General features: G+C 41.7%; 1 protein-coding gene across 4 annotated transcripts; it reads left to right on the top strand.

Annotated features, from left to right (window-relative positions):
- The first annotated feature begins 55,779 nt into the window (after nt 1–55,779).
- WSB1 (WD repeat and SOCS box containing 1) lies at nt 55,780–71,809 on the top strand. Of its 4 annotated transcripts, XR_003685118.2 has the most exons (10): nt 55,780–56,112; nt 61,713–61,881; nt 62,766–63,034; nt 64,373–64,504; nt 66,115–66,215; nt 67,098–68,121; nt 68,466–68,638; nt 69,143–69,256; nt 70,271–70,378; nt 70,676–71,809. XR_003685118.2 is itself a non-coding variant. In XM_028521939.2 (9 exons), the coding sequence occupies exons 1-9, from the start codon at nt 56,073–56,075 to the stop codon at nt 70,833–70,835; spliced, it is 1,266 nt and encodes a 421-aa protein (XP_028377740.1). In that variant the 5' UTR covers nt 55,786–56,072; the 3' UTR covers nt 70,836–71,809. The 4 variants fall into 4 exon arrangements, 1 of the variants encoding a protein (XP_028377740.1); XR_003685117.2 differs by having other exon boundaries at nt 55,784–56,112; nt 67,098–68,638; XM_028521939.2 differs by lacking the exon at nt 67,098–68,121 and having other exon boundaries at nt 55,786–56,112.
- Nucleotides 71,810–72,089: the final 280 nt, after the last annotated feature.

Raw genomic sequence — 72,089 nt, 5'->3', positions numbered from 1 at the left:
CAGACCCTTTTCTTCAGAAAGAAATGTACTAAGCAAAAGCCTGTGAAGTGTTTACTTACAAGGTGGTGACTACCGGAGGGAAGCGATAAATGGTGATGGAAGGAGACTTGACTTCGGGTGGTGAACACACAGTACAATATAGTACAATGGTAGAAATGTACACCTGAAACCTATATAATTTTATTAACCACTGTCACCCCAACAAATTCAATTTTAAAAAATGTGCTAAGCAAAAGACTGTGAAGTATTTACACAAACACACACACACAGTTGGTCAATTTAGCTACCAAGTTTTAAGAAGACTTTTTATTGTGGAAAAGGCACAACAAAACCACAAAAAGCAAACAAAAAAATTTTAGAGTGGTGAATCTTTTGCCTTGCTCTTTAAAGGATTTATGAATGCATGTCTTGTCCATTTTCGGTTATTTCATTTCATCTTTAAAGGACAGAATTGAGACCTCCTTCAGGAAAAATACATGAATTTGTATTTTTTGTGGGTAAAACAAAACTAGTGTAACTTCCACCAGTAAGGTCTGGTGTATTTAACATAACGTGAGAAACTAATCCCTATCCCTCTCCTTGACCTGTTGTACCAGGTACTGTGCTAAGAATTTGTTCATACGACTTCATTTATTCTCAAGCAATTCTCTGGGAAGGTATCATTTATGATTCCTGTTTTATAGCTGAGGACACTGAGGCTCAGAGATGTTAAGTAACTTACCTAAGCTCGCACAGCTAGTAAGTAGCCACTAACTGTATGGCTCCAAAGCTACTGTTCTTACAAATAGGATATTCTACTAATCAAGATAATGCTATGCATTTGGGCCTTTTAAAATGTGGAATAAGTTGACTAGATATTCCAGTGGTCATTCAGCTTTCCAATCTAGACACACCTCAAAGGGGAGACCTGGAACTCCTAGCTGAAGAAGCACCGCAGACCTCTCTTGGGTCCCAAGTGCCTTTGAAGGGTTCCTTGTGGACTTAGTTCTTTAAAGGAGCAGTCTTCTTTCTCTCCTATAGTCTGTTGAAATTTCCTCTGGGATTGCAAACTAATTTTAATAAATCATAATCAAGAAGAGGAATTTGCAACTAAAAATAACTTCTGTGAAAAAGAATTCTCTGACTCTCTTCTCTGTTACTTTACATATATTGTCAGACAGTAACTGAAGAGCATTATGGGATTACAGGATATGAGAGATGAAGAGAATTATGACCTTACTCAAATAATCCTATTTTTATTCTTGGTTTTCAAACATTTTGTCTGTGTTAGCTGTTTCCATTTTTTAATAATGATAGTCCTCTACAGATAATCCAAAGAGCGTTCATCTCAGTAGAGTTCATCCATGTTTGCGTATCTGTGTTTTTCAAAAATATTGTATTTGTTTCTTAGAGAGAGGGGAAGGGAGGGAGGTAGGGAAGGGGAGAAACATCCATGTGGGAAAAATACATAGATCGGTCCCAGGCACGTGCCCTGACTGGGAATCAAACTGGTGATCTTTCAGTTCTATAGCCAGTCCTCAACCACTGAGCCACACCAGCCAGGGCTGCATATCTCTGTTTTATTGGGAGATGATAGATACATTTGTAGGAGCTGATCCTAAGTATGCCACTATGTAACTGAGTAAACTTGGACAAGTCACATAAACCCACTGGGCCTCACTTTCTTCATGTCTGAAATGAAGGATTTAAATAACACACTGCAAACTTCAGCCCTAAAATTCTAATTTTGCTGTTTCTTTGAAGGATCTGAGGGGCATGCAATCTCAAGCATGCCCAGCAGAGGTCAGCAGAAGTCATAAAAAAAAACTGAGGTCTCATCTCAGTTACTGGTGTAAACAGATTTAGGGCAGTTCCTATTTTCCTTGTTACTTAGCTGATTTTTAAGACTGGGCCAGGCATAAAGGCAAGTATTTCCCTTGAAAAATTAAAGCAGCGATGCATTGTCTGCTTTGGGCCTCTTCGCAAATGTAAACCATTTCCTGATTGGCTATTGCCTGGTGAACAAATGTCTGACAGAAGGTGATACAAAGGTTTTATACTTAGAATCAATGTTAGTGATAAACTTGCTACAGAAAATTCCATTTCACCAAAATGATCTCTTTATAACAAAGAATTCCTAAACCCTACCTAATAACCTGTTTATTTTTAAAAAATATTTACCTCAGCAATTTTTTCTTTTTTTAGCCGTACTGAGACAGTTAACATGTAACATTGTGTAAATTTAAGATGTGCAACTTAATGACATAACTACATATTGTGAAATGAAAACCACAATAAGGTTGATTAATACGTGTCACCTCATATAGTTAAAATTTGGAAAATTCTTGTTGCAATGGGGTTTAACCAATATTTTTCTCTCTCTTCTGGTTTTATCAGAAAGAAATTATTTGGGAAATACACCACGACAGAGATGGAAACTTCTAATAAATACTTAAGTGGGATAAGCATTTATCAGAAACTGGAGGTCATGCTGTGCTTCGATGACAAGGCGTACGTAAGAGCAGCGAGGCCACTGAGGGCAGGCTGGTGGCGGGATGGGGGGTGGGCCGCGGAAAAGATCCGAGGGCGTGACGGAACGGAACACTGCAGACCGGGTGAAGCAGGCGTGGCCTGCCGAGGACGGCGGTCAAGCAGGGGCCAAGCAGGGGCCAGGCAGGGATGGGCAGAAACAGAGTCTGCGACAGTCTGCCCACATTCCAGAGACCGGGGCTAGCCCCCAGGGGACACAGGACACATCTTGAAAACCAGAGATTAGAAGCAAGACAGCTGCTTCCTTGGCTCGGAGTTCCCTGGAAAGGCTTTCTGTGAGCTCAGATGAAGGGGCAGGGGAAGGAAGTGCTGCTTCAGAGAGAGGCTTTCTGGATCCTGATTCTGACTCTGGCAACGGTCTTGCCTAGACCCAGCCCAGCACTGCGCTCCTCTGTCCTTGCTTTTGGTACCCGCATCCAAGCTCTGGGTGGCAAGCCACCAACTCGAGGGATGGGGGAAGAAACGACTATAATTTGTGGCTGCTGGAATGTGATGCCCACACACCCCAAACACAGCACAGAAGTGGTTATCACAGGATTTAAGATGTTTTTATGACACGGGAGAAGACACTTCACACCTAGTAAGATTTGGCTACTATTAGAAAAACAGAAAATAACAAATTTTGGTGAGGATGTGGAGAAATTGGAATCCTTGTGCACTATTGGTGGAAATATAAAATGGTAAGGCCATTGTGGAAAACAGTATGGAATTCACCAAAAAATTAAAAATAGAATTACTGTATGATCCAGCAATCCCACTTGTGGGTGTTTGCCTGAAAGAATTGAAAGCGAGGTCTTTAGGGGACATTTGCACACACATGTTCGCAGCAGCATTTTCACAATAGCTAAGAGGTGGAAGCCACCCAACTGCCCACCAACAGATGAATGGATAACAAAATATGATATACATCGTACATACAGTGGAGTATTATCCAACCATCAGCCACAAAAAGCAGGGAAATTCTGACACCTGCTACAATGTGGATGAACCTAGAGGCCATTATTCTAAGTGAAATAAGCTAGCCACGGAAAGACAAATACTGTATGATTCTACTTACATGTGGTACTTAAAAATAGATTCTGAGAGATAGAAAGTTGAATGGTGGCAGCCAGGGCTGGGAGGAGGGGGATGCGGAGTCAGTGCCTAATGGGTGCAGAGTTTCAGTTTTACCAGCTGAAAGGGATTGTGGGAATGGGCGGTGGTGATGGCTGCCCAGCAGTGTGAATGTGCTTCGTGCCACTCACTGAACAACTCACTGAACCACTCACTGAACAATGAATGGTTAAGATAGTAAATTTTATGTTACGTATATTTTTCTACAACAAAAATAGTGGGGGGGAAATAACAAATAATCTAGCATATATTTGGTTGGAAAGTATCACTTTCTTTGGGAAGGTAATAATACTAAATATTGAACATGTACACATCATATTTATAATAACCCCAAAATAGCTGCCGCTTATGTAGAGGAAGACATAGGGCACCCAAAGGGCAATAACACTGTACTTCCCACTAACAGACAAGGAGACTGCCTGTCTGCAAAGTTGCGTCTTACATGCTTCTGGGTCTCTTCTCTCTCTTTTTTTTTTAAGATTTTATTTATTTATTTTTAGAGAGGGAAGGGAGGGGGAAAGAGAGAGAGAGAGAGAGAGAAACATCAATGTGCGGTTGCTGGGGGCCGTGGCCTGCAACCCAAGCATGTGCCCTGACTGGGAATCGAACCTGCGATGCTTTGGTTTGCAGCCCAAGCTCATTCCACTGAGCTACGCCAGCCAGGGATGGGTCTCTTCTCTTACAACAATTCCCGCTTTGCTCACCCTATTCCAGGGGTAATGGCAGTCTGGGCGTTCCTCCTGCCACCTCAAGACATTTGCAGGCAGTTCCCCACCCCCACCTGGAATGTGCTCCCCACAGACATATACATGGCTCCCCTCCCCCTCACTTCTTCAGGTCTCTGACCCCCTGCCACTTTATTAGTGAAGCCTCCCTGTACACACCGAACTAGTACACCCCTCTTCCTCCCTCTGCCTCTGTGTGGTTCCTCTTTATCGCTGACTGGCTTGCCTGTCTCCCCAACTAGGACAGAAACCCCGTGAGGTCAGAGGTCTCTGTTTTGCCCAACGCTGTATCTTCTGCATTAGTGAATGAGTGATGAATGAAAGGCTACTGGGATTGCCGGGACTGGTGGGTGGAGCAACAATGGTCTAGATGCCAGGATTCAAGGGCAGGCCACTTCGGAGCCCTCATTCTTCTTACTAATGATTGAACTGTACTGCGGAGCCCAGTGCCAGAAGCACAGTTCAAGAGCCAGGAGAGGACACCACCCTCCCTCCCTCTTCCCCATCCCCCTCTTTATCAGAAGGCTGACTTAGCTCTCCTCCCCACCCCAAGATAACACCTCCCATTTGGGCCTCTCTGCTCCATATCTGGATGGGGGGATACTGAAGGTAAGTCTAACTAGGGATGGGAGTGAGACCCAGGAAAGGCAGCCGGGAGCCAGCAACCATTCAGATCCTCTGGGGATGGGGGAGGTCTGTTTTATCCCTGAAATCCCACAGCGATTTCTTCCCTCCGGCTAGTTTGTGGTTGACCGGCTTGAGCTAACTTTCCAAGACTGGCTCAGGCCTATACCCCCACGCCCTGCTGCCATCAAAGTGGCTAGTGTCCCTCTTCGATGGCCCCAGGGTAGTCGCTGTCCCCTGCATACTCATCAGGGCTTCACTGTCCCTGCTTTCTCCAGACTGGAGGTCTTGCTTTTCTTCCTGAGGCCCCAGGGCTGGGAGAGCCTTGGGCAGGTGGCAGATGCTCAAATGTGTGTTAGTTGAAGAAATAAAAGGGGAAAATGGAAAGGTGGCCAGAGACAAATGCAACTGATTCATATTCTGAGGGCCAGCACTACATATCGTTGTATAAATTAGCACTATGCTTTTTATCAATGTCGTCTCTAGCTACTAACACCAGTGCCAGTCAGAGTCCCAGAAGTCACCAAGTTTGTTTAAGATTTTACTTATTTTTAGAGAGAAGGGAAGGAAGAAAGAGAGGGAGAGAAACATTGATGTGAGAGAGATGTCTTGATAGGTTGCCTCTTGCACGCCCCTAACTGGGGACCTGGCATGCACCACAGGCATGTGCCCCGACTGGTAATCAAACCTGTGACCTTTGGTTCACAAGCCGACACTCAGTCCATTGAGCCACACCAGCTAGGGCACCAAGTTTTATTTAAGATGTATGTCTGACTCAAACAAACATGCTTTGCCCTGCAAAACCAGTGTTACTGCATTAGTAACACTGCTTACTGCCTGCATTAGTCCCAAACAAGCCCTGAGGGTACAGATACCAGTACTGTGGGGTCCTATTTCCTTCCTTCCCTCAAGCCCAGCACATTCTTCTTTCGGCTACCTCTGCCTCTGCCTGGAGGAGGCAGGAAGATGTTTATAGAGGGAGGGTTGGAGGAAGGATGGACAGTAGGGGAGTCGCTGAGGGGCGGGTGAGCACCCCACCTTTCTTCCAGTTTCCTCTGGCTCCCTGGCAAGGACAGGACCCTTGCTGGGATGCTTCAGGAATGGCCAAAGGGCCGAGAAGGTGCTGCCCCCACCACTCCCAGAATTGTGATAATGCTGTTGCTGTTTTCTAGATTTTGTGTTTGCCTCTCCTGTGGAACTGGTCCTTCTTCATTTCCACTCCACCAAACTGACAGGTTTGCAGTGACAGAGTGACCCAGTGACCATCCCTTCATGAAGCAGCTCCCTCACTTGCTGGACTTGCATCTGACTCTGTGGTCTGGTGGGACCCCCACAGGCGGCTTTAGCCAGCACATTATACACTTTGAGAACCCCTGGCCAAAACTAGAGCAAACTCACCCCAAATTTGCAGGTATCACCTGAAGGTCCTGATTAGATAGATCTGGGGACCCTTTGGTAGCTCTGAAATCTGTTACAGAAGAGCCCCAGGTGATTCATCAAACAGCTAATGAAAACCAAGCTCCAGAGCATTGGGCCCCTTCCTACCTGTCTGGCCTGAGGTGCTTCCTGTGCTTCCCGTGCTCAGCTCTGCCCAGAACGGCCTTTGCGCCTTTCCCGTGCTCGCTCTCTGGGGAACTCTCCACTTGTCATGTTAACCTATAGATAAAAGGCCAAAGTGAGAGGCAACTTGCATTTGTCTGAGATCCAAAAGAATGTTCAGGCACAAATCCAGATAGTGTTCTGATTGGAAGGCGAAGGCAAGGAGATTTGAGAAAGAGAAGGGGAATGATTGCATGATAGAAGGAAGGAATTCCTGTGGGTGGAATATCTACAAGGACAGATTAGCTAACACAGTGATGCTAATTCTAAAGAATGTGGGAAGGTTTTCAGGAACAACTAGAAAGGACACGTGGACAAAAACAAGAAGGGAGGTGGAAGCAAGGGAGGGAGGAGGATTTGGCTGGGGTTGGGGGGTAGTGGTGGGGAGTAAACGCAGACAACTGTAATTGAACAACAATAAAATAATTTTTAAAAAATAAAGAATGTCTTTATGGCACTCATAATCTTTCCCATTATCTTTGCAAACAGTTCTTTGGGACACAATGTTGCAAGGCACAGTCCAAACATTATTTATTTTGCCCTGTTTTAACATTCTGAAGCTTTTAAGAGTAAGATGGACAAGGCAGCTCCTATGGGATGGCAGCTCCGACCCGACTTTAAAGTGGCTCCGTTTACATCATTGTGCACAGCCAAGTCAGCCGAGGCCGGGTTTCTAGTCTGCGAAGCCCTCGTCCGTCACCCCCACCACCCTGATGGAGTCCGGCGTGTCTTCTGCTCCCATAATTCTGCCTGTTTCCCTCTTGGAGCCTGTGGCTGAGACTCTGCAGGTTGAACCCCATTCCCTTCTAACCCTCTCTTCCTGTGCGCTCCTCCTCCACTGAAAACACCTGCTTCCCTCCCTGGCAGCTAGGGACTACAGGACACAGTTCTGGGCAATATTGAATAAGCACAAACCCACTGAGGATTTCTGGAAAGCCTTAGCTTTCCCCATGCTGGGGCTGCCCGTTTTCTTCTTCCTGCATGGCTGCCATGGCTGGATCTGCCATCTTGGCATTCAGAGGGACAGGCCAAGGTGCTGTAGGCATGGGCAGAGAAGGGGCAGTGGGTCAGGTGCAGAAGCTCACCAGGGTAGAACATCCCGGTTATCTAGCAATGGACTATTGTAGGGTGGGACCTGACCCCCAGGGTGACCTTTGCTCCCCTAGCATATCACCGATCACGTGGTTTAGACCCCCTGACCTTTCATATTGTTGGTCATGTGGTTTGGACTCTCCCCTGACCTTTCCTCCCCTGGCATGTTGCTAGTCATGCGGTAGAGCCCCTTAGAGGAGGAGGAAGGGAGCCAGAAAATAGCTTCATGATGAAGCCGGAAACATCAGCATTCATGCTGCCTGTCACCACCAGAACCAACAAGCAAATGCAACAATTGAATCTTTACGGGCACTTTATTCAGATGGCCAGTGATCTGAGAAGAGAGTGGGTTATGTACCCTCAAAAACCACCTTAACATCTCATTTCAAGCCAACCTACTAGGAGAAGAAAGGATAGGTAAGATTTTGGGAAAAGGTGAATTGAATAAGAGTTGCTGCAATTTTCCTAATGCTGCTTTATCTGTTAATCAGCAATTCTTTATCTGTATCACCTGTTTCCCTCCCTGGAACACGATGGCTCGGACACCACCTCCATTACTTGAACCCTCTGGGGCACAAAGGCTGAATTTCTTGTCAACCTCCTGGAGTCATGCATTCCTGTCCCTGGAATAACAGCTTCCCATAGGCAAAAGTCATTACATCTGTCGACTAAGGCTAAAATCTTTAACTCTTGAGTTCCCCTCTAAATAAGACTCCCATACAAGCCCTTGTATGACCACTTCCTTAAGCATTAAGTTCACAGGACAATGAGGTTCTGTTCCACATCAAATAATCTTAGAAAGAAAACCTTGGGTCTGTCGATCATGACCATGGACACAGAATTTGGTCAAACTGGAGATACATCTAGGCATCAGTTGTGAATATTCTATTGAAATCTTTCCTTGGACCTCCCCTAAAATCCCTGCCCTTAAAAGCCCTTAGGACAGAGGACCCAGAGTGCTCTTTCTCTCTCGTGAGCACACCGGAGACTTTTCCCACCCCCTTAAATGCCCAGGGCCTGCTCCTGTCTCTGCAGCACGCCCTTGCCTCTCCCCCTTCTTCTTTCTCCCCTGGGCACATTTTCTTTGCCCTTTGAACTCCTAAGCTCCGAGGGCCCTTCTTTTGCTTCTGTAACTTGTTTCCTGAGCCCATGCAGCCCATCCGGCTCACTTCCTCCACAACTCACTTCTTCTACCTCTGTGACTTTCTAAAGAAACCTTTGCTTGTATTTGAGTCTTGGCTCTGAATTCTTTCTTGGCCAGAGCTCAAGTTCAGAGGTTGCTGAACTGAGGCCTATTCACCCAAAACATTCAGGTGCTGTTTCGCTGGTAACCAGGGAATTGGAATCCCACCCCAGTATCCTGGACCAGCAGGGCCACCAGCAATAAGGACCCACTTTCAGACACCTAATAGGGGTGGGGTTGGCAGTAAGAACCAACCCTTACTTATGAGTAAACTGGTAAAAAAAATCAATGGAGTAAATTTGAAAATCTAATTGGCTTTATTAAATGATTCATGAATCTCACATAGCAACTAAAGAGGGTCTCTGAGGATTTCCTACAAAATGGAAAGGTTTTTATAGAAAGAAGAGTGCAGCAAGGGAGCTATTAACAAAAGAAAGGAACAAATTATTTTTAGACCAGGACATCTTTGGGGGAAAAGGAATGGCAAGGGTTTTTATCACGCAGATTACCTCTTCTTCTTCTTTTTCTTTAAATCCTCACCCTAGGGCATGCTTATTTAATTTAGAGAGAAGGGAAGGGAAGGGAGAGAGAAATATCAATGGTTGCCTCTCCTATGCACTCTGACCTGGGATTGAACCCAAAACCTAGGTATGTCTTGACCTGAACCCTTTGATTCACAGGCCGCCACTCAATCCACTGAGCCACACCAGCTAGAAACATATTACCTCGTCTTTTATGGGGGTTGGAGAGGACCCGGGTGACAGATTACACTGGTATTGACCAGAAAATTCCAGACTGGCTGATTAAAATTGTATTTCTAGGTTAAGCAACAATTAGGTCAAGTATTAAATCTACATTTGGTATTTTGGGTTTTAGCACAAGCGATGCCACTTGGGGCCTGTGGTTTTCTCTTTAACAAAACTAATAGTTGGGTTATTTTTAACAATGTAATCTTCACTGTATTTTTTTCCATTACTGTTTAGTCTCCTTTAACCACCCCCGCCCCAGCAATCACCACACTATTGTCCATGTTCAAGAGTCCTTTTTCCTTTTTGCTCAATCCCTCCACCCCTAACCTTCTCCATCACAGCTAGCTGTCATTCTGCTCTCCGTCTGTGAGTCTGTCCCCACTTTCCTTGTTAGTTCAGTTTGTTCACTAGATTCCACATATGAGTGAAACCATATGGTATTTGTCTTTCTCTGACTGGCTTATTTCACTGAGCATAATGTTCTCCAGGTCCATCCATACTATTGCAAAGGGTGAGATTTTCTTTTTCTTTTTTTGTTTACGGCCAAGTAGTATTACACTGTGTAAATGCCCCATAGTTGTTTTATTCTCTCATCTATTGATGGACACCTGGGCTGCTTCCATATCTTGGGGATTGTAAACAACACCTCAATGAACACAGGGGTGCATATGTTCTTTCAAATTACTGTTTGGGATTCCTTTGGATAAATTCCCAGAAGTGGGATCTCTAGGTCAGAAGGCAGTTCCATCTTTAGTTTTTTGAGGAAATTCCAAACTGCTTTCCACAGTGGCTGCACCAACTGCATTCCCACCAACAGTGCACTAGGGTTCCCTTTCTCCACATCCTCGCCAGCACTGTTGTTTGTTGATTTGTTGGTGATAGCCATTCTGACAGGTGTGAGATGGTATCTCATTGTAGTTTGAATTTTTCTTTTTTATTCTAAGTGGAACAAGGTCCCTATGTGATACACAGCTAAGGTGCTGGTTAAGTGCTTCTGGGTATAGTCCCAGTTTATTCCTGTTTTCATAGAGAAATTGCTAATTATACCCATTTCACTCTCAAAAGTGTTCTAGTTTGAATTGAAAATTATCCCTTGTACTTTGCTTTTTGCATTAAATACATTTTATTCCAACTTTTATTTAACCTAATGTGAAGCTTTATAAGCATTTATCAGTCTTCCCTGCATCCCTCAAATGAAAATAAGGACCATGGCCATTGTATTGCAGCTAACTCCTGGGAAAATGATATTCAATTCATGACTCAGGAAATGTTGGCCATGACTGGTGAGACTGACATCACTGGCCTCCTCAGAAAAGAGGTGAAATCAATAATATATTAAAAATTCTTGGCTTGAACTTAAAGATACACAAATGTCTCTTCACTTTATATTATAGCTCAACAGTAAAATTCCCTGTTTTAAATGATCACATTTATATTACATCCCTTTGTGTTCTGCTAGACTGTGACATCCTCCGGGTCAGGGACCTTTCTTTGCTTATCAGGTTCATGTTGCCACACATTCACCTGGCTGACTCCTACTCATCTGTTAGAAGTCACCTCCTCTGGGAAGCCTTCTCAGGTTGAAGAGAGGTGAGGGTGACATTCCCACACGAGATGCAGAAATCAGAATGCCCCTAAGTAGGGACTTGAATAAATACTTTATTTTACCACCATCAAGTGAAATTAAAATAGAGATGTGAGCTTTATTACTTCTTTAGTAAGCAGTTTAAAATAATTATATTATGTTCACGGTAAAATATTCAAGAGTATATAGCAAAGAATAAGTCTCCTTTTCCTCCTGGCTCTAGTATTCCCTGAGGCACCCACTGTGGTCAGTTTCTTGGACGGTTCCAGAGCTGTGCTACACTCTCGTGTATATCGGAATGAGAGAGGGGTAAGGGGGGACGGATATGAAATACATTTAAGACATGGCTGCCTCTCCTGAGAAACTCATGATTTTCTTGGGAAGGTAAGTCAGCTCCAAAACCATTAGTTAGCACGGGGAAACAGTACATGGGAACTTGGATGTGGTCACTTGTTCACAGCCACTGAGAGCCAGGATTCAGGCCCCAAGCCAGGCTCATTCAATAAACCGTCCACCATCCATTAGTAAAGAGGTTGTCACCCAGAAGAGAACCAAGAGATACTTTCTAGACCCCATCCCTCGCTACAGCTTGAATGGTATTTGAATCCTAGTATCGCCGAGTTCTGGTTCTTAGGCTGGGACATCTCTGAGTCTGGTGTTATTCAGGACTGGCATGGGGCAATAAAATTAACCATCCATCAAGCTTTCTTGCTTGAACTATAGTTACAAGATATTACAGGAAGAAACAAAACGAAACAGAACGAAAGCACTCCATTAAAGTGGAATACCGTAGTGAGACTCGGGCTTGGAGAACAGGAACCTTGTTACAACGTGGCATCTTCTGATCAGCCTCTCCACCTCCTTCGGCAAATGAGGAAACCCAGAGAGAGGAGGTGACCTGCCTACAGTCACTGGGCTCGTTTTGACAAAATGAAGACCACAGCACATGGTTCCCCTCTGGGCTTAGTACATTTGCACAGCGTTGCCTTCCCTAACACAAAACCAGGGTCAGGGGAGGGACAGGGAGGAAGCATGCAAAAGAGGAATATGAGTTTGTTAACATCATTCCCGAAACGCATTCTTTGTCCCCTTAGCCCTTACTTACTTCAAGTACAAACTGATGAGAACGTCAGGCTTGGAGGAACAGATCAGGGACTCAACTCCTGTGTAACTGTCATAGTTCTCTGTCTCTAAGCCATAGAAACCAAATAACTGAATTAAGCAGAAAACGTCTGAGAAGGTTAACAGGCAGCTCACAGAACCATCAGGAGACATGGCCTCAGGTGGAACCTCCCTCCAGGGGTGCCTCAGTGAGCCCAGCGGCCCCTACTGTGCAGGAACTCAGATCGGCTGCCCTCTCCACCGGCAAGAGTGGACATCGTCTGGGCTCCCAGCTTGCCCAGGCTCTAGATGCAAGGGGGAGCCAGGAAAGGGTTAATCTAGCATTTTCTCTAGTGGGAAGGGGTGCTTCCTCCTAATTAAACCATAAAGTAAAGAATCCTCCACACTTAAGAAAGGGGCTCAAAGGGTGGGCAGCAGAGAGAGAGAGAGAGAGAGAGAGAGAGAGAGAGAGAGGTGTCTTCCACCTCCTGGGGCCCGAGGAAGATGGGATGAGCCCAAGAGCTGGCCAGGGAGAGAAGAGCCCTCGGCAGGGACAGGGGACACAGGAGTCTGGTGAATAGGTGCAGTTTTACTTTGTGGTGCAGGTATGTCGTGTGTGAGTCATAACTCCACTGTCCTCACTGCCGCAGAGCATAAGTTGCCAAATGCAAATCATGTGCTGGGTGACACTGCAAACACAGGAAAGGAAATTGAGCAATCCCAAGGAGAAATGGAGCCTAAATATGTCCCGGAAGGAAGGCTCATTTCTCCCTACGTTGGTAGAGACACAATTTCTGTCGGGAGGAGGAGGAACCAAGGCCAACTGATATTTAGCACTTACTGTCTTGAACGCCAGGTGGGCACCAGACTGTGGCTGACATCAGCCTGGAGCAAGGGGAGGGTACAATCTTGATCATTTGAGGGGTCAGGGAAGGCCTCCTTTCCACTTGTCACACTCTCTTGGCCTCTCTCCCCCTCTCAAAAGCCACTCTTGAGAGGTGGAGGTGGGCAAGTGGGTGCAGGGCTTGCCCAGTTGGGTTTCTGGGCCTTTGCTGGAGACTGGAATCACCAGATGGTATGGAAATAAGTTCAACATTCATATAGTGTGCCTTGTGAAGGCTGCAGTGCTCCTGGGTATTCCCATCTACCTGTGCCTAATATAAAGGAGATTGCTTATCTACACATAAATCATACTTACCAGATGATTTTCCCAATCCAGAATTATTCTTAATGATAAAAAAAGACATTTGCCTGCCCAGTTAAATATTTGTCTAATTAGACATGAGCTAAAAAAAAAACAAACAAACAAGCCACGCAGTCCAGATCAGTATTGGATACCACCAGATAATCCTAAATGGATCACAATTGCAACATAAAATTATTTGAATTTAATATTCAGTTGCTGATCTTTTTAGGGTGTTATTGCTTCACCTCAGTGGGGTTTCCCTAAATCCCTGGGCGCTGCATCCCTCCTCCAGGCAGGCTTTTGGTTTGGTGGGCAGCTAGCTTTGACCCACTTTCGGAACCCACACGGGAGGTGTCTTGGTTGAACTGGTGACCAGTGGCCTGAATCCTGCCCACAGGTGTGTTTGGTTGAGGCTGATGGATTACAGGAGATGATCTGAACTTCTTACAGAGAGACAACTACAATTTAGTAAAGGAATATTTTGTTTTGTTTTTTGCATAAAGGAATTTCTTAAAGAACAAAACAAAAAAAATAGGACAAAGAGAAAAGGAAAGATGACAGAAGAGAAATTTCAAGATGTTTTTGGGAAGGTAGAGGAGTAATGCCTGGTCTAGCAGGGCAGGAGGGGATATCAGTGAGAATCAGGTGACCTCCCCTCTGAACTCCTAAGGGGTCAAGGCTACAAGGTGGAGTACAGGGCTGGTCTGGCTCAGAGTGAAAATGGGAAGTAATGGAAAGTCTGTAAGACCACCCCACCCCCCGAATTTAGAATGAATTAATCGTAAGGGCTTCAGAAATAGTAGAGGCAAGGACAGGAGCATAGAACCAAAAGCAGGAATTGGATGCTTGACGAATGGCTGGACCCTCGGCTCTTTCTCCCCATCCTTATCTGCTCCCAGAAAACCCACAGCCAGGTGGTTGCTGACGCAGATACCGGCCGGTAGCGTCTGTGGCATTATGGATGAGACATGAGATACATTCACACGGACTACCCAGTCCTGTGGAGAAAAAGGGATGGCATGGCCACCCTCTCAAGGGGAGGGTGCCTCGGAGCAGCCTGGACACTATTTTAAAGGAGAGCACCCCAATCCTGGCCTAGACAGGCTTTTTATTGGCTTTTAATTTGTACAGGAATACAGGTAAAGTTCATTAATCATTGTCAGGCAGTAAGGATCAAACAATAGCATATAAAGAACTTTGAGGGACTATTCTGAATCAGGGTCTGTTAGCTAACTGGCTACAAAACTTTGGGAAACAAACTCATTTCCTGCCCGGACCTTGATCATTTAATTAAGAGCATTCTTAGCAAAGCAGGTTTCACAGGAGTTTATGTATTCTTTCTCAGGCCTGAACCCCCACCCCAGGGAAATCTACCCTTTCCAGCACAGGGCTGCACCACCCTCTGTCATTGTTTCAGGATTAAGTCAGGCAGAGGAGGCAAGATAGCCAAGAAATTAGACTTCTTGCAGGCAGAATGAGGACTCAGGCTTTGTCAAAGCCGAGAGGTGAGGGTCCATCACCCTCTTTTTCTATATCCCCCAAGTCCTTCCCTGGGGCCTCCACATGATCATGCCTGTCTTAGGTCATTCCCCCCTTGGGGAATCTTACCTGTCATTGGCTAACCAACCAAGCATTAGGGGCCAGTTATGGAAAAAGGAGCAGAAGTGGCACTCCTGCCAGGGAGATAAGCTTTGTCTCCTTAGTGGCTTATGGTCCAAAGGTCGCTCCCTCAGCCTTAGCCTTGGGGGTGGTTACAGCTTCTGAAACCAGGCAGGGCAGTTCCCAACAGTTACACATCTCAGATGTATTTGGGATTTTCTGCAACAAAATAAAAAGAGAGAAAAACTGTGTGGATGTTAGGGAGCTTGTCAAGAAAAGATCAGCTCTTCCTCAATCAGGCCAAGGAGCATCTTTAGTGAACAAGGCCTGACCCCGCACACAGTCTCCAGAGAGCCCTTTAGCACCTCATTCTCAAGTATAAGCAGGGGACCAGGGCACACCAGACATTTGTGAGACACCTCGAACATAAAGGAGAAAAAACAAACCAAATGAAAAAAAACAGATAAAAGGAACGCAGAACACAGAGACAATACAGAAAAGAGGGAAACCATTTATTAAAATATTTTATTTTTAGAGAGGGGGAAGGGAGGGAGAGAAACATCAATGTGTGGTTGCCTCTCACATGGCCCCCACTGGGGACCTGGCCCACAACCCAGGCATGTGCCCTGATTGGGAATCAAACTGACAACCCTTTGGTTTGCAGCCTGTGCTCAATCCACTGAGCTATACTGGCCAGGGCCCATTTTTTAAATTAAACTAATATTTCAGCTAGGTAAGGGAAGATCTTGCATTCATAAGAGGAAATTAGGATGCTCAAAAAAGAAGCACTGAGAGAACAAGTTCTTGAAAATTAAACATATAATGGAAGAAATAGAACAGTTCAAAAATAATTAGAAATAAAATCAAGAAAGCCTTCCAGAAAGTAGAACAAAAAGAAAAAGAGATGGGAGAAGGAAAGACACTTGAGGGACCAATCCAAGTATCCCAAAGCTCCTTCTGAGCCCTGAAGTGTACTGGGAGGACCCTGGCCACGGCCGTTGGGGAACAAGGACACACGGACCTTTCTAGTCCCTCTAAAAATGAAACTATTCGGAGCACTGGCTAGTGCACTACAGTGGTAGGGAGGGGAGCAGCTGGGACCAGGCGCCCCAGAAGTCAGCTTGAATCACAGAGATCACGCTCTCAGCCTCATTTCAAAATTATTATTTAAATATTATCAACTTATTTTTGTATGTGGGTACTGCAGGAAATATTCAAAAGGTTCAAAGTCTCCTTCCCACCACCACCTCCTAGCCCTCCAGGCCCCTAACTGGATCCCCTTTTCCTCAGTTTCCAATAACATTTTCCTATGAGTGTCTCCAAAGGCCGTCAGGCTCGTCTCCACAGTGTGCACAAAGCACCTTGACTTTTCACACTCCCCTCAAGTCCTTCCAGCTTTTGCCCACTGACCTGGCTCTAAAGCCATCCCCACATTTTAAGATATTTATTCTAGCAGCACTGCACCGAAACCTGTATCTGTTATCTATTGCTGCATAACAAATTAATTCAAAACTTAGCAGCTTAAGAAACCAATATTTATCAGTTCACCCACTTCCAGTAGGTCAGAAATTTGGGCACATCTTAGCTGGGTGGCTCTGTCTCTGGGCTTCTCATGAAGCTGCAGTCAAATGTCATGGGGGCCTCAGGAAGCTAGAACCTTGGGGGCCCCTATGGTGGTCATGAAGCCTGACAACCATACCTTTCCCAGAAGCAAATGATGTCACTAGTTTCTATATGCCTTTTGGAGATATTTTATTCAGAAACAAGCAATTACAAATACGTGTATTTGCTACCCTCCCTTAGAAAAGTGGTAGCCTACTAGATACAGTGTTCTGTATCTTGCTTTTTTCACTTAAAAATACATCTTTATAATCATTCCATATCAGTATTTATCAGTGCGCGCCTAATTCCTTTTACCATCTTCATAGCACGCCACTGTATGAATGAAGCCTAATTAACTTAACCAGTGCACTATTGTGGGATGTATAGGCTGTTTTGAATCTTTTTTTAAAAGAGCGGAATCAGGCTTACACAATTCTAGTCATGCAACTTCAGGCAAGTTACTTAACCTCTTTGAACTTCAGTTTCATCATCTGTAAAACAGCAATAAGACAGTCCTTCTCTCCTGCCTCTCAGAGTCATTGGGGGGATTACATGAGATCAGTACGTAAAGAACAGCACAGAGTCTTCACAGGTCACTTGGTCGGTGTTCGTGGGACTGTAATGGCTGACTCTGAGTGCCAGCCCCTTCCCTGGGGAAGTGCTTTCCTTCTTCCAGACCTGCACCTTGTTATCCGGCTTCCCCTCCTGGTTCAGGGACTGGAGCTTTCAACCAGCAGGATCCAGTGTCCTATCCAAGGGAGCCTGTGGAGGGGCTCTCTCTGACTGCGTCTCCGCCCTGCCCTTGTGTTGTCACATTCCGAATCAGTCACAGAGCCAGCCGGGCTGTTTGCCTGCCCGAGGCTGACCTAATTGGCAAGGACTGCAGAGCTGTGACAGGCCCTGGGGCCTCCTGCATCCCTGGGGTGTTACCACAGAGCAAACCCCAGTTTGCTGGCTGGGTGGATTTTTTCAACAGGAAGACAAATGTTGAATAAAAACAGGAGAGAAATCCCTGCCATGGAAACAGGAAGAAGGCTGGCTGCTGGCTCTGTTTGGGGGATGTATTTATTTGTTTGTTTGATACAGAAACAGCTTTGTTGACATATCATTCATATGCCATGCAATTCACACATTTAAAGTGTACACTTGCGTGGTTTTTACTATGTTCAGGAGTTGTGCAACCATCAGCAAGATCAATTTCAGAGCATTTTTGTCACCCTAAAAAGAAACGCTATGCCCATTTCCACCCCCGCCCCTTCAGTTCTAGGCAACCACCAGCCTACTTCCTGTCTCTATGGATTTGACTTTTCTGGGTATTTCATATAAATGGAGTCCTATAGTACACAGTTTCAGGTGACTGGCTTCTTTCACTTAAGCATTATGTTTTCAAGGTTTTCCCATGTAGTATGAGTCAGTACTTCGTATCTTCCTATCGCCAAGTAATATTCCGTGACATGGTTATGCCACATTTTGTCTATCCGCTCATCAGTTGATGGACATTTGAGATGTTTCCACTTTCTGGCTATTATGAATAATGCTGCTATGAACACTCATGTGCAGTGTTTATGTGGAAAGGTGTTGATTTTCTCTTAGGTGTGTATCTAGGAGTGGAACTGTTACTTCATATGGTAACTCTACGTTTAAACTTCGAAGGAATGCCAGACTGTTTTCCAGAGAGGCGACACTATTTTACACTCCCACCAGCAGTATGTGAGGGCTCTGATTTCTTCACATCCTCACCAACACTCGTTATCATCTGTCTTTTCTATGATAGCCATCCTAGTGAGTGTGAGTGATGTCTCATGGTTTTGGTTTGCATTTCCCTGACGACTAATGATATTGAACATCTTTTCATGCGCTTATTGGCCATTTGTATACCTCCTTTGGAGGAATGTCTATTCAGATCCAGCTAGCAACTTTGAAAGGATCTGTTCAGTCTTAGTAAGGATATAGCTTGTTTCTGTGCCTTCCCTGGACAGGAGGAAACAGAACTGTCCTACATCCTCAACCCACACCTCCAGGAAAAGTGAATCTTCAGGCAACAGCAGAGTAGGCCAGGGGGCATTCTGTGGTGTGGTGGACACTATGGCCCCAGGCAGTCCTTCATTATTTCATTTCTTCTTATTTCCTTTTAATAAACATTTGATGAGGGTTTCTTTATATCACATATAGAGACTCAAAGGTGAATAAATCATAGAGAGAGAAATAGACACACAAACAAAAGAGTTTCAATACCACATGAACAGAGATGTGCCCAAAGCCTGCTGGCAGTGTGGAGAAAAAAGCAATCTCTTTTGTCAAGAAGGTGTAGTGATGAGAAGAGAGATTGGGAATTATGGGAGCTTCGTGGAGGAGATCACATTCAAGCCAGCCTTGAAGAGTGAGTATGAGCTTGTCAGGTGAACAAGGAGAGTAAACAGCATGTGCAAAGTCACAGGGGTTTAAACAGCATGGTGAGGTCCTCTTGTGCCTTTGGAATAAATGGCTTTTGGATGAATCAGTTGATTTCTATAGGGCAGTCTGATTCCAGCCCACCTCTTGGTTCAGGGCGGGTGTACTGGGCAGAAGGACAGAGTAGGGAATAGAGTTCACCCCAAAGCAAAATGGGGCTCTCTGAGAGGTCAGTCTGATTGCTTTGTTGTCAAGGTTCACACAGCCTGATCCAGCCCATACACCAACTCGCAGAAAATGCATAATTCTATCGCCTGTAAAAGGGTCTGTGAGAGGGACCGGTAACTGTGGAGAGGGCTGGGTATGGCACCAACAAGGGGATTGGTGAGAGTGAGAGGGAGGGGACCCAGAGGACTCACTGTTTTTGTTCTACACCTCTGTTTGTCCTTACATCTTACCTAGTGTCTACAAACTTGTAATGAGTAACTCAATGAATGACGTTAAAAGACAAACTCTTGGTGTAAAACAAGTACTCTTCTTTCAACCCTAAGTGCCAAAACACATCCCATTGCCCCGGACCCTTGGCCTCTGGAAGCTGACAGGAAGCCAATAACAGTTTTCCTAAAAGCGCCAGGAGAGCCTCCAGCTGGTTGTGAATTTAGCTCCTGTTGCTACTGTCTGGGTGTGGCCAGCTACCCCAGGTTTGTGTTGCGGTGGACAGTATGGTGTGTGGGTCAAAAAGCTTCCTGATTCAAGTCACTGAGAGCTCTACTCAAATGGTTTTAAATGATAATAAAAGGCTTATCACACATACCGAGAATTCTGGAGATTCAGAGTTGGTTAATTTACTATCAAAATTGGGTCACCGAGGACTCAGGTTCTTGCCATCTCATCTTCAGTGTACTGGCATGTCCTCTTAGGCCAGCTCCCCTCATGGTCCAAAGATGGCTGCTGCATCTCTGTGCTTTACATCACAGACAGCAATGACCAGAGTTACAAAAGATCTGTTCCTTGCCGTTCACCTTTATTTTCAGGATCCAGGAAGGCTTTCTCAAAAGCCCCCACCAGACTTTTTCTCACATCTACAATGGCTTCATGTATCCTTGCCTATCAATCACAGGCAGAGTGACCAGACAACCATGACTGGCTTACAGTTGAACCAATCAGGATTCAGCCTCCCTGGTGGAGAGGAGACCAGCCCCCCCTGAAGCTACGACCACCTGATACACAATGAAACCTGGGGTCTGTATGGTAGGCAGCTAACAATGTTCGCTACACACGTGGGCACACATTTCACTGGCTATTAGAGGAGGGTGGACTCCTCCACTGGCATTTACGTATGCATGAAGTAAACCTCTTTTACTTCTGTGAGTCCTATTCAGTTCTTTTTCAGCAATCCTTACTCTTTGCTGAGAATTTTAAGTGTCTTTCTTATTGCTCAAAATGTGTTAGCTCTGATAATCTCACTGGTAGGTGCTTTGCATGTCTGATTCTGCATTTGTGTTCTGTGGGTTCCCACTGGTGATGTCTTGTTTCTTTGTATTTGACTTCTCAATTTTCTTCTACTTTATCTGCAGACATTCTTTGAGTCCGAAGACAGAAGTGGACCCTTTTGGAGAGAATCTGTGCTGGTTTCTATCAGGCACTGGAGAACGCTCTCTGCCAGGAGCCACCACACATTCTTGGCTTGAGGTTTTGAAATTTAGGCTGCAACCCCGTGTGAGAACCAGCTTGGGTTTAAGATTTCTTGGCGGTGGGTTAGGGAAGAAATTCCATGCCGTTCTCAGTGCTAAGATTTATGATACGTTATTTTCCTTGTACACTGCTGGGAGTGAGGATGCCATTTTTAATTCATCTTTACCCTGATGGTGTGGACCTTTGGGACCCCGCATTTGTGAGGGGCTCTCCAACTAAACCCCTCACTTTCTGCAGGCTCCAGGCTTTGATGAGTCATGGAATCAGTCAAGTTCACCAGGGCAAAAGTGGCCTTCAGCACTTTTCTCTGCAATTATCTGAAGTCTACTCCCTTGCCAGCTCATAGATATACTCAAGAAGAAATTTTTGATATTTCATCTGTCATAATCAGTAGTTTTCAGTGGGACAGGTGGTAAGATTATTTAGTCTGTGATGTTACCAAACACAAATGCTGTTGTCTGATTCTGTATTCATATTCATTGGTTAACAAAAACTGTGAGAGGAGGATTTAAAGTGAGGGAGTCCTTTGGAAATCTCAGTTTTCTCTTTTTTGTTAATATATATTTTAACAGAAAACTGGTCTGCATGATACCACATTCACATGATACCATAGGGCACTTAGTTAAAGTCTAATGGTACGTTTAGTTTAAGTCTCCCTTCCACCCCTCACCCCAGCAGCTCCCCATTTCCCTCCTTTTCCAGAGATGTTCTTGACACATATAAACATTACATGTTTCCCCCTACTCCATCCTTTTTTAAAAATACAAATGATGACTTTTTTAAAAAATATTTTTTAAAAGATTTTTTAATTAATTTATTTTTTAGAGAGGGAAGGGAAGGAGAAAGAGAGAGAGAGAGAAACATCAATGTGTGGTTGCTGGGGGTCATGGCCTGCAACCCAGGCATGTACCCTGACTGGGAATCGAACCTGCGACACTTTGGTTCGCAGCCCACGCCCAATCCACTGAGCTATGCCAGCCAGGGCTGTTTTTTTTTTTTTTAATCTAATAGTATGTCTTGGAAATTGTTCCCAACTAGTATACAAAAAAACGTTTTCAGCCTTTTGTATGGCTTCATAGCACTAAGTTACATATGGTGATGTCACATATTTAAGCAGGCCTCTGTCTATGGACCCTTAGGTTATTTTCAAGCTTCTAACCAGTGCGGCAGCACATACCCTGGCACATATGCCATTTCAGGCTGCATGAGGGTATCTGTAGGATCAGCCTTAAAAAGGAATTGCTGGGTCAAAGGGCAGGTGCATTTCTGATTTTGACAGAGATTGTCGTATCACTCTCCACAGAGGTAACAAGTTATACTTTCATCATCAACATGTAAGGGATAAAGTGTGCTATTAAACATTTTGACCTTTGTCAATCTGATACATTAAAAATGGTAAATAAGAAACGAGATTCTTGATGTTCTGGAAAAGTAACTTGTAGGCAGGGGAGCTGAGAAAACACCGTGATTCCTGTTGACCTAGAAAGCAAACACACTGAATCAGCTCCTGGGATTTCCAAATAGACTGGATTAAAAATTAAAAGTAGTAAAGAATCTTGGCAAAGAATCCTCTCTGACTTAGTCAGGTGGAAGGTTTTTTCTTTAAAGTTCTTTTTGTCTTCCTTCCTAAAACAAATCCTGATAAAGACCCCAAGTATCCAAAGTCAACCGAGTACAGCAAGTTTAAGGCAAAGGAATTTCCCTATTGTGCTGGCAGGAAGAGGAATATTTTCAATCTCTGCTCACAGCTAACATGTTACCCCACGAACTAGCTTCCTTTGTTTTCATTTCCAGTAGGTGGGAGGCTATAGGGATGTTCTAGACCGGTGCTGAGCCAGTAAAATGTTCTGTGATGCTGGAAATGTTTTGCATCTAAGCCATGCAATATGGAAGCCTCGAGCTATTGAGCCCTTAAAGTATGGCTAGTGTGACTCAGGCATTAAATTTTTATTTTTACTAAATTTTACTTAATTTATTTTTTAAAAGATTTTATTTACTTATTTTCAGAGAGAGGAAGGGAGAAAGAGAGAAACATTGATGTGCAAGGGAAACCTCAGTCGGTTGCCTCTCGCACGCTCCCCAACACACGCCCCCAACTAGGGACCTGGCCCACAACCCAGGCAGGGGCCCTGACAGGGAATCGAACTGGCAGCCCTTTGGTTTGCAGGCTAGTGTTCAACTCACTGAGCCACACCAGCCAGGGCTACACTTAATTTAACTTTAAATAGCCCTGTGTGGCTACTGGCTACTATTGGATAGTAGTTGTAGGTGACTTGTGTAGAGTTTTCTTGGCTAGGAGGCATGCCCAGGCCTTACTGAATCGGGACGCCCATGACTGCAACCTCCGACACAACTGTGGTTGTTGCTGATAAACAAGAAGACTATGTAGCTTCAGACTTTTATAAAATAAAAGTAAATAAAGTGCTAACAGTAGAGGGCACTTTGAGCCCATCACCACCCCATGTCCACCCTCCGCCCAGGGCTAAGGATGCACAAGAGAAATCAAGCATTGGGTTGAGGTAAACACCGGGCTAAGAAGGAAATTTGGAAAGGAGGGTGAGGGAGGCAGAGGTCTGTGCTTTCTTGGACGATCTGGCTCTGTGTGTTTCACTTGACCACTTTGATCCTAATACCTTAACAAAATGATCAGAGAGAGTACTCCCAGGTACAAGGCAATTATCTCACTAATGTCCACAATGTGCTAGCGGCCACACAAGACATGGAAATAACAGTCCCCCTTCTCTAGGGCTACATTACTAGGTGAGATGGATTAAAAAACCATGAAGAACAGTGAACAGAGGTGAAAGATACCAAAAAGGAGAAAAAAGACACATAAACCAGTGGTACGTGTAATTTTCTCTGATCATGGATTTAAAAAAAAAACACATACTTTTGTTCTTCCCCATCTGATTATAGAAATAATATTTGCTCTTTATGGAAAAGTTGAGATAAACATATAAGCACAGAGAAAAGAAGTATTGGCTGGAGTATTGTGAAAATATTTTTTCTTTTTTTAAAAAGATTTTACTTATTATTATTTTCTTAGAGGGACAGAAACATCAATGTGTGGTTGCCTCTCACATGCCCTCCACTGCGGACCTGGCCAGCAGCCCAGGCATGTGCCCTAGACTGGGAATGGAACCAGCGACCCTTTGATTTGCAGGCTGGTGCTCAATCACTGAGCCACACCAGCCAGGGTGTGAAAATATTTTCTTAATAGTGTTCTAAATCGTTGTTTTGAGTGACTATATCTTTCATCTTGTGGATCAACTATGATTTATTTGACCAATGTCTGTTGTTTCTAATTTTTCACTTTTATAAATAACTCCAAGATAAGGAGCCTGATATGTTAAACTCTGTGTACATATCTAATCATTTATCTCAATCCACTTCCTAGAAAGGGAACTGCAGAATTAATAAGGTGAAGCAGTCAGAACAATTGCAAGTAACAACAGCTAAGTGAAACCAGATGAAGGAACAACAACCAAAGGAATTTTTTGGCCTACAGGCTAGGACCTGGGGCGGCGGGGTGGGGACGGCACATCTTATTCAGGAATGGCTGGATCTGGGGCTCGGACAATGCTCTGTGAACTTCATCTGGCTCTGTCTCAGATGTGCTTTCTCCAGGTCCTACAAAAGATGTAAGCTTCTGCTCCAAACCAGCACTTCAGCAACCACAGTAAAAAAGCAACTTTCTTTTCCAATGGTTAAAGCAAAAGTTCTGTCCTTGTGCAGGCAAGAGTCTTTTGCCTATGCTTGTGTGGGTGGAGGAATGGGGAGTTAGATCAGCCCCACCTGAAGCACGGGGGCTGGAACAGAAGGAGCAATGGTTCATCATAGAGAAATCAAAGTGACATTATTACGGGGGGTGGAAGGGTAGAGGGGAAGGCAGGGAAGCCCGGCAGGGGTCTTCACTGCCACCAGCAGTGTCTGAGAGGGCTTCTCCCCCCAAACTCTCAGCTACAGTTTTCCCTGTTCAATAGGTGGAAAGGACGTCCTGCTTTATCTTGCATTAACTATTTTTACATGTTTACTGGTCATTATAATTCATTTTTTTGCAACTTGCTCATTTAAAAAATCAGAGCCTTCACCTGTTCGTGTGTGGAGCGTCACACACGAGGCGCCCGTCCTTGCACCGTGGCAGCTCTGCCTGAGTTGGGGTGGCTTCAGACGCAGTCCCAGATCTGCAGGGCCAGGCCGGCTCTCAGTGGTGCCTCTCCGTCCTTGTGTTTGGCTATTCTTCCAGACATCTTCTCAAGTTCTAAGAAAACACTCCTTTGTCACCTTAATTGGAATTATATTAAACTTGTAACTTTATTTGAAGAGAACAGCATCTTGACAATATCCAATATCTTCCCCTTGAGGAACATGGTTTATCTTTGCTCCTTTGATGTCCTTCATTAAAGGTTTGAGGCTTATTATTTTCATTTGTGTTGCTATTATTAATATAAAACAAAGTATATATATATATATTATACATATATTATATCATCTGGTTATTTAAACTAACATTTAGAGGCTGTTGATTTTTACAGACTTATTTTATAACTGGCCTCCTTGGGTTTTTTAATGTAAATGATCCCTTTGTTACTTCTTTTTATTGTTCTGAAATGACTGGGATTTTGGGACCAATGGTAAGCACTAGTGCTGAAGGTTTTAGCCTAATATTAGTGGGAATGCCCCAAGTATCAACCATTAAGATACTAATTTGTGATACTTACAAAAAGCAGCCATCTAATTCTTTAAAAAAAATTTTTTTTTTAATTCTCACCTGAGGAGGGGTAGAAGGGAGAGAGAGAGAGAAACCTTTACATGAGAGAGAAACATCGATTGGTTGTCTCCCACACTGACCGGGGATTGAACCCACAACCTAGGTATGTACCTTGGCCAAGAACCAAACCTGCACCTTTTGGTGTACGAGATGACCCTCTAACCAACTGAGCCACCTGGCCAAGGTTCTAATTCTTTTTTTTTTAAGATTTTATTTATTTATTTTGAGAGAGGGAAGGGAGGGAGAGAGAGAGAGAAGGACATCAATATGCGGTTGCTGGGGGCCATGGCCTGCAACCTAGGCATGTGCCCTGACTGGGAATCAAACCTGCAATGCCTGGTTCGCAGCCCGTGCTCAATCCACTGAGCTACGCCAGCCAGGGCTTTAATTCTTATTATAACAGTTTTTGTTTTTAAATTAGGAATGGCTGTTGGGATGGGTTTAAATATTGGTACCTTTCTATTGATTTTGCCTGGAATGTCCTGTAAATATGTATATAGAGACTTCTCCCTCACCCTGAATTCAGGAGAGTTTAATTCTACCCTTATTAGGTCTGTTTTAATGTTATTGTTTTATCCTCAGCAGTATCTTTAACTCTTAATTTTTATCTTCTCTGTGTTTTCTACATTTACCATCCTTCCTCTCATTACTTTGAACTTTTATCCTTTTTCTCTGCATCTTAGGAGGACTTTGGCCTCCACTGTATGGATTCAGTTTTCCGTGTCGTTGAGTTGAGACACTTGACTGCTTCTCTGCGTTCTCAAGTTCCATTCTAGTGTTTCACTGTATAGGGTGGGGTAACAGTAGGTTTACAGTAGATCCTATGGAAAATAATACAATGATTAACAAATAATAAGACAAAAATAAAGTGTGTTTCATGTACTCAGAAATGTAGGCTTACTTTTGCCCCACCCTGTGTTCACATTATTTTATTATCTAAGTCCCATTTTGAAAACTACTGTACTGGCCTCTGCCTCTCACTTAGTCATCTTTTCAAGTCAGTCTACTGTTGGAGAACATTTTTCGGCTCCTGTTTCGCAGAGTCCATGTTTTAATTTTGTGAGGATCACAGTGCAGTTTATTATCTAAGTTTTACTTCCAGTTTCTACTATAACTCCAATGTCACCTGGAATCGACCTGTCCCTGAGACCCAGATGACCTGGGGCCACCCTGCCACTGCAGGTCCTGTGGGCAGTCCAATGCCACACACGAGATTTCTATGGGTTCCTCGTGGTCACCATTTGCTCTAGCTTCCTGCTCCCGCTCATGGGGAGCTCATTTGCTTCTTCTGTGTCATGCTCGTTCTCTCCTCCTCAGGGCCTACCTTCTCTTCGAGGTTGTTGAACTTCCAGCTCTTCTTCTCCTCAGACTCACCCCACACGTGACCCCTCTGATCTGCTCCAACCTCTCCCAGTTCTGGTTCACTTTTTTTTTTTATATCTCAATCTTTATGCTCACTGGAGCACATTGGCTATGCCTAGAAGGTTTCATCTTCAAAGCTAGCCATGTTCTACAAGATATGTTCTTTTAAAAAAAATTTTAATGGAATTTTGTTTTTTTTAGAGAGAGAGGAAGGAGGAGAGAGAAACATATTGATTTGTTGTTCTACTTATTTATGCATTCATTGGTTGATTCTTTTTTTTTAAGATTTTATTTATTTATTTTTAGAGAGAGGGGAAGGGAAGGAGAAAGAGAGGGAGAGAAACATCAATGTGTGGTTGCCTCTTGCGTGCCCCAAACTGGGGAACTGGCCCGCAACCCAGGCATGTTCCCTGACTGGGAATTGAACCAGTGACCCTTTGGTTCACAGGTCTGCGCTCAATCCACTGAGCTACATCAGCCAGGGCAATTGGTTGATTCTTGTATGTGCCCTGACTGGGGATCAAACCCCCAATCTTGGTATATATTGGGATGACACTCTAACCAGTTGAGCTACCTGGCCAGGGCAAGATATGTTCCTAAATAAAGACATCTCACTCCCCTTGAGAAATTATGTATTCAGCTCATAAAGCAATATTTTTTTCTGCCCAGTACATTACATTTCACCTTATTTAACAAGGTGGTTTTCTTCTTGAGTCCTATATCCTCTTCCCTTTATGATACAGAATATTTTCATGGTTCCCATATTGGTTTTTTTCCTGTCTTTCCACCCTTGAAAATTGAGAGATTTATCTAAATGTCCCATGAGACCCTGAAACAGAGTAAGTGATTCTCTTGAGAACCAATCACTGTTCCCCCTCCACCACCCCATCCCAGATGATGCTATGATGTTCTTCTTTAACCTCAACTCGAAGGTCCCTATGATCTTTAACCTAAGCAGAGAAGGAAGGCCTCCAGGGCTATAAGCTGATGGGCAGAGGCTGGTTCTAGGTGTATGATGATGCACCTGGGTCAATTCTCTCCGCTGGCCATATGGCTAGTCTGGGGGCCCATGGTCCCAGGTGGAGCCCAGCTCTTGCTGTGCCCGCTGCTCAGGAAGCAGCATTCCCCTTGTCAGTAGGGTAGTCACTTATAACTCTGGGCCTCCCGCACAACTGCTTTTTAAAGGAGTGATTGACTCAGGGACTACTTTCATCTTTCATTTTTGTTCTTCCTCATTAGGAGATATTACTGGGACCCGGGATCTCCATTACTATTCTAGGATTCTGCCTCCTGGGGGAAAGGAGGGTCAGGTCAGGCCGTCCTAAGCTCTTCCTTCCATGAAAGATTACCTGCTACTGTCCAGTAGATATTCCTCACATTTCTGAAATGTAGATGACATCCTCCTCTCGTTGTAGCATTGATGCTCTTTTACTGTGTTATTTCTTTTAGGAACTGGGGGGTACCGAGTAGAATGGAATTAGATTTTAGTGCTCAAAGTCACCATCTTACCCAAAAGTACTAATAAATTCTTAGTAATTAATCTTACTAATAAATTCTTTTCTTACTAAAAAAGTAATTAATACTTTTTTTATTTTCTACTTCATGAAAAGCTTTTTAGGTTTAAATTAGATATTCCTAAGATTTTTGAGTTTTGAACATATCAGGAGAAAAGGCTTACTCAAAAACAAAACAAAACAAAACAAAACAACCATAATTTAACTGCTCACGGAGAGAGAGAGTAGCATTGCCTCTATTTTTGTTAAGATAATCTTTGGATTTCTTTACTCCTGGTAGAAAAAAAAATCAGCTTAGAGAAATTTGAACACTTCCCAAAAATAATACCCAGCTGAAAATTCCTTTTACTGTAGTTTTCTCAGGAAGCAGAGCAAGGCTTTCCATTTCCTAGCATGTGCCTTACAGGTCAAAAGAACAGGGAATGTTTTTAAGGGTATCTTGTTTGCTTTTGTTCTCAGCAGCCCTCAGCTCCCCTGGGAATGCCAGACTCTAATAACCAAAATAATCTGAGGCGGGGAAGAAACAGCAGGCACCTTTTAGATAGGATGCTCCCCAGCCAGAACACTGACCTTGGGTCAGCTCTGCACCTAGTTGCTGTTTTTAACTTGGAAAAGTTCCATCTGTTTGGTAACCAAAATCAAGGGGGAAAAACTGCCCCCAGTGAACTCAAATTAAGTGGCACTGGCAGGAAGATTATATAGATCAGATGAGGTTCTGTTAGGTAAGTAAGGTACCACAAAGCAGGCAAAGTCCGTGATGGAGTGGCCCATGTGACTAAGTCCCAAGAGCAGGTTCAGAATGCTGCGCTGCCACAGACACCAAAGTGTTGCGAGTTCATTTAAAGAAGCTTTCTTAGTATTTCCCTGGAAGGTTCTTGCCAATAGTATTACCTGCCTCCATTCCTTGATTGGTCCCACCTGTTCTGAAATTATTACCAACAGCACACTTTTTCTTACTTTCTTATATGAGTTTGCTAAGCTAAACTTGGAATTGTGAGCAGCAGTCATTTCTGTTCCATGTTATTGCTCAGTTGGAGACTTGAGGGTACAAGAGATGTACGTATGCATGTGGGTATGTGTGTGTGTGTGTGTGAGATAACAAAAGGTCCAAACTACCTCTAGAAAAAAGGGAAGTGTGTTACTTGGGGTTAGTGGCATAACTGGCCTAAATGGGTCCCATAAAAAGTCCCTGGAGGTCTTTGTGCTTCCCCCAACCTGTTGCATAAACAAGAATACTTTGTTTGCCATAGTTTAGAATATTACTAATAATTAAATAGCATCATCTTTGATAATTTACTGATTTAGCCATATAAAACTATAGCTTCACATGTATTTTTAGAATTGTCATCTTGAAGATGTATTTGTTGAGGCAGGAGGATGGGACAGGCCTCCACATGGGCTTCAGTCCCAGGGCCAGCAAATGTGAAGGACGGTCCTAACAGGAACTTCCAGGGAGCGTGGGCCAGTCCTGTGTACTGACAGTTTTTCTCTTGGCAAGGAGCTCTTCCAGATTCTAAGAAGTAAGCTCTCCTCAGTTGCCTTGCACATAAAGGACAGCTTGTTTCAAGTCTCTTGCCATCAGGTTCTAGCTTTTACATAATCTGTGTGGACAGCTTGATGCTCCCCTCTTGTGCTAGGGCTAGGGCCTTAAAAACAACAAACTACTTAAGAACAGAACTCAGAACTAAAGAGCTGGAAACAGACTGAGTCCAAGTGATGTCTCTGGAGCAGAAGCACCGGCACTACCTGGAAGCTTGTTAGAAATGCAAAATATGAGGTCTCACTGCAGCCAGACTGAATAAGAACATGCATTTTAACAAAAGTGCTTTTACAACTCTGGACTGAAGTGATTAAAGGGGTAAAGGTGAGAATGAGAGGGAGAATGGTGACTCAGGATAAGCGAGGGGCCTGGGGAGGGACACCCACAGAAGCACCGGGTCCTGGGTTTTATGACTAGTGAGAATACTTGGGCAGCAACAGAAACCCAACAGTTAGTCACTGGGTCCTGGAATGGAAAAGATGTACTAAAAGACATTTTAGGGTGTCTATCTACTCCTTCTTCTGGGGGACTCTTATCCCTACAGCCAACTGCCCCTGAGTGATCATGTCAAGTACTGTGTGACTCTGAGCCCCGCTGGCCACAACTCATATAATCGGAGACAGACCTCACCTCAAGCCCAAAGGCACCTTATTCTTGGCCTGATCAATGACCTCTGATCTGTCTGGTAAATATGAGCTGGGTCATTGGATTCCTCTTTGGGGCATTTAGAATGGAGTGGTTGGGGTTCTGGGAAGTTATGAAGAGTTAAGATTGAGTAGCCCTAACGGGTCAAGTACATGCCTAAGGTATGAAGTAATGGAGACAATGAGCAAGCAGAGGAAGCCGGCCAGAAACAAGAGTGGGAGAGGAAGGGAGTAGATTCACATACAGGGGGTGGGGCTGAGAAAGCGAAAGAGACTGAAGGGGACCCCAGGCTCTACTCTTCTTCGAACCCATGTTTAAATTTTTCTGGGTATGAGCCTTTGATTCTAGCAACCAGTAGACTTTTGACTAGAAGAGTAGGTAAATTAATTCCTAATAATCCAATCCTGAATAATCTAAGAATAGTGATTTATAATCCTTCTGTTAGTATTGACTAAGAAATTGGGAAAGATAGGAAAGTGAATTTTGGTGGCAAGAGAGAATATCTCTGAGGACTGATACTTGGTTTAGTATTATAATAGCATGTTTTATTTCTTATTATTTGATTTGTCTCTCTGTTTTTTTCAAATCAGACAAAAATGTTCAAAAGTCCAACAGAAAGCTAAGATTAGGAGTATTGCTGGTTGAGTATTTATTTTGAGTTTAGATAATCCAAATCAATTTTGCTAATAGGGTCTTGATATTTTAAACTGAGAAGCTTAATTAGGGGGACTTAAAATAATATAGCTAACACAGTACTGGCTTGAACCTAACTGTGTCCATCACAGGGTTATGTAGACATGTCTTATGGTCATGCGGGTTGGGTGGTACAAGTAGGGGCTCCAAAGGGGTTGGATCTTGAGAGTCCATTTATGTGAGTTGTTGCAGAAGGAGCATGGCTGTTTGCCCACACAGAGGACAGGGTCTTGGGAGAGCAGTGTTTGAGCGCTAGGATTCGTGGGAAATGCTTGGAGCTGAACTGTGACTGAGAATGCTGAGTTGCAGACTTTGGCTTCTTTGAATGATGTACAGAGAGGTCACTCTCTTGGGACTATGCCTCCCTGGACCCCCCGCCCCCATGACCTAGTGTAACATGGCAAATGTTTTCCTGAACCACTGCATGGAGGCTGAGAACAACGTACCCAGATCCTGGAGGAGAGAGCTGCTGGGAGAGGATGGAGACTCTGAAACCCACAAGTGCACATTCCAGAGAGGATGGAGATCATTTGCATGCCGGCTTAGGAACAGATAAGGGTATAGGGAACTTCTGGGCACAGTTTTGGCTTATAGCCTTTTGGGGAGCAAGGGAAGTGCTGGGTCTCGTGGGAGAGGAAGACTCTGAGCAGGAGTGCTCTCAGTGCCCCCAGGTTGAAACCCTGTTAATAAAAACCAATTTCCTTCAACACTAATTGATGCTTCATGTGTCAAGGTGCCACATGGTTGAGGCGCAGTTTGCTCAGTTACAAGAACATCAGCATCACTCAGCATCCCAAGCCTCCTGGGCCGTCTTCATTTTGTTTCAAGCTGGCTTATTAGCTTCTGTGTTGTGTGACCTCGTTTTGTTCATAGTCTACACATTTAAATTCTGACAACACCTGTTTTTAATTATTTGAGCTGCTGATATCATACATAACCCAAAGCTTTGCTTGTCTTCTGGTCTTCCACAGGACTTTACTACTGTGATCTCTTATTGGGTCTCCCTGCTTCCACTGTTGCCCTACACTCCATTTTCAGCATAATAGCTGGGGGGAACTTTAAAAGATGGAAACCTCCTCTTTATAGTCGAATGTCTTCCCATCACCTGTAGCACACACCAAACTCCTCACCCTGGTCTATAAGCTCTGTGTGTTGTGGCCCTTGCTGATTTCTCTGACATCTCATTTTGGCTCCACTTTCTGTTTTCACTCCATTCACATGGATTTTCTTCATCAATCACCCCAAGCTCCTTCCCTCCTTGGAGCCTTTGTGGAAACTGGTCAAGCTGCCTGGCCTCCTCATGTCAGCTCCAATGCTACCTGTATTGCTAAGCCTCCCCGGATCTCTTTGTTTAAAGTGGTCTGCTCTTTGCTGAAGCTAATATCACATGACCGTGTTTTATTTTTTCATCGAATGGGTCATGATCTAGAATTTCCATGTTTCTGTATCTTGTTTGTTTGGTTATTGGCTATCTCCCTCCAATGCAATGGAAGCTTCACTGCAGCAGAGACCTCATCTGCCTCCTTCACTGTTGTATTGCCAGCTCCTAGAACAGTTTTGGAGACACAGAAGGTGCTCAATAAATACACATCGAAAGCAGGAATAAGTGATCCAGCCCCTTTGTCTGATCTCCCACTGTCTGCTTAGATGGCATGCCTACATTTGCTCCTCTGGCTCTGGTGGCGTCCCTCTCCACTTACACCTGTTTCTGGCAATTCTGATAAACTACTCAGAACAAGCCCATCCTTTGAATTTTCTCTAGCCCTGGAAGAGGAAAGCTCGTGGATGGCTGACTTTGTGCATTTAGATGTCAGTGAAACTATCACTTCCCATTCTACCTCCACTTGACTGTGCAGATAAATCTTTTCTATGAGCACTTTGCTCTGCCTTACTGCTCTCCGTATGTTGACCTGGTTCTCCAAGAGAGCAGACCTGCTTACTGGCAGCACCTGGACCTCCTATCCAAAGAGGCCACCACCAAAAAGATGCTGATTCTCTCTCCTAAGTTCCCATTTGAAAACTCCTGGGGAAAGACTTGCCTGGCTTGTGTTATATGTCCACCCTACACCAACCAGCTGTGGCAGGTGGACTAAGTGCCACAGCACAGGCTCACTGGGGCCACTCCCAAGTCTCAGGGCTGTTTCTGGAAAAGGGAGGCTTATTGTGAGCTGGGCATCTACCCCAATCTGTCCTGTACAGTAGCCTCCAACCTTGGATGATGGGACTCAGAGTGAATATCTGACCCAGACTGAGCCAGTAAGAAACTTTTTCTCAAAATTTTGAATAGTAAATGAGTGTAGAGCAAATCAACTTGAAGTGTAGTTTACATACAATAAAGCACACCCATTTCAAGTTCCATGAATTTTAACAAATATACGTATCCATGAAATTACCACCATGATTAAGTTATAGAATATTTTAATTACCCCCAAAAGTTCCCTTTGCAGCAAACTCCTTCACCACATACCCAGGCAATCACGCATCTAGTTCCTGCCACTGTAGATGACTTGGGCCTTTTCTAGAATTTCATATAAATGGAATCATATAGCACAGATTCCTATGTTCGGCCTCTATCATTCGGCACAATGTCTGTGAAAGTTATGCATGTTGTTGCATCTATCAGTAATTTGTAGAATGTTCAGTTTTGGTCACCAAGTAACAGCCCATCAATAGAGAAGAATGGAGCCAGGATGCCCAGGGAAGTAGAGAGGGAAGACCACGGAGTCTAGGAGGGATGGAGCGACTTTGGAGCCTGGTTCTAAAACAAAGGCTTTAAAAACAACTGCCACTATCAGAACATGCACAGTACCATCCCATTTATCAGAACAAAGGGAGAAAAACAAGCCCTTGCGTGAGTATATTTGTCTAGGCAAAGGCTGGAAAGATACACACCAACAGGTTAATTGTGGTTATCTCTGGGTGGTGGGAATATGGATGTTTAAAAATATTATTTTTGCTTATCTAAATTTTTAATTTTCTGTCCGTCATCCACAAGGATTATTTTTACTTTAAAAAAGTGTTTTTATTTTCAAATGTGCAGCTTTTAAAATCAGGCTGGGAAAATTCTCAAATGCTTAACATTTTTAAACAATGCGAAATGCTCCTAGTTATACTTCAAGCCTCTCATGTGGCAGTTCCAGTTCTGCTGCAGTTGTTAACAATGCAAAACTTGTGAAATGGGATAATTTCTGACTGATGACTCACTCGGCCCAGTTTTGCTGAAGGCCCTCAGAAGTCCTCACAAAGTCTGACTGTTCTACTTGTGGGCTAAAACCTTAATTCAACTGTCCTCCCCATCCTTGAGCCTGCAATCAAGTAGGGAAAAGTGTGCTTCCCATCATCCTCAAAATGTGAGTTGGCAGAAACACGTGGGAATGAGATTGGCGTGGCTGAAAAGATGCAGATTCCTGAGCTGCACCCCAGACAAACTGGCCCAGAGTCTCTGGGGGTGGAGTTCAGAATACGACCTCAAAACAACCCAGCTACACCATTCTGGTACACACGAATCTTTGAGAGTCAGTGTGTTTGTCTGTGACCAAATAAGGCTCAGTTCCTGCCCTGAAGAGGCCTCCCAGCACCCCCATCTCTAATCAGCTGATCTCCACCTCCATTCCCAGGACCAGTCACAAGGGTAGGAAGAAGAGAACATAACCGATATTTAACTAGTATTAATCCTGTTTGGTCTGAGATAACTATATGTCCTTTGCTTTTGCATGTTTAGTTTTGTCTCTCTTGGAGTCTGAGCACTGCCCTTGAATCTCAGGGCTTCACGGTGTCCTTGATGTCTGGGGACTCCTTATGTCTATTCTATTATGTCCTACTCAGGGGTGCCATTGTTTTTGCATTGCCTATCTCCTGGCTGACTCTGCTAATTTGATGACCACTCTCCAGCCTGAACCTTCTCTGTTTGTGCCTATAATCCTCCTGTGCCCCACCCATCCACCCCTACTCAGTCTTTGTTCTGTGCTGGTGACTGGGTCTATCTCTAGATGCAAGCCTGCTGACTGGGTCCCAAAAGGTGATGGGAATGAGACTGGCTGTAATGACTTAAGTTTCACTTGGGCTTACTTCTCTAACTGGAGGAATTACTGTCTTTTGCCATGTATAATGTGTACTTTTTGCCCAAATATCTGAGCAAAAAATAAGTATGTACATTATTATGCAGGGGCAGTATGAAATCCCATGTACTATGTGAATTCGAAGATTAGTGTGTGCCAGAATGGTGTAGCTGGGTTGTTTTCAGGTCGTATTCTGAACTCCACCCCCAGAGACTCTGGGCCAGTTTGTCTGGGGTGCAGCTCAGGAATCTGCATCTTTTCAGCCACGCCAATCTCATTCCCACGTGTTTCTGCCAACTCACATTTTGAGGATGATGGGAAGCACACTTTTCCCTACTTGATTGCAGGCTCAAGGATGGGGAGGACAGTTGAATTAAGGTTTTAGCCCACAAGCAGAACAGTCAGACTTTAGCCAGGGCTCGAGTTAGTCTTACGAGAGGATTTTCTGGGTGCTGCTTTATCTACACTTATCTTGTCCTTCTTTCTTTTTGAAGTTTTCACTGGTACATTCATTAACATTATCTTCTAGAGTGGAAATAACCAGTAGAAAACCAATGGTTTATTACTATAATGTTCATAACACATTTAATATCTAAACAATATTTGGTATTTTTTAAAAAGTCAACTCAATCAAAACTCACTGTTTCAGAATCAATAGCTTCTTTGACATCATAGTAACACTTAAATATGGTTAAAACTCAAATGCAGAAATTTGGTTGGTTGGATAACTTAATAAATGTTCAATTTTCTCAAATAGAATTACCACGAGCAAAATTTAGCTGTATTTTTTTCCCTACAGAAATATAGAGTACCAGAATTACCAATACTAGAGAGTTGTTAGAAAATTCAAAGCCCTAAGGTACAGCAGATAGTATTTTTCAAAGATGGCTACACAGGGAGAGGAGGTTATAAAGAACTAAATGGTAATGGGAAAAAAATACAATAGAGATAAATTTTTTTTAATTAAAAAAAAAGCTCTGGCTGGTGTGGTTCAGTGGATTGAGTGCTGGCCTGTGAACCAAAGGGTTGACAGTTGGATTCCCAGTCAGGGAACATGCCTGGGTTGTGAGCCAGGTCCCCAGGGAGGGGTGCTCTGGGAGGCAACCACACATTGATGTTTTTCTCCCTGCCCTTCCCTCTCTAAAAATAAAAAAAAAAGAAAGAAAGAAAACAAAGATGGCTACACAATATCTCCCAGCTCACATGCTCCTCTGCAATGTGACCATGCCCCTGCCTCTGTGAGAGGTATTGTTGGAGTCCCCTCTCCTTAAATCTGGGCTGGCCTTTGTGGCTTCTTGCACAACAGAATTTGGCAGAAGTGAAGCTTTGGGACTTTCAAGGACAGCTCATAGGAAGCCTTGCACTTTCACCCAGGTTTCTTGAAGTGCTTGCTCTGGGGAATGTCAGCCACCAAGTAAGAAATCTGACTGCCCTGAGACAGACATGTTGTGAGGAAGCACAGGCTAGGCGCGGAGAGAGATGGCGATGCTGCCCAACCCCCAGCCGGTTCCGCAGTCCCAGCCCAGGTTCTACACATGTGAGTAAAGTAACCACCTTGATCATGAGCTAACAAGGAAACCTAGGCATCTCTTAGACAGTTTTCCTGTTATTGTTCTTCCTAGTTAGAGATCTGTGTCAAAGGACACCACCATCGGCAATTGTAGCCTTGAAGAGAGTCCTGCATCTCTGTGCATGGCAAATTTTTTTCAGTTGAAGCATTTTTGTATGTGTTTCCTGCCCCTTCAAGGGCCTCTAGGCTGAGGGTCTCCAGGTTGGCTTGAGGGCAGGTGTTCCCACACATCCACGGCTGCTTGTCAGGGAGTTTCAGATGTGGATGGACACAATGGGTTGGAAACCGCCAGCCAGCTTTCTACAAGGACCCACCCTTGCCGTGGCCTTTCTAGAGTTCTCTGCTTTACCGTCAGGCATTTTGAATTCTGCTAAAGCTCGAACTGCAAAGTAGAGAAAGAGCTAAGCAAACACCCAGAAGAGAGTCTGCTGGACTAGAAAGATCCTTGGTACTCTAGTGAAGGTCGTGGGGAAGCTATCCTACAAAATGCAGCTGAGCCGGGCCAACCTCCTGCAAGACAGTTTTTAAGTGATTTCTTTCAGCCTTGTCTGACTTGAACTGTGAGGCTGTGCCTTGAGAATTCACTAGTGCCACAAATGAATAAGAGGATAATTATTTCCTGATTCAGAAATAACCACAGAGCGTTCTGGTATTTCTATTCCCACTGGTCTAACAGACAACTTTGCAAAGTAAAAGCCTCTTCCTGGTTAAACTGCTGTTGGTTGACAAGGTTGGACACTTTCAGGGAGAGGTGTTGTGACTCCTATTAGTAGCTTCATTCTTGTTTTGTTAATTACATCCTTTGGTAACTTTTTAAAAAAGATTTTTTAATTTATTTTTAGAGAGGGGAAGGGAGAGAAACAGAGGGAGAGAAACAACAATGTGTGGTTGCCTCTTACGTACTCCCTACCTAGTCCGCAACTCAGGCATGTGCCCTGACTGGAAATCGAAGCAGTGACCCTTTGGTTTGCAGGTTGGTGCTCAGTCCACTGAGCCACACCAGCCAGGGCAACGTCCTTTAGTAACTTTTTGAGGCAATAGGTGGGGGTAAGGGATGAGCTCAGTATTACTATTTGTCTCAATGGGGAATGTTGTTGAAAAGACCATACACACCCCTTGAAGGCCATCCCAGGACAGCAGAGAACACAGAAGAAAGCTCTTACTAAGCTTCAGTCCCAGCTCTTAACAGTGTCTGCTGGGAGGACTGTGGCAACAGAGGCCATCTCTAGCCAGCAATTTTTTGCCTTGGGGACTCGGCTGCTTAGAAAATCATGCAATAATGGAGAGGGAATGGAACTTCCTTAACAGTCACCTAAAACCAAATAATTTACTTAAACTTGACATACAAATGTGCTCACCTATGGGCCTACTCCTTGCTCTATCCATTGAAACTTTTGTTCATCACAAGGGAACGGTTGTGAGCGAGACCAATGGTGGTGCTGCCTTGGTTTTCCAAGCCTCCATCAACAAAGACAAGACTGACTTCTAAAAGGCACCAGTGTAAATATTTAAACATAATCACATAGCAAGCACACTGCCCTTCAGAAACACAGCTTGCCTTTGAAAAGAAAAGCCAGCCTAGTAAATCTAAGGCATCAGAGCAGAGAAAGATGTCCTCTTATGTCATGGTGAACCATAGCAGACACAAGGCACTGCTTATACAAAAGCAACCCAGTACCACAAATTAAACAGAAAACAATTTGCTGATTCATGATATCCTGGTTAAGAATTGTAAAGAGAGTTGGTTTTCATGAGCACAATGAAATAATTGCAGAAACATAATGGAGAAAGTGTTTGCTACCCTTTTGTTTTTCCCCAAGTGGAGATAAATGGAAACTGTGGCCATGGAAGAATCTGTAGGTTTCCTCTGAGAGCTTGCCTGTGCTTCCTCTGCTCACCCCCACTTAAATGAGACCACCCTTTTGCTCTCGTCTAAAGGAAGCAGGGCAGGCCAGCTAGCCCAGGAGCCCAGCTCTGGGTGTTAACTAATCCCGAAGGTGATCTTGGCATTTTCCTACTGAGACCCTTCCGGCAACTGTTCTGACCTTTGAGAGTAGGTGTCATGGGGAGACATACTAAGCTTCTGTGGAATATTTTAAAGATTATATATCAATATTTGAAGATATTCAGAAATTTTATTGGTAAACTGTTTTCTAGTTCATAGTGCAGTTATAGTTATATTTGCTATTTCATAATAAAATGAATTTGCCTATTCAATTTGACCCTTTTATTCATATGCACTCTTATAGGCACTGTAAATTGAAAAAATCATTAAAACGCTTCTAATTTTCAACTGCTTTTAACATAAATAAGGGCAAATTCAATGCCTTTGGAAGGTAAGCTTGTTAAATCTGTATACATCTAGCAGAAGTCCTTGCAGTTAATACTCCTCATACTCCAAAGTGTACAGCATAGGGATAAATGAAGACACTGGCTCTTATGGAAAATCTTGCTGAATCTAGAAAACCGGTACAGTAAAGAAATGGAGAGAATCCCCACTACCCATCCCTAACCAAACACAGGGGAATCCCCTATGGCACCCATTGTAAAAAGCAGAAACATTCTCAAAGATTTGGGGTCTGCAGAAATAGGAGTGCTCACAGAATAATTGAGGCAATACCCATAACATGAAAAGATGAACTAACTCACTGGGAACCTGGGCCACACAGCAGAGGCCTGCCAGAAGCTCTGCCCCTTCCTCAGAAAAAAAAAATAAAACCCCAAGGCAAGAAAAATGGGGCATATCTAAGAATCCAGCCCTTGCTGGTGTAGCTCAGTGGGCTGAGCACAGGCCTGACAATCGAAGCATTGCCGGTTCAATTCCCAGTCAGGGCACATGTCTGGGTTGCAGGCCATGTCCCCAGGAGGGCGTACGTGAGAGGCAACCATACACTGATGTTTCACTCCCCTTCTTTCTCCCTCCTTTCCCCTCTCTCTAAACATAAATAAATAAAATCTTTTTTTAAAAAAGAGTTTGGCCCTGGCCGGCATAGCTCAGTGGATTGAGCTCGGGCTGCGAACCAAAGTGTCGCAGGTTTGATTCCCAGTCAGGGCACATACCTGGGTTGCAGGCCATGACCCCCAGCAACCACACATTAATGTTTCTCTCTATCTCTTTATCCCCCCTTCCCTCTCTAAAAATAAATAAATAAAATCTTAAAAAAACCAAAAAACTTAAAAAAAATAAAAGAGAGTTTGTTTCATATATACTTGAAAAGAGGTCTGTGAAAGGAATTTGATAGTTCCTGTTTTTCAGCAGCAAAAACATTTAAAACTATTTTGAAAACTTCCTGTAATCTAAACATCTTATCTCTGTCTTCAGGACACAATGACTATAATTCTTTATTATCCAATTTTTATACTAAGTAGTGGACAGGGAGATGCCATTTTATAAGTTAGACTGATTTTCTTTATATAGTTTATGACTCTGCTTGCTTTTTGTGTTCGATATGAACAACTTTTGCTAAGTCCATTTTTTTAAAACATAGTTTATTTCTGAAGAGTTTTCCTTTAGTGGAGGTTTTAATGACCATCACATGGAAAAGGCTGGGGAGAAACACATGCAGTGCTTTAAAAAAAATTGAGGTCTTTTGCTCATATGCCATGTCATACAGTGGAAAAAATAACAAATTTCATTTATGAATAGCTTAGGAGAAAAAAAGGGAGACCTAGACTTAATCTATAATAAGAATTTAGGTATAGTATTTCTTTTCATATACCTTTCTCTGGGGAAAAAAAGTTACACTAAGTGAAAACAGTCTGTTCACCCAAAAACATTAAATTATTTGGCGTCATAAAGCACTTTTCTGAATACTCAAAACATAATATGTGTCCAGCTTCACCACTGTCTACTGAACAGTATGCATTGTTTTTGCTTGTTAAACAATATAAACAGCAATTTTTATATTCCATTCTGATAATGAGACAGAAACTTAAGCCTACCTACTTAAAAAAAATTTTACTTAAATGCCAAGAGGTAAAAATAAATGCAGACTGCTAGATAGATGATTTATCTGAAAGCCTTTTGTTTGTTTTCATTTAAATAAAATGCTGATGGAAATAAAAGGGCTTTGAATTAGAAGCCTATCCCTGCTACATTTTACTGGCAATACAATTTCAGAAACCTTGGCTTATCCAGCAGTTACCTTAATTTGGATAAAGTAAAAAGGAGCTGGGCAAAGATTCCTGATGAAGGGCTTTTAGGTAGTTTCCAGAGATTAAATACAACCATTGTTCTTTTTTTCTGTTACAAGCAATTTTCCCCACATAGTCCCAGGAATGTGAGATGACCTTGCCATTGTTCTCTCTCTCTCTTTCTCTCTCTCTCTCTCATGAGAGAGTTTATTTCAGCCAAACTGATGACATGTGCCAAGGAGCAAGATCTCAAATGTCCATTGTTCCCTTGGTAAAGAGGCATGACGGACATTTGAATCCTGAACTATTTTCTTATAATAATAATAAACATATGTATGGGTGCCAAATTGAAAGGGGTCAGGCTGTGGTGGCTTTGCGATGTATCAACCTGGCTAGGCTGAACTACACTTTCCAGAATCCCCCCTGTGTGTGTTTCTGGCTAGGGCGGACTACAAGACACAGTCTTACACCGGGTCAGGCCTCGGAAGTGAGGCTGCAGTTGCTTTGTGGTTCACCTTACTGCTTGTCCTGCTGGCAAGGGAGCGAGACTGGACCTACAACTGCTCCACTTTCCCCCAAATCCTCCTCCACTTTCCCAGCTCCTGGGCTGGATACGTGATAAAACGGGACAGCGTCTCCGGCAGGACACCTATACCGTCCAGTCAGAGGGCCTGAGAACTGACGTGGTTTCACTCTGTCCACCTGTGTTCTAACTCACACTCGAAGGTTCCAGCCGATACTTGCTTTTCCCCACTTCACATCTATTTTCCCTTCTAGGCTACCTTGTTGGAAGTCTTCAAGCTATAGGATTAGGTGTGAAGACAGCAGCTTTACAGCAACTTCTTAAACAGTTCCCACAACTGTGTAAGATTAGGTATGGTATATATTATACATGACACATACACACAGTTCCTTATGGGTTCTGCCTCTGTAATTGAATCCTGACTGATTATACAGGATCTGACACAAATAACGCCCATTTTTATTAAAAAATCTTAAGTAATTCTGTAACATAACAATATCATACCCAAGCACACCATATGGCATTTTAAGTGAAATGTTCAAATTGAGACTATAAATTATTACACCCATGTTATCACCCCACCAACCACACTCAAGCAGGCCTTACTTCCTCCAGGCCCTGTATTATATTGATTTTATAGTTGGATAAATATATTATCTTCTTTGGGTTTGCACTTATAAAAACTTCATTGTTCAGAATGGTATATTGTAGGTTGGTTATGTCAATTTTGTACTTACTAACTAACTAAAATCAAACTCAATATCTGAATTTTGAAAAACAATAAATTTGATCAGATTAATAGCTTGTCCACATCTTTCAGCTTTTCACAATTGCCTAACTTATAAAATTGCTATGTGACAAAGTAAAAGGAGATAATACACACATCCTTCCTAGAAATATGGAGGTAAATGTCAGAAGAGATCAATTTAACCAGGTTGCCTCTGAGTGGCAGGAAGTAATGATGAAATGAAAGCTGTGGGCATCAGGGGCCTTTGCTTTTGGTATGTCTTTTTTAAAGCATTATTTGAATTCCTGAGCTGGTTGCATGGAATAATTTAATAAAAATAAACATTGGTTACAAGACAATTTTAATAAAAAGCAAGTCCATGCCACCTATTTGTAATAGGGCAGGTGATAAGCAAGGAAATAGGAAAAGTTGTCCTTTGAGTTAGACAATAGAATTTAGTTCTGGAGAGATTACAATAGAGGTTGACAGGAAGGTCAAGTTTGGGGAGGAACATGAAACAGTAAGGTTTAAAGGGATAAGAAAGTGAGCTCTTCCTTCTGTGAGTCATTTGCTACAAAAAGAAAATCTTGGCAACATATTCTCAGGCTTCTCTTTCCTCCCCACCTCTCTGGCTGCTTTTATCTACATCTCGTGTACTAAATGAATCCAAACCTAAGAAGCTATCGAAACAAAATAACACAGTGAAGCAGCTCTTTCAGAGCTAAGTTTCCTGGACTTCGAGTCTGGAATGCTGGACTGGTATAGTAAAAGCTTTACACAATAATTTTCACTTAAAAAAGCTTTGATTCATCATGTGTTTTGATCATATTTTAGCCTCTTTCATTTCCTTTTCATGACTCAAGCATTTGGATTTCAATTCCTTGCCAATTCTTCTACATCCCCAATTTGACCTTCCTCTCAGTATTAATTTGTTTCACCCAGCTTCATATACAGAAACATGTTTAAGAATATCAAGACTAATTTAAGTCAAGGCAATGGTGACAAAAGTTAGATAGTTAATCCTTTAGCAGTGCTTCCCCAGCCTACCCCAAAGTAGATGGATGGAAAGTTTTTAAAAAGAGAAAAAAGACGAGGTTGGGAGGAAAAGAACAAAAAAGATGTAAGGGCAAGTTCTGGGGAAAATGGTTCTACGTTGGCAGGAGAAAAGCAAATCGCATATTCAGCAGCTTCACCAGTCCCATTTCAAAGCGATAACACAGGCACTATCTTACTAGTTCACTGATGCTCACTTTAGAACTGCCTGCTTCTCCACGATTTGCAGCATATTCCTCAAATCATTTGGTAATTCCAGCTACATAAATTTCTAATGAATCCAGTGAAGCCTGAAAGCTGAATGAAAAGTGTTCTGATGCCTTCATACATAGTTTTTCCTTCTAGAGATGTAGAACATGTCAGAGATACTCTCTCTTATTCACCAAGCATTTCTATGACAGCAATGGAAGGCTGTGCACCCTAAGTCATGTGAACTGTCGGGAAGAGAGACTAAATTCCAGGCTTCAAGTTCTGGACTTTTTCTACCTCCTCTCTCCAGACTCAGTGGTGTGCTTTCCAGACGTGGTTCCTTCTGACCGATGATTGTTCTTCCTAATTCCTAACTCCCCAAAGAATCTCTCTTGGAGAGCTTCCTTCAGGTTGGTTTTATTCTGGTCACCAATCCCTTTGGGTACAATTCCTCAACAAATTCCTTAACAAGTTACAAATTCATTTGACACTTTTTCTTCCTGACTTCTCATCAAAGAGTTGCTGCCTTGGCTTCATGGTCACATTTGCAGGTTCTTTTGGAACCCCAGACCCGAAGACAAGCTCATTCGTGGGACTACATACTTTCTCAATGCCTTCTCACCTACCTTCTAAAGGCATTTGTTTAAAACCCCTTTTGGTTTGAAATCACTTTTTTCCCAGAGATCAAGTCAAGTGGTTGGCAAACAATGAAAGGTTTTGACTGTTGTCTTTGCAGCTGACTCAAGGACAGCACTTGGCTTTGCCCTATGACTCTGAAATAATTTCTTTGTGCCTTCAAACTACATGTTGGTAAAATTGGAATCTCTCCAATGGCAGAATAATTACTGGCTTTAAAATATTACAAGACATTGATAAGAGAGCAAGTCCCAGCTTTTTGGAATTGTGTGTGTGTGTGTGTGTGTGTGTGTGTACTAGACTATGTTGAGGGTGGAATGAATGGTAGATAGACTGTCCAAAATCAGTGACTGCATCAGAAAAGCCATTGAGAAATAAGAGGATATGTTGCTTTCTGATTCCTCATGTGACATGGGTCCATTAACTTTGTGGTATATTTCAATAAACAGAATGAAAGACATTCAGAAGTATTCCCCAGATGTTCCACAAAACTCATGTGGTAAAATATACCACTCAGTGGGCCATGAAGACAGCAGTGCCGTGGCTTCAGCAACATGAGGACTCTGGGGCAGGGACAGCCACGGAGGTTGCATGAGGCCGTGGCCGTGAAGGACCTGCTGACACGTGAGAAGACGATCATGTTCTCCAGGGCATCGGACTGCTGGAGGAGTGTTGGGAACTGCCCTGCCTGGTATCAGAGGCTGTAACCCCGCCAAGGCTAAAGCTGAGGGAGTGGCCTTGGACCATAAGCCAGCAAGGAGACAAAGGCTTATCTCCCTCGCAGGAGCGCTGCTTCTGTTGCTTCATTCATAACTGAACCCCAAAGTTTGGTCGGTTAGCCAATGACGGGTAAGATTCCCCAAGCGGGGGATGACCTAAGACAGGCACGATCACATGGGAGGCCCCCAAGAAAGACTTTGGGGGCTACAGCAAAAGGGGGTGATGGACCCTTGCCCCTCGGCTTTGACATAGCTTGAGTCCTCATCATCTGGGAGAAAATCTCCTTATCTCTCGGCTGCCTCGCTTCCCTTGCTCCACCTAAGCCTGAAACAATGACAGGGTGGTACAGCTCTGTGCTGAAAAGGGCGGGTTCCCTGGGTGATCAGGCCTAAGAAAGAATATGTAAAATCCTGTGAAACCTGCTTTGTTTAGAATGCTCTCAGTTGAATGAGAGGGGTCCAAGGAGGAAGTTAGTTTGTTCTTTAAAATCTTACAGCTGTTTGACCCTGACTCAGAATAGGCCCTCAGACTTCCTTGTTATTTATTGTTTGATCCTTACTTCCTAGCAATGAGTAATGAGCTTTTACCTGAATTCTTATTCAAACAAAACCAATAAAAATCCTCTCTGGAGGGGGAACGGGGCGCTCTCCCCACCAGGGAGGGTGGCCAAGGCGCTCCCCACACGAGAAGTGGCCCTGCAGTCCCCCACAGGACCTGGTTGTCTCTGTGTACGTTTTTCTCGCGTGTTGGCGAACCTCCGCAGCCGAGATGGATACTGCTGGCGGGTATCCATCCACAGAGGAACCGTTGTCCAAAGGGAGCAGAAAGGAGCAAGAAGGCACTGTTTCCTAGCTGGTTGAGGGCACTGCTCTCAGCTCGAGGGCTTGAAAAGGCCATAAGATATACACAGAGCTGCTGCCGGCAGTTAAGCCAGGCTAAGGAGTGGAAGAAAGGAGAAAAGGGTCTCTGTTCTTCCTTTGTCATCTCCTGTCCCCTCACTCTGCACCATCCCTATCTCTGTCCCCCCACACTTTGCTCTTCAGCCCCCACGTCCCTCAATTCCTGGTCACTAAGAGCCCTTCCCTCTCCTCACATTTTGACCCTTTTGGTCTCTTTTTAATGACCTTCCTTCAAGCAGTTTGCCCTCAGGGTCCCCTCCCCTCCCCACCAAAACCCTTCCTAATGAGAATTAGGAGATAGCCAAGTCAAATGATTAATCAATTATTTCTCAGCATGGATTATTTCTACCTATGGGAAAAAATTAGTCTAGTTTATGTTGATTCTTAACAGCATTAATTTTGGAATTTTAATTTTTAAATCCAATGTCTTAAATTTCCCCACTGCTCTAATAATGTAACAGTCTGATGCAATGTAAAATAAGGGCCAAGTGGTACTTATGCAGGTACTTGTACCAGGGAAAAGAGATGGAACGAGAGGCCTGCCGCGTGAATGCACTGGGGCCCTGCGTGAGGCGATAAGAAAACTAAGGAGACCTATGACTGGGCAAAAAGGGGTAAACATTATGGCACAGGATCCTTTGGTCTTTAGGTCAGTATAATGCTTCAATTTGATGGAAAATCACCCTAACTAACACCCAGGTCTCCAAATTGATAACTTCATGGTGTCAATGAAACACTTGAGCTTAAGAAACCAGGAAGAGGAATTTGAATCCTGGCTCTGCTTCTTACTAGAAGTGTGTGCATTTGCACAAGTGGGGCCACATTTGCTGGGAGGATTCGATGAGCTAACGTGGCAAGGGCCAGAGTTAAATGAAGGCTAGCCTTCTCCCTACCCTCTCCAGCCCTTTGCTTGACAGTTGGAGCAAACCTGGACTGCGCAACTCCTGGATTCCCAGATCACACCAAGAGACAAAGGAAAGTGGTCAAATCTTTATCAGGAATTTAAACTCCTAGTGTATTTCCCCCCTGGCTCAGTCATCTGATCACTGCTGGTGTAATTCTCAAAACCCCTCTGGAACTCAGTTCATTCCTCAGTGAGATAGGGTGATAACAATCTGTGGTCTTAAGACACAGGTTAGATAAGAGACAATTCATGCTTATAAAATACAATATTACCCAAAGATAAAAATTCAGAGTCAAAGCCCAGTTCCAGTAAATGCCATTATTGGGTAGGGCGGTGTTCTCCAAAATGTGGGGCGTGGCTGCTGGTGGTGCACAGAATGATTCTAGGTAGAAACCAGCTGCAGCACAGGAGGACACAAGATACATAGAAGGTCATTGCCTTTTGCGATGGTCTTGGATCACATCAAGAAGAAATTTTCATTTTTGGGTCTCTGACGCTTGCTTATTTCTCTCTTTAAAAAGAGAGTAAGCCTCAGGCTCCACGCCTCCAGCAAGAGGAGTAATTAGGTGAAATTTAGAAATTATTTCCCAAGTTTTAAGTTTGACATTTATCTTCTTATTATACCAAATAATACTGGTTTTCCATTTACGAAATTGGTAAACATTTTTCTTCTTAAAGTTTTAAAATACATTACATATTATAAAGTTTTAAGTTTTAAAATGAGTTAACAAATAAAAATATCAAGTAAGTACTAATACAGTGTGGGTTCAGGCAGAGGGAAAAGACAATCTGCCAATAACTGAAGTTCAGGAAATAACGCATGGATGGGGAGTCAGAGTACCTGGATGCTGGTCACGCCTCTGGTAGTAACTTACTGTGTGATTTTGTTGAAGTTGCTCGAACATCTCTGAGTCCCAGCATCTTCAAATGGAAACTAACAGGGTTTGCTTAGGTGGCCTCCAGGGAGCCTTCTGGTTCTGATATAACGTGAAGCAGATGATGAGGGCATTTTCTGTGGAACGTTTTGGCTAGGAATCAATGGCTCTGTTTTTTTACCCTATTTTCTCTCCATACCCACTCCCTTCAGGCATTTTGACATTTAATCCAGAAGAAATATGGATATCCTTTTTATTAATATTTATAAATTTAGCTAGTACATATGTTATTCCCAAAATGCAAACTGAAGGGAGGAATTCCTTTTTTTAAAAAATTCACTCAAGTTTGTTTCTCTTTATTCATTGAAGTACTCTTTTTTTAAAAGATGTTATTTATTTATTTTTAAAGAGGGAAGGGAGGGAGAAAGAGAGAGAGAGAGAGAGAGAGAGAAACATCAATGTGCGGTTGCTGGGGGTCAGGGCCTGCAACCCAGGCATGTACCCTGACTGGGAATCGAACCTGTGACACTTTGGTTCGTAGCTCACGCTCAATCCACTGAGCTATGCCAGCCAGGGCTGGGAGGAATTCTTTGTAATGGAAAGAATACTGGATTTTGAGGGAGATGACATTCATTCTGGCCCTAGCTTTGCCATTTACTGACAATGTGATTTTAGGTTAACTTTAAATTCCCTTTAGCATTAAAATTCTATGAAATGCAAATGAGCCTGTAAAAAGGAAATAGTTTAGCTGAGAATTCACTTCCTTTCCTTTCTAACTGAGATATTTACCATCACACAGCAATATGGCTCCAAGGTGAAAGAAGATCTTCATTTTAACCCTCACTTTGATACTAGCATGGCATTAGGCAATTAATAAACACTTAATGAATAAATACAGAGTGGCTCCTCATGAACATGAGGCCAAGAAGAACCACATTTGTCAGGAAAGAACTTAATTCACAGGCAGTTGATTGAACACCTAGTATTTGGCAGCTATATTTGCCAGGCATGGTATTTTTTTATTGTTCATAAAGAGCAAAATAAAACCTTTTACTACAGTATGGATGGACCTGGAGAGCATTATGCTAAGTGAAATAAGCCAGTTAGTGAAAGACAGGTACCATACGGTGTCACTGATATTTGGAACTTAATGAACATGACAAACTAACGCACAAAATGGAAACAGCGGTGCAGGTACATGGAACAGGCTGACAGCTGTAGCAGCAGAGAGATGGAGACCCAAAGAAAGAAGATGAAGGGATGAACCAAAGAACATATACGCAAGACCCATGGATGGGGGTAACGTCATTAATGGTGATGGCCTGAGTGGGGAACGCAGGGGCTGGGTGGAGATGGGAAAAGGGGGAAACGTGAGGGCAAATATAATAGCATAAACAATTTTTAAAAAATGAAAAAAAAGACGTGACCTCTGTCTTCCATTAACTTCCGACCTTTTGGGGGAGATGGCACATATACAAATAACTACATTGAACTAAAAGAACTAGAGTGCAACAGGAAAAGTGCTAAGCTTCCTGTGAGCAGAACTGTGCCTCTCCTCATTCTTCCACTAACTAGTCGCGTGACTGTGAGAAAGGCATAGTACAATCGAAATCAGTTTCATCACCTGTGAAGTAAGTTTACACTGTATGTTCTCCAAGGTTCCTTTCAGCTATGAGTCTGAAAATGATTCTACACCTCTGAGAAATTAGTTTAAATGCTTAGTCTTGAAGAGTTTCAACTATATACTGGAAGTGATCTTTTCAATACATGTATTTTTCCATGTAAAACTAGTAAGCAAAGACACTAATATGTTTTTTATTGGCTTCAATTTACGAGTGCCTCAATCTTTGAATTCTCCTGTTAGTAAACTTTCTAATTTGATTTCTCTCTGTTTTTGTAAAGGTAGTCATAGGAACACTTGCTTTCTGAATTAACCTCAAACACCCTATTAGGAAGTTAGATGAAAGATACAAGTTAATTCCACTCAACAAACATTTATTGAACATTAATTATTGCAAAGCCCTAAGAATGATTCCAAGATAAAGAAAGGTCATGGCTCTTAGGAACCTACAACTGAATAGAGAAAAGGAAACATTTGCATTATGTCAAGGGTATTTATTTTTTTTAAGATTTTATTTATTTATTTTTAGAGAGAGAAGGGAGGGAGAAAGAGAGAGAGAGAGGAACATCAATGTGCAGTTGCTGGGGGCAGTGGCCTGCAACCCAGGCATGTGCCCTGACTGGGAATTGAACCTGTGACACTTTGGTTTGAAATCTGCACTCAATCCACTGAGCTACGCCAGCCAGGACTAGGGTATTTATTTCATAGAAAGGAAAAAACAAATTCAGAAAGCAAAGTAATAAGCAAGATATAAAAGAAATAATGTGGAGGAGTGCTGGAAATAGGTCAAATTCTTCAGCCTAAAAAAAGCTATGACCTATAAATTAGCACGTAAAGGCATCAATAGGAAGATCTCGCATGCAAGCCCATTTTACACAAGGACAAGATGGGCCAGTGGGAGCCGGAAGTTCGGAAGTTCAAGTCGAGTGGAGGTGGCCCGTGAGCTGTCCCCAGGAATCTCTGGGGCCCCTGGAGAAAGATTCCAATTCCACCCAATGTGGTTGCCCTTCCTACCCGCCTCACCCTCAAGGGAGAAAGAGCTGACCAAAAAGTCAGGCAACAGGAAGCATTTCCCAAACAAGAAACAAAATAATAAAGGAGGAGGCCAAGTAAGAGAAATCTTTGCATTTTGTGTAGCATGTGGAGAGGATCATTTTCTCTTCCCTCATAATCTCTGTAGAGTGGTCACAGATAAAAACATGCAAAAAAAATTCAAAGCTGAGAAAAATGATTGATAGGAGGAAAATCCCCATTATAGTGTGGAATATTCCATTTTGTACAGACTTCTCCTGAAGGTCAAGGACTGAACTAAAGGACTCAGCCAGCACGTGAGTGCCCTGCATTTCCAGATAAGGAGAGGAAGGGGATGGAGCTGGGTTAGCTCAGCAACCAGTGCAGGGAAGCAGTCCTGCAGAGCGCTGGAGACAGGGGTCTCTTGCCTACTCCTCCAGATATGATAATTTTGATAATTTTCCGTGAGCTGCCAGGGGCATTCTGACTCAGAGAAGCCGAAAGAAACATCTAGACTGGCTGCACCATTTTCCACACTTTTGAACAATTTTGGGTATAGTTGTAAACTAAGATCAAATTATACATCTTTGAAAACCCAGTGCTAATATTCTGCTCACACCACACTCTTAAACCACCCACAAAATATGTGAAATCAGGAAGAAAAGTGAAAAATAAGGTAGGGTAGAAGTAGACATTTCATTCCCAGCAAGACCACCATGGACAAAAAAGGTGGCCACCAGAATTTTTCTCTGGGCCCTATTATTTTTCCATCATGTTTCAGAATTATAAACGTTATCCACTACTGTTTATTTTTAATTATTTTCAATATTTTTAAAAATTTACTTATTTTATTAGAGAGGAGGAAAGAGAAGGAGAGAACCTTGATGTGAGAGAAACATCAGTCAGTTGTGCCTCTCCTCTGAGCCCCAGCTGGGACTGCATCTGCAACCCAAGCATGTGCCCTGACTGGGAATGGAACCAGTGATCTTTTGCTTTGCAGGATGAGCCACACCGGCCAGGGCTCTGTGACTCTTTATTAATGAACATGTTTATGTGTCTAAATTATGCTTGTCCAGCTAAATCCTGAGCAAATTCTATACTCTTCAATCTAGAATCCCAGACTTAACTCCACAAATCCGTGATTAGAAACTCCAGCCCTTGTACCCAAGCCCTGAATAATTCTGGATGAATTGCTAGGCTTTGCCTGTGACTTAGCCTGGGAGGAGATGTGGTAACAATAATAGCAGAGAGGTCCAAAAAGCAAAAACAAACACCAAAGAAGCAACTCTCCTATTGCTTAAGCCATGTGGGCTTTCCAGGCTATTACTAACTTTTGTCTGTTTGTTTGGCTTGGTGAATAAAGTAAAAAACAAAAACCCAAAAAACAAAAACTATGGCAATCTTTTTCATCTTTGAAACTGAACCACATTAGGGAACAATAAAATATTTGGCACTTTGGATGTTGTGGCTTTTTTTTTCTAGTGGTGGTGGTACTGGCTTCAAACCCATCTTGCAAAATGTATGTTTTTTAAAAAATCTTACTCATGTTTGGTTATTGTTTTAAATAAACATTGCTTTCTTTTAGTTATAGGAAGGGGACACTGTATCTCACCAAAACATAGGTTAAGAAATTAGATCCTACAGGAATTCTCTTTAGATATTTGTTTGTAACTTCAGAGACCCATATAGTCCTAACAGCAACTGAGTTCCACTTGAATTTCTCTAACTTTTAGTGAATATTGATTCTCCCAAAAAAGGGCCATGGTTGTGAACTGAAGCATTCATGATATCAAAGGAAATATACCTACAATGTCCATGTGAGTAATGAAAAGTTAATTACAGGAGATGCCCACCTTTCTGAGCCACTATTATGTATTCTGGGGGAGGAAAGGAAGTTCACCTCCAAATGAAGTTAAGAATAATGTACAGATTTCTTTTCTAGAATAATGTGGCGAAAAGGTTTTTTTTAATCAATATAGGAAAATATTATTTTATAATATAAAAGAAAAAAGGCAAGACAAATTTTTATATTGTGATCTACTCTCAAATGCTAATTATTTTCACACAAATGGTTATATTTTCCTTGAACAAAAGATTTTAATCATTATTGCTCCCCTTCTCTTATGCTTAAGTACCTCCCTGCCAGTGTAAGAAAATGGTACAGGAAAAAAACCACCCTTAAGAGATATAACTACATGAAATGCCAGACTATTAATACAATATTTTGTTGAGATGTGAAGAAATGGAATATAAGGGACAATTTTTTAAAAAAATTGTATGTCAAAGCCCTGGCTGGTGTAGCTCAGTGGATTGAGCGCGGGCTGGGAACCAAAGTGTCCCAGGTTCCATTCCCAGCCAGGGTACATTCCTGGGTTGCAGGCCATAACCCCCAGCAACCGCACATTGATGTTTCTCTCTCTCTCTCTCTCTCCCTCTCTCCCTTCCCTCTCTAAAAATAAATAAATAAAATCTTTAAAAAAATTTGTATGTCAAGATAGCAAATGTTGGTTTGAAAATTTTTTTAATAATAATGGATTGATTACACTTTTTAAAAAATTTATTAATTTTTTTAGAGAGGGAAGGGGAGGGAGGGAGAGAGAGAGAGAGAGAGAGAGAAGAGAGAGAAACATCAATGTGCAGTTGCTGGGGGCCGTGGCCCGCAATCCAGGCATGTGCCCTGGCTGGGAATCGAACCTGCGATGCTTTGGTTCCCAGCCTGCACTCAGTCCACTGAGCTACGCCAGCCAGGGCTGGTTTGAAATTTTCAAATAAATATCTACATAAAAATTATAAGTAAATTAGCCTTCGATAAGTACACAGCAGCACTGTTTTCTGAACAAGAATGAGATTCAAAGAACAGATTTTTAGTCATGGGGTCAGCTTTGTTTTGGAAATGAGTATGTACCAGATCTTTATTATTTTGATTATACATATATTTAACACTATTTTTATAGCTCTTTGTCAATCCCTTATTTTTTATGAGAACTTGAGCTTTCAATTTTGAAGTTACCTGGGATTACTATATATAAAAATAATATCTAACATATACCTGACACTTAGTATCTGACATTGTGTCAGACCCTGTTCTAAATGCTTTTTTATATTAACTCAATCCTTAAAACTATGAAGTAGGTATTATTACTATCCTTATATTATAGATGAGAAGACCAAAGCATAGTGAGCTAAATAATTTGCTCAAGGACACACAGCTGGTTAATTGTCAAGGCTAGAAGGAAATACACCAGGGTGCTTTTTCTCAATGTATGGGGTTATAAAGGATTGTTAAGAAAGACGACATGAAAATATCTTGAACTCAGGACAGTGGCAGCTGAGTTGGAAAAGAGAGGACAGACCCCAGAACAGTTTAAGAGAAAATAGTGGCAGAGCTTGTGGATGGACTGATTCCTAGTGGGGTTGAGAGAGAGAGAGGGGAGTCTAAGAACAAACACTCCAGCCTCTGGCTTGGCGGACTGACCCGGTGAGCATGATCACTAAGGTAGGGAATATAGAAGACTGGAGCAGTTTTGGGAGGGAAGAGGATATGCCCAGTTTTGACATGTTGAGCTTCACTGAGAAGTATTTAAATATGTAAATTAAAGCTCAAGAAAGAAGTCAGGTCTGGATTTGGGAGTCCTCACACACAGCTGGTAGTTAAACCCGAAAGAGAGCTTGCCATAAATCAGGGAGAGCATGGAAGCAGAGAAAAAGCTGTGGGCCAAGGATTAAACTTTGGAGAATTTCAACTTTATGTGATATGCAAGGGATATGATGGCTATTCAGATTTAACATTATTTAAATCTGACATTTATTTGCTTTTCAAGCTAGGTCTCATTGACGAGAGACAAGGCAGCATGGAAGCAGGTAGGGCAGGGCAGTCAGAGAAGTTTGGGTGGAAATCTAGCACTTTGCGACTTAATGGCTCTGTGACTGCTGTCACGTTACTGTCTGTGAAATGCGAATGATTAACACAGTACTCATACTATTGTGGGTATTAAATGGGTTAATCCACAAAAGCATTTATATGGCATGGTGTCTAGCATGTAGCATGGATTCAATAAATATTCGATATTATCACAATGGGTAAACAAATCATGAAATTATTTTTCATTCCACTATCATGCTTTGTCAGTTGAGAAAATGATCAGGAAGTCTGTTGGTTAGCGGAAATAAATAAACTACAGTGGCATTAAACAATTATATAAAAAAGCCACCAAAATAATTCACAGATATTCAAGAACCAGTATCTTTCCATGAATTTGTGTGGTTCAAGTAAACAGAGGTAATAGCAGTTAGTTAAAAGAATTAGAAATGCTGGTTTATGAGCCACAAGAACTAAATTAAAAAAATATTTTTTACTCTAAATATTTAACAAGTAGCCCCACTGCCTAGCACAGAGTAAGCCGTTAGTAAGTATATTGACTGAATGTAACAAAGTAATTCATAAAAAAGGAGGGGAAATGATTTTGTTATATCTGCTGTTAGACATTGCACCATTGAAAGAATTAACATTCATGCAATGAAAAAGAAATAAGACACCATACGTGTTGTCATTTGAAATCTCTAAAGAGTTTGGCCAGGAACCTCTTCTCCCAGCCGTATCTGCCACATTTTTGAAATTCCCAGCCGCAGACGGCCTCCTATAGAGTACGGTTTCCAGCCCTCGCTAGGGCCATTAATGTGTAAATATGTTCTTTGTAAATGGGAACTAACTTGGCTTCCGACAGACACTGACACACTTATCAGCTCTGCTGTGTGAGTCGCTGTCCCCCAAAGGCCTAGACCTCGGGTGCTGGAAGTCCCGTTTCGGAGCTGAAAGGGTGGGGTCAGCCTGGCCAGACGCCAGAGCACCGTGGACCTCAGCCCTTCCGCAGCCCGGAGGCAGGCCCCGCTGCAGGGACCGGCCAGGACAAAGGGAGGTCCGGTAGTGGGGCGGGACGCCGTCAGGCCCGGGCTTCGCGGTTTCTCACGATCCGTCAACCGCGGTCCTTCCTAGAACCCGCTGGCTCACGTCAGAACCTTTACGCTCTGACGAGTGGTGCAATGCCGTGTTCATTCTGATCCCTTTTTTTCCCTCAGTGGAACAAAACTCTAGTTCCCTGGCACGTGGGGGATGGGGATGTGGCCAAAGAGTCAAAACCTGAAATGTCTTTTCCAGTTCAGCTAGTTTAAACACCATGCGATCTTTAAGTTGTGGGCTAATACGTATTCTACAATTCACAGTTTGCTTTTCAAAGGCACTTCAACCATGCTAGGGGCCACCCGCCGGGAAAACGAGACAGATTTAAATGCCCAGTCAGGAGGTTCCTACTTAGAGTTTCGGCCTCCGCAGGGATGGGGCTGGGGTTGGGGTTGGGGCTAGGGCGGGGACTGCAGCTGCAACTCCGCCTACGCCTTCCCACTCTTCCTGCTCTAGGGGATCGGATCTAGCAAGACAGCGCCCGCGCGCACTGGGCGAGCGGGCGGGGCGCCTAGCAAAGGCCGTCACGTCGCGAGCGTAGGGGAGGCGGGGCCTCGGGCTGTGTTGTCATGAGACCCCGCCCCCACATCCCTGATATTTCCCCGGCTGCCCGCCATTTTGTCTCCAGTGTCTCGTTTGCTGTCGGCAGCGTGAGAGGAAGTGTCTTGGTCTATAAGCGTCAGGCAGAAAGCAGTCTATTGTTTGTGTTTGACTCCATAGTTTGGTCCAAGGCCTTCGGAGCTTTTCCGGGGCAGTCGGCAGCGACCGCCCCCGCCCCTCCCCTGTGTCCCCGGGACCGGGAGGGACCGACTCCGCGTCACGCCCCTCAGCGCTCTCCGCTCCCTTCTCTGTGGTTGCGTCCGCATCGCGCCCCCGGAATCAGACGGTGCCCCATAGATGGCCAGCTTTCCCCCGAGGGTCAACGAGAAAGAGATCGGTGAGGAATGGGATGGGGAGGGGGGTGCTGGTGAGCGCGCGGGGGCTCGGGAGAGGCAGGGACTCCTCGAAGGAGGCTTGGGAGGAAACCGTTCGGAATCTGAGGGAAGTAAGATGAGCCGGAGCCAAGCCCTGGAGCTAACAGGAAGGAAGCGGCCCCGCGGGTGGGGGTCGCGAGGGTAAATGGGATGATTATTGATATTGTGCCTACCCTGTCCCCGGCCGGGAGGGAGGCGGTGCGCGGCTCTTAGGGCCGAGGGGAACCTGGGCGCCGGAGTAGCGAGGGCCCCGGCGACTGTGTGGCCCGGGCCGGGCCCCCCTGGGGACGGCACTTCACTCATCGGAGGTGCGAACGGGACCATTATCCTAGGATTCTTCTTGGTTCAGCGGCTGGGGCGTCGAGTACAGAAGGGAGTGCTGGACAAGTCTCGGGGGCTCTTAAATTCACGATTCCTAAAGCAGACTCGTGTGTCTTGGGCTATAATGAAAGGTGGGGTCCTCGTGTGTCTCCAACCACTGTTTAAGGAGAAGTGCAACCGAAGAGGTGCCATGGGCCTGGGAAAAGCAGTAGTTTAAAAAATGGTGTGGCGATAAGAAAGGGAGTGGTTCAGGTTCAGGGCAGGACGACTCAGAATTATCTTTCCTACACTCAGGGCCGGGAGGAGCAAGTGGGTGGGTGGAGGACAGAAGAAAGGCTGTTTCACAGAAGAGCAAACTCGAAAAAGCCTCTCTAAAACCTGGTTGAGTGGCGGGCTCTGCCGCGCCGAAGACGGAGCAGTCGATATTGAAGGTTGTGCGTCAGGACCTCAGTGGTTCAGTTGAAAGCCCCTCGCATTATTTAAATACCTCTCTTAAGGTAAAACAATCGGAACAGCTGTTGGGGGAGTTGAGGGAGCATTCACAGGTACGCTTAGTAAAAATTGAACGTGTCAAGTCATCATGTTATACGCCTTAAATATATACAATTTTTATTTAAAAAAACAGATTTAGTATCTCCCTTCCTTCTTTTAAAGGTGGATATTCGGTAGAGAGCCTTTGCATTTTCCTGTTCTTAGACTAAATACATGGAAGAGGTATTTGTAGAGAAAGGGAGAAGCGGAAGCAGCCAGAATGCCCTCTATCCTGTGTGTGGATAAATTTTTTTGTATTTAGAGACAACTTAGAATTCTGGACTTCAGTTTTCTTAAGGATAAGTTTGGTGACGGGTTAGGAGGGGACTTCGACCTTGATTTTAATAACTTAAATACGCAGAGGAAACAAAAATCATGTACGGTTTTTATTTTAACTGTACTTTAGGACTTGTGTGTCCTGGTGTGAAACAGAGAACTCAAAAGTTCTTATTTTCAGTCCAGTAGTTTTTTTTCCCTACACATAATACCCCACACGAACGAACTGCCTTTCTTAATCTGTTTTTCACCTTGATGAACCATTTTGAAAACTTGTTCAGTTTTCTTTTCTGAGGGATAGGGCTTCTTAGCATACCTGTATAAAGTAGGATCATCTACTAAGTAGCCTTTAAAATATTTTTTGTTCATATTTAGGTCTGTTATTTCTTGGATACAATATAAAGTTATTTTACTAGCTAAGTGTCAATGTGTTAAAAGAACTTGGGCCTTTTCTAACCTTCTTGGGGGTGAAGTATCATTTGGATACAAGGTTAAACACTAGTATCTCTGTAGCTTTGTCTGTATAGTAAGGACTTACTTTTACCCTCCTTTCTTGGATATTAATTATACCTCTTGGGTTCTCTGTTACTAAGGAAAGAGGAGAGACAAGATTCCATGAATGATTAAAGAAGTCCATGTGACCGGGAGTTACTGCCCTCTTTCATAGGGCACCATCCCAGATGCCCCCTTTCTGGTTATGAAATTGCAGAAATAAGGAGCTAAATATCTAGTCTGCTTGGTTCGGCAGTGACTGAGATGATGTGTTACTACTGTACAGATAGTATTTAATAATGCAGAGTTGTGTCTCACAGCCGAGTTCCTGTGTCAGGCAGCTTTTCCTTTATACAAGGTCATTAAATCCTGCATTTCTTAGGATACCAACAATTAAACCACTGCAGATAGTGTAATAAAAGTTTGTGCTAGTTTATAATATTGTACCAGTAAGTATTTAAATGAGTGCTTAAATTCATTTGATTAAATTAAAAAAGATCATTTGATATACAGGCACATATTTATAAGCAAAGAAATTAATAAGGTAGTTATTAACATAATACAGCATTTATTTTGGCAGGGTTTTTTTTATAGTGGCCCCATTTCTTGAATTTATATTCAAGAGTAAGTTAGGTTATTACTTTGTGGTCTTTGATTTATTTGAACCAATTTTTTAGTTAATTTAGAACCATCCTTTATTTATATAAGGAATTTTGTGATGGTGGCCAAGGTAAAAGAAGAAAAAACACCCTGCCTTGTTATTTAAAAGATTTTGGATTCTGAAGAATCCAAAAGAATATACGGAATGATTCTAAAATACAGACCAAAAAAAGTTTTCTGTATGAGGATTAGTCTTGCTTCTGCTGGTTAAGAGAGAGGTGAGCGCCAGTCTAACTTACCAGGAGTTGCTGAGGTTGAATACTAGGGCTAGTCTTTGAGACAGAAATTACATAGGTATACTCAGCTTAACCAGGGGCCTTTTCTTTTTAAGATAATGCTTGTATTTTTCAGTTGAATTTTAAAATTTGCTTCCCTTATTTGTGAACTTTTTCTCCTAAAATTTATGGATTTAAAAGATAGATGTGGTTGAATAGAAACCCAAGTTAAAAAAAAATAGATTTAGGCAGGGGTTGCAAATTCAGGGGCCAGGCACACAGAAAGTATCCTAGAACAATGACTGTGTAAGACTGTGGGCTTGGAGAAATGTAAGGACACATGGAACAGCAAGCCCTTTAAAAAATCATTCATATATTTAAAAATACATTTTGCAAGCCCTGGCTGTTATAGCTCAGTGGATTGAGCCTGGGCTGCGAACCAAAGTGTCGCAGGTTCAATTCCCAGTGGGGGCACATGCCTGGGTTGCAGGGTATGGCCCCCAGCAACCACACATTGATGTTTCTCTCTTTCTCCCTCCCTTCCCTCTCTAAAAAATAAGTAGATGAAATCTTAAAAAAAAAACAAAACACTTTGCAGGCACATGATGGTCACTGGTTTTGGCATACATTTTGCATTGAGAAAGCCATGTTATTACTAGTGAAGTTAATGTCACCTTGTGCTGTATTGATATAGGCAATGTAGAAATAGGTGGGTTGGTTCTGCTGCTTTGATTAAGCCACGTCTGAAGTATTATATTCAGTTCTGGGCGCCACCTTTAGAGGAGGGCAGTTATTAACTGGAGTTTATCCAGAAAAGTGATGAAGGTGAAGATGGGGAATGGCCTTGACACCATGTAATCTAAGGAATCATTGAAAAGACCAGAGATTTCAGCCTGGTGAATGGATTTAGTTGATGATGTCATAGCTGTCCTCAACATATGAATGTCACGTGAGAGCAGGAGTAAGTGGTTGGAGTGGCAAGGAGGAAGGTTTTGAGTAACCAAAAGGAAAATTTCTGATAATCTCAGCTGCACCAAATTAGGATGAGCCTTCTGAGGTATTCATATTTATGCATATCATAGAAAAATTTGTGTCAGTTTTGTTTACTTTTTATGTATTTTTTGTTTTAATTGTTCAAGTACAGATTTTGTCTTTTACTCCCATCCTAGCCCATCCCCCCAGCCCTCCCCACCTCCCTCCCATTTCCACCCCCCTAGTTTTCGTCCATGTGTCCTTTATACTTGATACTTGTTCCTGTTGTTTGTTTACTTTTTAAACTAGAGCTGCTTTGTTGATATATCAAAGAATTGGGTACTGTAATATTTAAGTCACTTAAGAATGAGAGCTTATACTTGTGCTTTCATATTCATTCAATAAGTATTTACTGAGCACCTGTCATGACAGGTGCTACACTAGCTGTGCATTCAAACTGGAAGTGTCACTGAATGAGTACATTTGGGGGTTTATATATCTGCCCTAGCAATAGGAGTATAAATGGTTCTTATTTGAACTGCAATTCATGTAAGCCAAATACATAAAAATACTCTCTAGAGATGACCAGACAACTGATCATAAAATAGATAACAGTGAAACTAAACTAGTCAGCAACTTATAATTAAGAAGAAAGGATAGCAAACTTTGAAAATAAGACCAACCCAAGATAGCATTGGTGATACAGTGATAAAGAATATCCTTTTACTAAACTGAGGAAATTCCAGCGGAGTATTCATGCACACATTTGCAGTAGGAACTTGCTGATGATGCCTGTTATTGTTAAATACAGAATAAAAATGTCTGCCCTGGCTGGTGTGGTTCATTGGCTTGAGCGCCAGCCTGGGAACCAAAGAGTCGCCAGTTTGATTCCTAGTCAGGGCACATGCCTGGGTTGCGGGGCCAAGTCCCCAGTAAGGGACACTAGAGAGGGCAACCACACATTGATGGTTCTCTCCCTCTCTTCTTCCCTTTCCCTTTCTAAAAATAAATAAAATCTTTTAAAAATTTTTTGTATGCTATAGAGAAGGTGTACTAATAGAGCATTCTGTATGCTCTGTTAATATACCAGCTTTTATAATGAATGCTAAATTTAAGTATTCCTAATTAAATGAAAAATGTGTGGGATTGTCTGGTTCTTGGCCTTCAGACACCAAAATAATTATTTCCATTTCGGGGTCAGTTTGTAGCCCATTAGGAAGATGCTTGAGGACCTCTGTCAAAGATTCACAAATGTTACTCATTTAAAGCACTGGTTGAGAGATTGGACTAGATAGTCTTTAAGTCCCTTCTAGTTCTGAGGGTTTTGTGATTTTTGTGACCTGGAAAAGATAGGAATACCCATGTTTGAACAGACCATTTTATAGTGCTTTTCTTTGAGTAATGATGTAATGTCATATGTCATGGTGGTTTATTTTTTTTAATGTCTTTATTCTATTTTTTTTTTTTTTTTTAAGAGAGAGAGGAAGGGAATGAGAGAGGGAAAGAGAGAAAGAAAGAAACATCAATGTGTAATTGCCCCTCATGAGCCCCCAGCTGGGGATCTGGCCCCCAATGCAGGCATGTGCCCTGACTGGGAATCAAACAAGTGACCTTTGGTTCGCAGGCCAGCTAGCTCTCTATCCACTGAGCTATACCAGTCAGGTCATGGTTTGTGGTTTTTGAAAGCTACATGTTTTTTGGAAGAAATTTCTTGCAAAGTCTCTTTAGTCTCTTGCATGTTAAATGTTAGTAATTTGATGAAAACATAAGGCAATGCAAAAATCAGGACTTCAGTAATTGCCAGCCCTGATCGATCATTACAGTAGTATTACTTGACCAGTTGTTTTTTTTTTAATTGAAACGTTCTAAAAAGCTCTTGCTTTGAAAAATTTTAGGAAACTCGCTTTGCTGAAACTTGAAGATGTTATATTAAGGGGTCTTCACACCAGATTCCTCTCAAAAGGGGGAAAGCAGAACTCATTATGTTGATATCCAGAAAAGGGAAAAAATAGTTATTGTAGCTGAGTAAGTTCCAAAATAATATGGAAGCAGTATCAAATTTATTGTTGGTTATATATAATTTTTTTTCTTTTTAGTGAGATCACGTACTATAGGTGAACTTTTAGCTGTAGCAGCTCCTTTTGACAAGAAATGTGGTCGTGAGAATTGGACTGTTGCTTTTGCTCCAGATGGTTCATACTTCGCTTGGTCCCAAGGACATTCAACAGTAAAGCTTGTTCCATGGTCCCAGTGCCTTAAGAACTTGTAAGACACTTTTCTTTTTTGTATTATGTATCTGTCTATAGAATTTACTGTTTTCTCTGTGGAGTAATAAAAAGATTTTGATATTTTAAGTTTTTCTTTTGTAGACTATTGTAAATATGTTTTATCTTAAATTGTGGGAGGTATTATTATTTCCTATAGGGCACTTTCTCAGATCCTTATGTGTTTCTGTGTATTAAAAAAGATTGTGCCTTGGTTTAGTGTGTATGTTATTTGTGCCAGGTCAGGTAACCTTTGTTATGTGACGCTTTTTGATTTCACAACATTTTATTAGATAACAGGTGCATAGTCATGTAATTACTTTTTATGTACTTAGCCTCTGCTTGGGTTTAATTGAGTTTGGATATTTGTTGAAAGTTTTTCTAAAATGTATCATCCTAAATTTAATCTTTCTCTGCTTTTGTGTCTCGTCTGTTTTCATGGTTATATTTATTAATGTCCTTGTTGCATATCGCTTTAGGTATAGAAACTATGGGAAACTGCTGATTATTATGGTTTTTGTTTTTTAAGGAAATTTTTGGGGTGTTGGCTTCATAGTATCTTAACTTCCCCAGTTTTTTTGTTTTTCCTTGTTTATACTTGCTTTAGGTTAATTAAAGGAGTCTTAATGATATAGTGGTTTTGAAGAAAATTTTGAAACAAACAGTTACTTCATTGTTGAACTTCCTCTTTTCAGCCACTGTGAATTTGTTTGGTCATGCCCCTGTAGCTCATAGCAACTTCCCCTTCCCATTTATAGGGTTCTGTTGTTGTTTAGTGTCACAATGATAATATTGAGGTAGTTTTAACAAACATCATTTCATATCCACAGGAGTCTGGAGTAAATAATAACTAGATTTTTTTTTTGACCCTTTCCCCCCACCCAGTCTCTTGCATGGCACCAAGAATATCACTAATTCAAGTGGTTTGAGATTGTCAAGACAAAATAGTGATGGTGCTCAGAAAAATAAGCCTCGTGAACATATTATAGACTGTGGTGATATAGTCTGGAGTCTTGCTTTTGGATCTTCAGTTCCAGAAAAACAGAGTCGCTGTGTAAATATAGAATGGCATCGATTCAAATTTGGACAAGATCAGCTACTCCTTGCCACAGGGTTAAACAATGGGCGTATCAAAATATGGGATGTATATACAGGTATGAAGTCACAATTTTAAAAGCAACTTGATTATTTTATGATGCACAGGGCATTGCTCATAGGCAACATATGATTTGAGGATTTTCACTTAATGAAAAGCAAGAATTGGTGCAATACGTCTTTATAATTGGCCTGAGTAGCATCTTCAGCTGTGGTTTTAATTGAGGATAATAGAGTTCACAGTGCTTGATCACTTGATCACTCTTTGGAGGCTATTACAGCACATTACAACAGGAAGGGCATATCTAAGGAACGTTTCCTTAATTAACACAACTAGTAATTTAGTTTGCTTACATAGCAAGGCATTTTCTTACACAATTTTCAGTGATTGATAGCTTACAGGTTTCGAGGCAAACCTGGTTTTCAACATTCATCTACCAGGGGTGTCCAACCTTTTGACATTTCTGGGTTACACTAGAAGGAGAGTTGTCTTAGGCCACACATTAAATACATAAATACTACTGAAAACTGATGAACAAAAAAAGGTTATTTGAGTAAATTTATAATTTTGCCTTGGGCCACATTCATACCCATCCTGGGCCACTGGCTGGACACCCCTGAACCCTTTATCAAGTTTTAGTGACATTTAATCTAAAGTTTAACTAGATAGGATTAGAAGTTACATTCTTTGGGTAAATAAAAGTAAATGTATTCTTCATTACGTAAAACAGTTTCTAGCTGAGAGTCTGTACTCAAAACATTTGAAGGAGTTTTAAAAATGAGCATAAAAGTAATACGTACATTAGAACACAGCACGTGATATGAACATCAAGTGGTGATGAGTAATAACATTTGATTAGATTCTTTAAAAAATTTTAAGCACATTGATGCTCATAGAAAACAAAACTCTTACAATATTATGAATAAAGAACATTTTTTTTTTTTCAGTGAGATTATATTTGAAAATTTAGGTTGTTGTGGGATAATGTGCATCTTTTGGAGAGTTCGACAGTCCAGTAGTAATCCGAGGCCAAGGAAAAGAAAAGGAAAATTTTGATTTAAAATCATACTGTACAAAGATTTAAAAATAATAATAATGTAGGTTTTCTTGATGCTAAATTAACTTGATCCAGGAGTTTGTGTACATTCAGGAATTCCTTTCTAATTTTTTCTAATAAATGTAGGCTTTGCTATCCTGGAAATAATGCTTTTTAGAGCAATGGAAATAGCAAATCTTTAAAGGTAATAGTAAAAGAATTAAGAAGTCATTTTACACTTGGTAAGCTAAAGAGATGCCCAAGTAGTTTTTAAATGGTGAGGAACACTGTTTTATAAAATAGAGGCTGTGATAAAAATTTTTTTAACATTGTCTTATTTTCCCCTTCCATTTCATTTAGGAAAACTCCTCCTTAACTTGGTAGATCATACTGAAGTGGTCAGAGATTTAACTTTTGCTCCAGATGGGAGCTTGATCCTTGTGTCAGCTTCAAGAGACAAAACTCTGAGAGTGTGGGACCTGAAAGATGATGGTATGTCTTTTTTCCCAGGCTGTGAAAAAGATTTCGTTTTTTGATATTACTGCTGAGAGGTATTGGGTTCATCTGGGGCATTTGACTTTAAAAGTGACATTATGATCATTTCCATTTCTCTAGTCCGTTGGTCCCTTGTATAGATAAAACAAAACCATAAATGTGACCCAGAATAGGAGTCAGCAGTTACTCTACGTAAACAATCTAATATTATTCAGAAACTAACCACACAGATCTGTATCAACTATTTGAGGATAAAATCTAGATCAGTTTCAGGGTTTTATTTGAACTGGCCTGTTAGTTTTTTTCTTATCTTAAGGAGGATTATTAACTTCATTTGCTTAGTAAAAATTTAAGTAGACCATGAATAACAGATATAAAACTTAGTGAGTTAATAAAATTTAGATTAAAATGTGACTTGTACATTAGAATTTATCATATGTAAGTGCTAATAATAAGCATAATATGTTGGATAGGTCAAGTAAGAAATTATGAAAAGTAGATTTACTCTTCAGTATAATAAAAGGTATGTCAATGTCAAGTACTCAGATTTTTCTGAAACCTTGATAATTGTGATGCTTACTAATAAGGTTTTGGAGAATCTACCTTGTTTGAGAGGACCATACAGAGTATTTCTTCCCTCTTCTTAGAGCCTGTAATGAGTTTATAGTTTTAATTAAAACCTTGTATTTAAATAAGATCTGCTAGTTCTCTTATAGCCTCAAGCTGGAAGTTGACAGGCTTGCTTAGGTAGCTTAAACTGAATGTGGTAGGATGCAGAACCTTTGGATTTGGAGACTTGTTCCAGCTGATGGAACCATTGCCTAATAAAATATGTTATTATTGCCAAACCATGAGGTGCTGCCTCTGCATTTTATCAATTCTCTTTGCTCAGCTGTTGAAGGGTTAAGGGATCCCAACAGTTAAAACAGTTTGATTAGTTAAATTTTTATATTCTTGCATATCAAATAGTGCTTGCTTTCTCAACGTATTTTTCAGTTGTGCGCATGTGTTTTGAGAATGGAGACTCAGTAAAATGTAAGCTCCAAGAGAGTAGAGATCTTCACTGCCTGACATGTAGTAGGTATTCAGTAAATATTTGAAAAACCAAGTTAAGATATACTTAGCCATAATTTTGTGCTTTGGATATAATGTACAAAGCACTTGAAGTAGAATGTAGGTTATCAGAAAGAAAGAAAGAAAGAAGGGTGAAAAGGCATTTTGAAGATGTTCAGTAAGTCTCAACCTTACTGTGTTTTGGTTCTTTCATTTATAGAATATACAGGGGTTAGACCAAAAGAAGTCTATCTTCTATAAATGACGGGTCAGCAGACTTTTTCTTAGGGGGCCACATGTCAAATAGGTTATACTTGTGGACCATGCTACAACTGCTATAGTTACTCCATTCTGCCATTGGAGCACGACACAAATTGGCATAATTATATTTCAGTAAAACTTTAGTTACAAAAATTAGTAACTAGTATATTCATTTGCAAACTCCTGTTATGAACAAATCACTGCCACCATAGAACTCTTTGATTTTGCCATTTTTGAATGGCACTCATTTGAAGTGGATTCTAGGGTTAATGTGGGTATTTCTTTTTGTTCAGGAAACATGATGAAAGTATTGAGGGGCCATCAGAACTGGGTGTACAGCTGTGCATTCTCTCCTGACTCTTCCATGCTGTGCTCAGTGGGAGCCAGTAAAGCAGTATGTGTCAAAGTTCCTATACATTTATTATGAATTGGATTATAATAATGTGTGCATAATCATTTTAAATTTAAGTAACCTATTAAGTCTGTGCTCGGTGTCATGAATATCTTAAATGTTGTATTTTGTGATGGGGAGAATTTGCATGAGGGAAATGAAATACAGTTATTAATTGTAAAGTGAGAAATTGGATTGCTTTTAGTTAGAAATACTATTCATAAAATATGGGGTTTGTCAAATTTATTTTTTCTAAGATCTAGGAAAGTTGATGTGCTATAGAAGAGATATAGTACAAATGTTAAGACATTCCCTTGCTAATAATTTTCTTCTTTGTTGTTCTATTTTTTTGTCCAGTTTGCTGTTTAAAAAAGTTTGAGTCCCAGCTGGTCCTGGACATTTAACTGAAAAAAAGTAACTTAAAAATTGAATAAAAATGAAAATAGCACTCATGTATGTCTTAGAGTGAACTATACAAGAAATTTGATATGGTCTGTCTTATGCTAACAGGCATAGTATACCTGTAGACAGATTAAGTATAAAGTGACTCTTAAGAGGGTTATGCTTATTGATGAATTCTGGTCATCTACCAGCTTTCGAGTTAGTATAGTTAAAGAGATTGTTTCAGCTTTAGATATTTATGAAAGGGTTGAAGTCCAAATACATGTGATAATCACGATACACTTTGAAATAATGGGGGGTGGGAGGCTGATTAAAATGCATTTTATTTAGCCAAGAAGTATGTTAAAATGATAGTTGAAAATGTTGGAAGTTTAGAAAAAAATATTTAGTTCTTTAAAAATCATAAGAAGGACAAAGCTAGATGTTGACATTGCTATTTTAGGCTGTGTGTTTTCCATATGCTTCTTGCTTTCCCTGTCACAGGTGGTGGCAGCAATATTGGTGTGATTGAGGTTATGCTGGCACCACTCGCACACAGGCGCACAATGGTGTTAGCTGGGCAGAAAGAGTGGCATCTCTGGCTACCGGGCTGGGGGCGACCTTTACCATAGGATGAAGTAACCTTGCATTCGGCTGCAAGGTGTACTGTACGTAACACAGGTGCTGGTCGATGTCCACTTTCTGCTCTTCTTTCTTTCTTTTTTTCTTTTTTAAAATAATTTCCCCCAGTGAAACCCACTGACTCCTCCAAGTAAATTGATCTTCCAGTTTGATGGAGTTGGGAGTCTGACATGTGAAACCAGTTTAATGTGATGTAATTGGCTTTCAGGTGGTTTCTCTGTATGTACTATTTTTTGGAATTCTTTGAGATGGTAGAGATATACCTTAATTAAGTTTGATCCAATTTAAAACTTGTGCTTTTTTTGCTTTGGAAGTAAAATATTGTGTCTGTGCAGAAAAAAAAAAATGTAGCCAAAGGATTGCTTTATCCCAAGAGGAGGAGAGATTGCTTACTAGGATGTTAAACCTCCAAGCTCACCTTTAGTAGAACAGACGCAGTAAACATTAGAATTCTGTTTAGAGCTGTTCTGCACAGTCTAACTACTGATTTTAGAATCTGAAACTGTATGTGAACTTGTACTAAAGTAATTTAAATGTTTTATACTTAAAATGACTGATGACTGTGTGGTCAGTTTGGGAAAAATAAGATTAGTAAATCTTGATTCACAGAAATGTTAATTGCATTATTTTCGTAAATTCGCATTTTTATTTTGTAATGTGGTTTAACGTCCTTGTTGTTTGCCAAAGAAATTTCATTTGGCTGTGAATATTCTCTTTGCTTGCAGTATCTGTTTCTCTTCCTAGGCTCACGTTGGTGACCCAAGCCTTTTGTAAACAAGTGATTATCTCAAAGGGAGATGCCAATGGAGTAACAATTTGTTAACCTTACATTTTCTGTCTGTATATTTTTTTAAAATTTGGTAGTTTCTGGAAGAAAAAGAAGAGGGTTTGTAGTACTTAACCCTATCTATTTCTGTATATTTTAGTTAATTAGTTTTTGGAATAAATGGATTTCAGTGTAACTTTGTGGTTACTGCCTTTTTTATGTTTAGGCTTATTTTTTAATTAACATTTAACAGAAACATTTTAAATAGAATTTGCATGTCTACTTTAATTAACTTAAAGACTGATTTTTAATCTGTGACACTGAGCATATTCTTTTAATTATCCATAATTTATAATGTTTAATTTAATATAATCTGAATTAAATTTAGCAGTTTTAGTTTAAGATGTGCCATTTTGACCTCTGTGTGTCTGAATGAAGCTATAACATTTTCCTTTTTATTGCAGGTTTTCCTTTGGAATATGGATAAATATACCATGATACGGAAACTAGAAGGACATCACCATGATGTTGTAGCTTGTGACTTTTCTCCTGATGGAGCATTGCTGGCTACTGCATCTTATGATACTCGAGTGTATATCTGGGATCCACATACCGGAGACATTCTGATGGAACTTGGGTGGGTACAGCATGAATTACTTTAGTCTGGAATTCATCTCTGGCAACAGTATATAACTTTTAAGAATTTACATAAATTATTACAATCACTAACATGTGAAACCTAAAATCGAAGCCTATCATAATTTAAAATAGTTATTATTTAAGTCCTTGGATAATGCAAAGCTTTAAATATAAATTCTAAGGATAAACTTGGCTATCTTAATATAGATCTTGTTATTTAGTAGGGCATGACTCTGTAGAAGGGGTAATTAGATTTAGAGTTTCGTTGGAAAAAATAGTTTAAAGTTGGACTTAATCTCAGTGCCTTAAACAGTATTCTTAAAAGGACACTAGTAATTCTTTTTAGGTCCCTTTCATTTAATTTGGTTATATCAGCTCTTCTCAAGTCTTATTTGTGTTTGTTAATGCCACTTAAAGCATTACCCAAGGACAGATGTATTTTGTACCTAGGTAGTTTGTTTCTAGTGATTCATTTCCACTGAAAACAGTATTTCTACCTCAGGCACATGTTTCCCCCACCGACTCCAATATTTGCTGGAGGAGCAAATGACAGATGGGTCCGGTCTGTGTCTTTTAGTAATGATGGACTGCATATTGCAAGCCTTGCTGATGATAAGTAAGTGTGTGAATTACGGCTTGACCTGTTTATTACTGTCTTTTAAAGATTTCTTTTCATCTTCTACTTCATGAAAACATTCTTAGGAAAGGCTAAAGAAAGAAAAAAACCTTTGCAGTTTGGGTTTTAGTGTCTCATTCTCTAGATAAGGATCTTGAAAGATGTTGGTGTGTCTTAAAAAATGTTGACCTGGCCAGGGTACTCGGTTGGAGCATCATCTTAACACACCAAAAGGTAGTGGGTTCAATTCCCAGTCAGGGCATGTACCTAGATTGCGTGTTCGATTCCCAGTTGGAGCATATACAGGAAGCAATCAATCGATGATTCTCTCTCACATCAGTGTTTCTCTCCCTATCTCTCTCTCTTTGCCACCCCCCCTCTCTCCTCCTACCTCTTATTCTAAAATCAGTAAACACATCTTTGGGTAAGGATTTTTAAAAAAAGAATGTTGACCTGACTAGTATGCATGTAAACTAAAGATAGTACATACCTTTCCCTGTGCTCCTTGTTAGCTAGTAGTTCAAGCAAACTAGGTAGATTTTTAATTAGCTTTTAGCCTAGCTCACAGATTCTTTATTTGACAATAAATCACTGTTTTCCTGTTTGCTTAGATAATGCTGAATGGCAGCTTTCTGCCATTCCTAGACATGCTCTACCTAGGTGAGAAGGTTTTATAAATGTCTTGGAATGAGACTAAAAAAGATCAGATACTAGGTTTTCAGTGTAGGAATAAGTAGAAAGGTTTTGGCTATGAACATTCTGGATCTGAACTAGGACAGGCAGGCAGACATGCATTGTAGTCTCTTAAGTGTGAGTTGATCCAAATTACCAATGTATAGACTATACAGTACTTTATAAAGCAAGTTACAGAATTGCTTGATGCCGTGATTTGTGCAAATGTGTACTATTTGTGACTCAGAACATAGTGGCATTTCTTTCTCAACATTAAAAGTTGCTTTTACCTTACTTAAATTTCCTACTAGTTACTTACTGGACAATTTATTTCCTTTCCAGAATGGTGAGGTTCTGGAGAATTGATGAGGATTATCCAGTACAAGTTGCACCTTTGAGCAATGGTCTTTGCTGTGCCTTTTCTACTGATGGCAGTGTTTTAGCTGCTGGGTAAATCTATTTTTCTATTTTTTGTTTGTTTGTTTTTAAGAGACAATTTCAGATAGTTTTTAATCAAAGCAGCCAGTATGTATTGTCAGTTAAGTCTTCCATAAGGGCTCTTTTTTGTACTATTGCTTTGTCATAAAGGAGATCATGATCGTTGGTTATGTCTCCTTAATTAGGTTTTGATGTATAGTTTGTGACTCTCATACACACCTTTGGATGATAGTTGTTTGAACTGTAGGATGTTGAAATGCATGTATTTGGGTAACTGAGCTTGTGATTTTTCTTTTTGTTTCTGTTTAGGACACATGATGGAAGTGTGTATTTTTGGGCCACTCCAAGGCAAATCCCTAGCCTTCAGCATTTATGTCGTATGTCAATCCGGAGAGTGATGCCCACCCAACAAGTCCAGCAGCTGCCGATTCCTTCCAAAGTGTTGGAGTTTCTCTCCTATCGTATTTAGAGGACTCTGCCTTCCCTACTAGTAGGGACTGACAGAGCACACTTGACACAAACCTCAAGCTTTACTGACTTCAAGTATCTGTTTTTCAAGGTTTAAAAGATTTATTTAATTTGATATGTTCGTGTACTGCATTTTGATCAGTTTTTAAAATATTTATAGACTATAGAAGTATTTCTGAACATAGAAAATGCAATTTTTTCCTAAAATTTAACTGTGAAACACACATACATGTACATATTTAGATATAAGCTGCTATGTGTTGGATGGACTCTTCTGCTTTTCTGAGCTTTAGTATTGACATGTATATAGTGCTTTAGTAGAGCCACACTATGTATCTTTGCTGTAAAGTGAAAGGAAATTTTTTTTATTCTGGGACACTGAGTTTAGATGGTAAATATTGACTTAAGAAAGCTAAATTGCCTCATATAAAATGTGTGTTTGGTGGGGGGAATCAGAAAACTGACTTGTAAGTAACATGAAGTTTTTGTATAGGGAAAGGATTTTGTTTTCCTTACAATGGCATGTGAGAGTTCCAGTTTGAATGTGACATTCAATTAAAAGCAGCCGGAATGTAACTAGAAAAAGGGTGTCTCTCCCCACCCCCAAACTGTTGCTGCAGACCTTAATTTTGGAAAGCAGCTTGTTACTTTAACCCCTGTGGTATAAAGTATTATAAATTTCAGTCAATTCGAAGATCCATCTACTGTATTATTTTATTGCTAAATATTTTGTTGTTTGTATTAAGGGATAGTTATTTTAAGACCATGGTTTTGTGTTTTGTTTGTTTTTACATGTATCCTGTGTTTCTGCAGGGGGTAATACTGGTGACTTACCAAAGAGAAGCAATACAGTATACCTGCTTTGCCTTCTGTTATTTATCTTACCTGCAGATATTAAGAATGTATGTATTATGTAAAATGCTTGATTATATATTTTTGTTGAGGTTTTTTTTTTAATTAAAGACCAAAAATCACTATCTTCTGCAAATGTTTCTTAAATATGTTGGAAGGTTTAGTGCTTTTTGTCTGTCTCCATTGTAGGATTGATGGAGCACTGCAAGCAAATTAGGCAAGAACGATAGTGAAAAAGTAGCACAAGTTACAGGGCTAGAGTTAATGTTTCAGGAATTTAACATTCACATGGGTTTCTTTGGGGAGAACTGTTGCAATAATGCTTGTTTTAAAAACTTAAAACAACTAAGCAGAAGAAAAATAGAATCTTTTAGGGGAACTAACAGGCTTATAGTAAACCTAC

This window comes from Phyllostomus discolor, chromosome 8 (assembly GCF_004126475.2).
Source record: "Phyllostomus discolor isolate MPI-MPIP mPhyDis1 chromosome 8, mPhyDis1.pri.v3, whole genome shotgun sequence".
NCBI lineage: Eukaryota > Metazoa > Chordata > Mammalia > Chiroptera > Phyllostomidae > Phyllostomus > Phyllostomus discolor.
The sequence above is the reverse complement of the archived record's forward strand: the minus strand, read 5'-3'. Positions and strand labels throughout refer to the sequence as shown.

Bases quoted from the DNA above. Each gene is read 5' to 3' on its own strand.
- WSB1 (XM_028521939.2), top strand. From the start codon at position 56,073: ATGGCCAGCTTTCCCCCGAGGGTCAACGAGAAAGAGATCG. The intron at 64,505-66,114 runs GTATGTCTTTTT...CTTTTTGTTCAG, and splicing joins GTGGGACCTGAAAGATGATG to GAAACATGATGAAAGTATTG. The intron at 69,257-70,270 runs GTAAGTGTGTGA...TTTCCTTTCCAG, and splicing joins GCAAGCCTTGCTGATGATAA to AATGGTGAGGTTCTGGAGAA.